The sequence below is a fragment of the Varanus komodoensis genome, unplaced genomic scaffold, assembly GCF_004798865.1.
Source record: "Varanus komodoensis strain SLA01 unplaced genomic scaffold, ASM479886v1 scaffold19, whole genome shotgun sequence".
Lineage (NCBI taxonomy): Eukaryota > Metazoa > Chordata > Lepidosauria > Squamata > Varanidae > Varanus > Varanus komodoensis.
In genome coordinates, this window is record NW_025335550.1 from 18,656,811 (window position 1) to 18,728,899 (window position 72,089).

General features: G+C 42.6%; 1 long non-coding RNA gene across 1 annotated transcript; it reads left to right on the top strand.

The window, feature by feature from the left end:
* Nucleotides 1–26,118: 26,118 nt before the first annotated feature.
* Nucleotides 26,119–48,677, top strand: LOC123022225. Its single transcript, XR_006414498.1, has 3 exons — nt 26,119–26,379; nt 26,475–26,648; nt 48,455–48,677. It is a non-coding gene; the product is annotated as an uncharacterized LOC123022225 (long non-coding RNA).
* Nucleotides 48,678–72,089: the final 23,412 nt, after the last annotated feature.

A 72,089-nucleotide genomic window follows, 5' to 3' on the forward strand; every position in this document is an offset into this window, starting at 1 on the left:
AGGAAGCATTAATTTTTGTCTCAACTATTTTGGGGAAGATGGAAGAAGTTCCTAGTGAGGCCAATGAGTTTTGCAAAATAGTGCTCAGCTTTCTTTGCATTCTTGTGCTGTTGTCCAACTCTAGAGAAGGCATGTGTTGACCAAAGGAGCTCTCAGACTTCTTATCTAGTCTGCACCATCTTCACCTCAGCTCAGTAAGAAATGCCTGTAGCAATCTGTCAAAGTGTGGAGGACAGAGACTGTGTTCCTCTCAATTTGTCTAAGAAAATTGTTGGAAACATTTCTTTGGTAATGGTGCAAGCAAAATCCAGTGGGAAAGGTCTGTCTGTCTGTCTCTTTCCACAAAACAACAAAGGAAGGGGAACCCTACTCCTTTGTTTAAAACTGGTTAGATGCACATTCAAAGCATTTTAAGCACATAGGAATGTTTTTCAGAAAGGACAGCTCGGGAAACCTTGGTTTAACATCAGATGTTACATTCAACCGTCCATCCTTTATCCCTATATAATATATGCTTTGGCAAAATAACATTCACACACATCTTAGGCACACCTTAAAGTGTAATGTATGAAGTAGCTATGACATGCCCTAAAAAGCACTATGCATACACTTTCTCGCTAAATGACAAAACACCCATCAGTAACTGGATGAATGGTATCTACCTTTGGCAAACACCTAAAGGGGATATGTCCTTATTTTACCCATTACAAATCCTTTCTGCCAATAAAGTTTTACTAATTTAAAACTGATGGGACAAGAAGTTGAGCCGGCACTCCTGCTGGGACTGAAATTACTTTTCTAGAAGACTAGCTGTTTCACACGGAATACAGCCTATGGCATTTACTGTACATTCTCAATGGCAGTTATACGTTTGGGAAACCAGCATAATTGCACTATGTGCAAAATCCAAAGCCTGAGTTGTCACAGAGGTGGCCATCTCTTATCTGGATTGTAAGCACTTCAGAGGGCAGACAAAGGATCAGATAAAAGAATGTTCCTCCAACAAAACATGGAAGAGGAAGAGGAGGAAGAGAAGAAAGGGGAGGGTTGGAGGAAGAAATTTTGCAGTTTAAAAATTAAATGTCAAAACTTCAGACATGTTGTGTGAAACTAAGAGGCTTATTACCAGGTGTTTTGTACCTAAGGAAACAAGGTGTTTTCAAATTATAGGCTGGCAATACTTCACGTACTTAAATTATTTATTCTTAGTTACCTTTTGTTGTTGTTGTTGTTGGTAGTTGCGAAGTCATGCCTGACCCATCGCGACCCCATGGGCAACATTCCTCCAGGCCTTCCTGTCCTCCATCATCCCCCGGAGTCCACCTGAGCTCACACCCACTGCTTCAGTGACTCCATTTAGCCACCTCATGCTCTGCTGTCCCCTTCTTCTTTTGCCATCTATTGTTCCCTGCATTAGGCTCTTCTCCAGGGAGTCCTTCCCTCTCATTAGGTGACCAAAGTATTTGAGTTTCATCTTCAGTATCTGGCCTTCTAAAGAGCAGTCAGGGTTGATCTCTAGGACTGACCGGTTTGATCGCCTTGCGGTCCAAGGGACTCACAGGAGTCTCCTCTAGCACCACAATTCAAAGGCCTCAATCCTTTGGCGCTCAGACTTCCTTTCTTTATAAGAAAATATTTCCTGCTAATAAGCCTTCAAAGGCTTTTTCCTGCAGATCCACTTTCCTTTAACTGCACCCAAGCCAGCCTCTCCCCATCAGGAATGGATGCCTTCCCCTCCTTGGTCCCCACCTGCCACATGTGCCTTCTGGGCCGACAGCCACCCTCCCACTCCCGGCACTCTGGATTCCGGCTCTCCTCCAGCAAAGCGCTCAGGCTAGCTGGCCTTCTCTCTTCCCAGCCCTCTCTCTTTCCCCAGCAACCCCCAGCCACTGAGTCTGCCTGCCTCTCTTTCCCAGCTGCCCCAGCGGTCTCTAACAGCTCCTCCCCAACCCTTTTGAAACTGTTGACCAATCACATTCCCTCATGGACCTTCCAGCTGCCAATTACCTTTGCTCACCTACTGGACCAATCAAAACAAAGGCAACTTTTCCCACTGCATTTTAAGCAGCTGGAACCCTCCCTTCACAGGCCATGTTGACTGAGGCCACCACAACAGCCTATGGCTCTATAGGCAACAACGAGTCTAGGCTACTGTCCACTCAGATATATAACAGCTAGGCAGAGGTCACCCAACGTTTGAAAACACTGCATAAATTGTCATATACATGGCATTTCATGCCAGCCGCCTGACACACGAATCTGTTCTTGCTGTTTGTTTGTTTCCAAGAAAATTCAGTCATGCAAACCTCCACATGAGACTAGACCTTATCACCATGAGAGCAAAAGGCTAATTTTGAAAATAATGTTTCCATCAACTGAGGTCTCCTGCCATCAATAAGTTCATCTTGCACTAACATTTCTGGACAACAGCTGTTGCTCCCCTTTCCTACTCTGTCCCTCTAGAGTGGTGTGATGGTTAGAAAGTGTTGAACTGGGGATCTTGGGCAACCTGGGTTCTAGTTCCCAGTCAGCCATGAAGCTGGATTGTTATTGTCATGAAGATAACAAGGTTGTTGTTAGGAAGATAGCAATGGAGTAGAAAAATATGTAATACATGTTGGGTTCCTTGCAAGAGGGAAGAAGGTGGAATATGAATGCGATGATGATGATGATGATGATGATGATGATGATGATGGTGGTGGTGGTGGTGGCGGTGGTGGTGATGGTGATGCATCTGCATGCATACATACACGATCCAAACCCACTCTGGCTGTACAAGTAGCTTACTCCTAGACTAATTGCTGGGACTTGATTCTTGAAGGATCTTCAAGAAGATCCTGATTCTGAAGGATCTTCAGAATCCTTCTGAAGGATCTTGATTCTGAAGGAACTTCTGGTAGTTACACTTCAAGCTTCCATTCTCTACTTTTGTTACTAGAAGGCCAAGATTTACCAGTCCTCCTTTCATAAGCCATTGATACAAAAGACATAAAAGTAGGGGATTCTAAACTTAATAATTCGTTCTAAGGCCCAGGACTGGTTAGAACTCACAATCCTTCCATATAGAAATCCATTCTGGGTTACTTCAATCTACACTCCTTTCAGCAGTATAATTAAGAGCAGGGCAGAATCATTGTGTTGCTGCTACTCTTAAAGCATGAGAGGGCCTGAAATCCTTGATAACTTATAAAAAAGCTCTCTGAGATCTACCAGTAAATCCAGATATTCCTTCCTACCACTCTTCTAGGGCACCCCCTAAGTGTTTTCATGTGTTGAAAACAACAAAAAGGAACTACAACTTATAACTTTCTCACCAGAACATGCTCTTCACCTCCTGTCACAATATTTTGAAATTTCCAGGCTCTAACCATATGGGAGGGGATAGATGGATATGAAATGCTGTCAGGTCAGCACAGAGGTTTGGCCAGATTTTGCAGAAAGGGAAGGCACGAATGGATATTTCTTCTGGAAACAGCCAGGTTTGCTGCACAACCTAGTCTAGCCCAAAAGAAGGAAACCTACAGATCTCATTTCTGGCTGTAGGAGAATATAATCTTCTCTGTTTTTTAAAGTTCTATATATCATCCTAACATGACGATTTGTGATAGGGTACAGTCCCATGGCTCATGTAAAAAATCCTGAACTGAAGGATTGTAACATAATTTACACAAAACTTATCATGCTGAATTAACAATGCAGGAGCTATCACTCTTCTCTGCCCACCCCCAAATTTGGGATCCTGAATTCTCGGTACAGTGCCAACACAAATGAAAATAACCCCCACTTATATATAACCCACAAATAACCCACAAAATTCTCTTGGCCCATGGCTAAGTGGTTTTGAGACTATGTTCTGAATTTTGGGATTCCTCAGTGACAAGATCAGTTGTGAAGACAACCTTCCTTGCAAAGATAGCCTGACAAGCTTGTATTCCTGCATAACAACCTTCTTAAGTAATTGTATACAGCAGCAAGGTTGTGCATAGCATGTAATTGGAAGTAATTGGAATTGAAATGTGGGAAACCATGATTATGTGCAACTTTATTCAGCAAGCACAGCACTTTAAAAAAAAGATGTAATGACACCATGTTTTCCATCCATCTCCTTGTGTGGAAGCTCATCAAACTGCTTATCACAAACCATTCACAGTTGGACAGTATTATTTGTCTGCGGAACATACGTATTGCAACTCAATAGTTAATGAGTAGGGGAGGGCTAGGAGGGGGCATGTGGCCTCCTCAACAATCCTGGAGAATTAGATAAAAACGCAAGGCCTGATGTGTTGCATCTCTATCATAAAACAATATTAAATCAATCCAGGATTTATGTGCCACTACTGTTGTTATTTGCCATCGGGTCGTCTTCGACCAATGGCAACCCTATGAATGAAAGCCTTCCAAAATGTCCTGTCCATGACAGCTCCATTCAGCTCTTCCAAGGTCCAGACTGTCCCTTCCTTTATGGATTGATCTGATCAAGGAATTACTTGTTTGTCTTTCTGTTGGTCCAGGGTATTCCTGAAGCTCTCCTCCAGCACCATGTTTCAAACACATCAGTTTTCTTCCCAACAGCTTTCTTCATCATCCAGCCTTCACAACCTTTCACTCCCAAATATTTTACTCCCAAACATTGGGAATGCAATGCCTGGATGATCTTGAACTTGGTCTCCAATGAAACATCTTACACCTGATGATCTCTCCTAGTTCCTTCATAGCTGCCCTTTCACATGTCCTTCTTCAGATTTCTTGGCTGCAGTATCCCTTTGACTGAGCTATGTGAAATCCTTCACAATTTTGATTTCTAACAGTTCTGTTCTGTAACTCTTCTGTGGACATGGTGTTTGCTTTTTTAATATTCAACTGTAGTCCTGTTTCTCCACATTCTTCTTTCACTTTCATTAGGAGTCATTTCAATTCTATGGGTTTCTGCCAGTAGTATGATACCTTTACATATCTTAAATTTATAATGTTCCTTCCCCTACTTTTCAGTCCTTCCTCTGATTCTCATCCAGCTTTCCTTATGATATGTTCAGCATACAGGATGAACAGACAGGGAGAAAAAAATACATCTTTGTCTGATAACTTTGCTTATAGGAAACCATTCTGTTTCTCCACATTCTGTCCAAACTGTAAGCTTCTTGTTGGTGATACAGGTCATGCTGCAGAACCATCAAATGCTGACATGCCCCCATTTCTTTCAGGACCATCCATAGTTTCTCATACTCCACACAGTCAGAGGCTTTGCTGTGGTCTACAAAGCATAGGCTGATCTTTTCCTGAAATTCTTTGATGAGCTCCAGTAGTCAATATATATTTGCAATATGATCTGTACTGCCTCTTCCTTTTCAGAATCCAGCTTGGATGGCCAGTGTTTCTTGCTCCATATAGCGTAGTATCTTTGTTACAACCCTTTGAGAATCACTTTATTTGTGCATGAGATTAATGCAGTGGTCCTATGGTTGCTGCACTCTTTTGCATCTTCTTTCTTGTGGACTGGAATATATATTGAATGTTTCCAGTCTGTGGGCTATTGTTTTGTTTTCTGCATTTGCGCAGCTTCACATCAGAAGCAAAAAATATCAATAAGCGTCAGCAATGCAAGACCACCCACATATTGGATGCCACCCAAATTCCTCTGAAAAAGCATTGTCTTTAAGACTGCAAACAGCCGCAAGGAAGGAGGCAGCCAAACCTCCTCCACAAAGGAAGTCCATAGCCTTGGAAACTGAGTATTTAGCAAAACATATCTGATTTGCCTCTCTGCTTCATTTCTTTTTAAGATGCATTTTACAAGAGTCCTGCTTCTTTTGGTATGCCTTGGTGAAAGACCGGTTTCAAGTCACCCTCCTTCCTCCACCTGCCTCCTGCCTTTTGAAGACTAATTATTAGAACTATTTGTCCTCTGATTTCTTTTAACATGTTGATTGTGAGAACAGACTTGTCTATTATTAGTCACTCTTGAATGCTGACAATGTTAATGCTGTCAAGTGTACAGATTTTGAATCATTCATTCCAGAAAGTTTGCAAAAGAATTCAAAATTAATAATAATAAAAAGATGAGGAAGGAAAGAACCATTTTACCTTCCCCTAACTAGAAACTACTGTGCCAGAGTGAAATATATTTTTAAGGGAAGCATAGTATGAATATTACATCAAGTTGTCTCTCTGCCTGTTCTCAAAATCATCAAAGAGAATTTGGCTAAAAACTAATGTGGAGACAGAAGGACACGGGCATCCCAGGGGAATGGTGCTCTGCATGCACACCCTTGGAAAAGGAAAAAAGATCTCCTCCAACTGTCAAGAGGTTGACTGCATGACTCACCAGCTAGATTAACTGTCTAGCCCTGTTAGAGAGGTTCTGCAAGTTTCTGGAGGGTTTTCCTGCATCTTCTAAGAGGCCAATGCACTCAATACAAGGATGGAGCTAATAATGATGTTCCTTGACAAGGAGAGGGAGAAATCATGATTGCTGGTTTTATCAGATGGGAAATAATCCTCACAAGGAATTCTCATCAGAAGCTGCTGGCAGAAAATGTGCTGTGTCCATTCCTCACACCTCTTGCTTTTGGCCTGCTAGTTCCATGAAATGCCATCTGATTGAGGCCTGATCCTTGGGGTGCTTGTGAGAAGCCTCTGCTCTTTTACTAGCTCTACACTGGGGCTGGCTAGTTAGCAACCTGGGCTCCTTTCCTACTGGTGACTGTAACTCCTGTAGCCTTTTCTGCTGGGTTTGATGCACACATTGGATGCATCTTGGACTGCAGCACTGAGTGGACATGTTTTGCCACAGTTTTGCCAGCCCATTCACATGGAGGAGGGACTCTTGGACACTCCGTGGGGGTGCAGGTGAAATAACCAGAAAGGTCCAGGCCCTGCTTTTACCTTACTTGAAGCAGCAGAAACAGTTTTCTTCCGTTGGACACCATTTTTTCTGCAAAGATGTAATGTCTGGATGTTGCTACATGATGACACAGCAGCAAGAATTGTGTGTGTGTGTGTGTGTGTGTGTGTGTGTGTGTGTGTGAGAGAGAGAGAGAGAGAGAGAGAGAGAGAGAGAGAGAGAGAGAGAGAGAGAGAGAGAGCGCTGTTAAGGTAAAGGAGAATCCAAAGTTTTAGAGAAAGCTGAAACTCCCTTTTCTTTCCTTGTGTGTCTGTGAGTCTCCATCCCACTTGCAAGGAACATTCAGCTTGCCTCTAAGTCTGCAGTAGCCCCTGGCTGCAGGTCACCGTCTTGTGTGGTTAACATGTGCTCTTGTCGCATAGGCATTTCCCTCTAGTGGTGCTACCGCTACTGAATCTTAGCATTCCGGTTATTTTCAGTGTATTCATTGTTTCCTGACTATGTTTTCCCAAAATATCATGGCAGCAAAAGATGCATGACTCATCTGTAAGTAAAGATGGTGGCTGAGCAGTATTTCTAAATTACAGGCATTTATAATGTCAGATATTAGTCCAGCCAAGCCACTCATCCTGCCAACCCCTCAGGGACTGCTTGCAAAGTACGTAGAAGAAAAGAGAGTATTCAGAATATCCAGAACGCTATAAAAAGTGGGTAATAAAATGCAAACCTAAAACATCACCCTCATCACAGTGCAAGCAAGCAAATACCAAGGTTGGTGAAAGAGAACATAATCTTTGCCTCTTTATAGCATATCCATGTCTACGGAATTAAGTCAGGCTTACTTTCTGGTCCAGGGGTGTCCGTAGGGATGCTCTTTACTGGACAGCTTCCAAATCTTATGGGGGGCAGTTGGAAGGTGCTCTGGGAGTTTCAAAGGGTCAAAAGGGTGAGGGAATCCCACTCTGCCAGTGGTATCCATTCTGCAAGTAGAAAAACTAAACTGGAACCATCCCAGAACCCACATTTCATGGAACACCATGCTCTTCCATTCATGCAAGGTCAATCCAAATAAATTTCCAGTTTCCTATGCTAGATTTTCTGCTATGGCCACAACCCTTGCTATTGATCTACACTGGCCTCAGATGAACATGCAGTAGGAAGGAATGTCAGAGGTATATAAAATTATGCTTGCCATGGACAAAAGTAGATAAAGCATTTTCCCTGCACTTCCCCTTTCAAAAATAGGACCTGGGTCATCCCATCACCAAAAAAAGCGCTTCTTAGAAACATAGAAACAGAGTGGGTCAGAAGGGGTCTCCCGGGCCATCTAGTCTGACCCCCGGCTCCAGCCAGCTCCACTCACGACATGCCCACCATGTGCACGTCCAGCCTATCCTTGAACACCCTCACTAATGGGGCCTCAACGACCTCTCATGGAAGCTCATTCCACACCCTCGGGGTCCTGACTGTCAGGAAATGCTTCCTGGCATCTAAACAGAACCTTGGCTCCCTGAGCTTTGCTCCATTGGAGCGCTTCCTGCCTTCCTCTGCAGGGGAGAACAGGTCTCTACCCATCTCTGCGTGACATCCCCTCACATACCTGTTTGTCGCCAACAGATCTCCTCTGAGTCTCCTCTTCTCCAGGCTGAAGAGACCCAGTTCCCTCAGTCTCTCCTCATACGGCATCCCCCGCAAACCAGCCACCAACCTTGTGGCCCTATGCTGCACTGACTCTAACCTGGCCATATCCTCAGGGACCCAAAACTGAGCACAACACTCCACAATACTTCTTCACACAGGGAATAGTTAAACTCTGCTATTTGCTACCAAGAATGTCGTGACAGCTACCAACTTGGACAGCTTTAAAATGGAGTTACACCAGTTACACCTGGAGCATAAAGCTCTGCATGATGAAGATGCATTAGCACCGGTACTGGACACAATATGCCAGAGGGTACACAAATGTTCACCCCACTCCTCACAGGCATCAGATTAGCCACAGGTCACTGGCCAGGATAAAGCTTTGGTCTGACCTTTCTGTGTCCTTATGATCTGTGTACGTGGATGATAGTTTAGTATTGCTGTGGTTGCTGTCCCACCATACCCTGAATATCCTTGCTTAAGGTCTTTTAGAAAAGCCCCGTATCCTTAAATAGGAACAGATGTGCCAGGTGGAAAGGTGGCAAATTTCCAGAAATACTGACTTCTGTTTTTAGATGTTGGATTTATTAGGGAGGGGGGACCCACCACATTCCATCTTTCATTCCTTAACTTTGATTTGCCATATTTCATTCTCTTGTGAGAGCGCCTGAATGTACTTCTCAGCGGAATCTGCTTAATGTTTTATTACGTACATGAACTACAACAAATTAAACCTTGATATGCTATTGGCTCAGGAAGTGCATATTAAATATTTATCTCTGCTTTATTTTTACATATAAAATGCAATCTATTTTAAGAGCAACAGACCACTGATTACTTCTAGGGAACCTCCACCAATATCCAAAGAAATACACCAGGGACGTGCTCAGCCCATGATGTTTATATCCCACTTCCCACTATTTCTGAACACATGAAACTAAAACCTGCTGGACAATTCAACTGCAATACCTGAAGTCTTCTTTCTGATCCTGTCAGGCTTCCAGTATGGCAAGGATTCCTATATATATCCTGAAATGTTTCCTATTATAGCTGGTGTTTAGGATATTTAAACAAAAGCGGGTCTGTTGAAAATAAAAGGACAACCTCACCTCCTAGCATGCTTGACTGACAATACAATTAGCACTCTTATTATTGTTTCACTGTTGCTCCTGGATCACTGCTTCTTTCTAGATTAAAAATAAAAAAGACAAGAGCTTTTAATGACCTTCAATCCAAGGGCTTGCACATTTGTTTGTCTCTCTGGGCATACATACTTCAGCTGTGACCTAATCAAATAAATGTTTGATTGAGATTCACATCAGTTTTTGCTAAGAAATCTATTGCTTAGATGTGCTTAAGGGTGAAGCCAACTCTACTAAAGCAAATGCGTACATTCCTTGTTTACGGATGATGTGTGGATGTCATAGAAGAGGCATCATCTTAAAAGAAGTGTTCCTCCTGTGCATAAGAGAAGAGAGATGCTTCTTTTATAAGACCACGCTTGCCATTGGCAGTTTTTATTAAGAATATTAATACAGAAGAAAGCAAAACTGACATCCCTAATCATGAGCTACTAAGTAAGGTCTTGCCCTTAATTAGTGTCTAAGCATGCTTTGTTCTTCAGCTGGGTTTTTATCAGCAGCTGCAGGGCCTTAACCCAAACAACCTTTGTGGTTCTCTCTATAGCTTTGCAGAAAGCAAGAACACAATAAGACTCGGAGAGCTTTTCCAATATAGATTGTTATTTGGTTTTCTTAGCCATGGGTGCAGAGATGTTATTCAGTGATGAAGAATTCTGCTGCTTAGGAAAGAAGGACGGACGGACGGAAGGACGGAGCTTTCTTATTTTGGCTCAAAGTCCAAAAGCCAGGAAATAGGAAACTAAGGCTGATGCCTAACAATCAGTGACGACATTGTGCAATTACAGAAATTATGCTATAAAAACTCACTGAAAGTGCTGTTTAAACCCAGAAGTGAAATTGGGGCGAGGGTCAGGATGTCATCCTTTCCTGGCATCACTGCTTATTTGCAACGGTGAATGCAGTCCAAAAATAAAGTGACAAATTTCACCAGGTTGTATGGCATGAATCGAATGTGGAAAAACACGAACATCAGCTTAGCAACCCAGTGCAGTCTGGTCCGAGTGATCATTTTTCCTATTGCAACCTATGGTTGTGAAAGTTGGACAATTAGGAAGTTAGACAAGAGGGAAACCAACCCATTCAGTGGTGTTGGCGGAAGATCCTGTGCATTCCACGCTCAGCTGGAGTCACGAACAGGCAGGGGCTGGAGGATATTAAACCAGACACGTCCCTCGTCGGCAAGATAACAAAGCTGAGACTCGTGTATTTTGGCAACGTTGAGTGATCAAGCTCATTAGAAAAAGATATAATGCTTGGAATGCTTGGTGGCGAGAGAAACCAGGTTGCCAAAGAGTGAGGTGGTTGGACTCCCTGAAAGAGGAAGTGGGCCAGATCATAGTTCAACTGGAACAGGTGGCGCAGGATTGGAAACTGTGCGAGATCTGGCCCACAGGATCACTCATCGTCAGACACGACTGAACAGCTAAACAACAACAGCATGATGTCATCTAAAAAACCATGAAAACTTTGAGTAGGGAACGGCAAGTCACAACCAGAGAGCCAGTGTGGTGTAGTGGTTAAGAGCATGGGACTGGGACTCAGAGGATCCGGGTTCTAGTCCCCGCTCAGCCATGGAGCCAACTGGGTGGCTTTGGGCCAGTCACAGACTCTCAGCCCAACCTCCCTCACAGGGTTGCTGTTGTGGGGATAAGACGGAGGAGGAGAATGATGTAAGCTGCCTTGAGCCCTTTGTAGGAAAAAGGCGGGATAGAAATCAAAATATAAATAAATAAATAAATAAATAAATAAATAAATAAATAAATAAATAAACCAGTGTGTAGAAAAGTCCGTAATGCTTCACACAACACAGATTAGCTGCTGCCATCCTGCATCGTCTGGTATTTTTAGATGAAGTGCCTCTGAATGTGGAGGTTCCACTTAGCTATTCTGGCCAGGCCATCTGGCCTGGCACCGGGCATGTGCCTTCCGCCACTTCTCATGCAGAAGGATTGGCTCTTTGGCCCTGCTTTGACCCACTGCCCCTGGTTCCGCGGCTGCACTCTCACATTTGATCCACACAACCATAAAGCAGGTAATGACATCAAAGCACAGCAGTGCTCTGCCGGAAAGCAATCTGGGACATGATTCTTCGGCAAACATGCATAGAGGGTTCCACTGATACTTTGGCTTGAAGAGATACTCACGAGAAAGATGAAGTTGTGAAACTTAGCTTGAAAATGAAACGTCCTGCATGGACAGACACTTTTGCAGAGTCTGGGAAGCAAGTAACATCCCAAAGTCCCCTTATTTCTCTTTCTGAGGAAAGGGGTGATAAGGTTTTGCAAATGTCTTGCAAAATGCAAGTGCCCACACCACAAGGCTGTTGTTCAGGAACAAATGCTTGAATAATTTCAAGTTGTTTTTTTTAAACTCCTTTTTAATTCCATTCACACTGTCCCTCTGCTCTTTCTCCTTTGCAGTCAGAGATACACTGCCTCTGACCATGGAGGTTCTATCTCTTGGAATTTTTCCAGAAATAATCAACTGTTATTCCCCTTCCATATAAAGACCTCTGTCTCACTTTCTGTGTCCTCCTCACCACCCCCCACTTTACTAAAATATGGAGAAGCACTTCATATGCAAACCGCAGAGGAGGCTGGTGACTCCTTTCCCAGTGGGACTCCTAGAGCAGCATTTATTTTGAGGTTTCTGTGAGTTATCCATGGGGGTGAGCCTATTTAAGGGACAGCGCTCAGCACTGTGGAGAGCCCTTAATTAAAGCTGCACTAGATGAGGAGCTGTACAGACGTGGGCGGCGAGAGCCTCTCCTGCCAATCCAACCACCCTGAAGGGAAATATTTCTGTCTTCTCTCCAACCCCTGATTAAGAAAGAATTTTCGCATTAAATGCCCCACTCTCACAATAACTTGACCTAGCATGTAATGGCCCAGTGTTTCTCACATTTTTTAGATGGAGGAGTAATGAAAGAAAAAGACCTTTCTGACACCCTACAGTGTATTATTTAATCACCCTCACTGCTTTTAAACCAGTACATGTCTTGGCTAGGAATTAAACAGTGCAACCTAAGGATGTCTGTCTGAAAGTCCTGTTGTTTTAAACAAATTATATACCAGGTAAGAGTGTATATATTCATTATACTTGAAACAATGGCTCCACCTTTCTTCCTTCCCCACCCCACAAAGAAAGGAAAGAAAGGCCTTCAAAACCTTTGTTGCTGTTTGTAAACAGCCCACCTTTAGATCTTTGGGAGTTTTCCAAACTAAAATATTTTTATATTTTCCAAAATAAAATATTTTATTTCTCTTAATTCTGTATGCACATATTCAAGGGAACCAAGGTTCCATTTAGATGCCAGGAAGCACTTCCTGACAATTAGGACCCCGAGGGTGTGGAATGGGCTTCCATGGGAGGTCGTTGAGGCCCCATCAGTGAGAGTGTTCAAGGATAGGCTGGACATGCACATGGTGGGCATGTCATGAGCGGAGCTGACTGGAGCCGGGGGTCAGACTAGATGGCCCGGGAGACCACTTCTGACTCGCTCTGTTTCTATATTTCTATGTTTCTATATTCTTTTCTCCCCTTCCTCAGTCTTGCAGTCAGAAATATACAGGTTCTGAACACAGAGAGGCTTTGAACCTTTCCAAGAGAAAAATTAATGTTGTTGCCCCCCTCCCCTTGTACTTCTTCCTCCAAACCAACATACTTTTGACTGAGGATTTAGGCTTCAGTCCCATACAAACTCAACTGGGAGTGAAAAAGACATTTGGAAAGACATGCAGAGGAATAATCTGTTAATCTGTGATTCCTCTTCCCAAAATTATAGCATAAGAGTTTTAAACCTCCATGGATGATATTGAGTATCACATCTTTGCAATGCTAAAATATAATTCATTTAAGTATAGGGGAAAGAAGAGAGGTAAATTCAACTTGAATCATATGTAAAAAAATGCAGCTATACAGCATGCAGAAGCAAACCCAATAAATATCACAGCAGCATTTCTTCAAGCATTCCACATGCAGGCCTATGAGTTATCCCCTCAGTGCTGATAAGCTTCTGAGCTTGGAGGCTTGCAAGCCTCGTCTGCAGAAGGGGCACGAGCAGTTTCCACCTCCCCACTCCTCCTGCTCTGTGGCCAGCAAGATGCCCAGTTTTGGCCATCTAGCTGAGATGGTTTGGATGGCGGAGGGCAAGGAAGATGGAGATCCAGTAGGAGAGCAGCTTGCATCCTGGGGGTGGGGGGGGGCAGGCTCCTCCTTTCTTGTCCCCTGGAATTAATGATGAGATGATGCTCAACATCATCATCACCTGATATATTAATATCATTATTAATCATAATTTGATTTATAAAATCACAGCCAATGGTCCCAAATGAGACCCTCAGCCAGCCTAGCTGGTTCGGACATGCAAGGAACTGTAGGTCTGTTTGAATCTGCATAGGGTTGTTCCTTTGGTGTATTAAAAATATTGCAGTCTGCTTTTCTGTCCTTTGCTTGCTCGGTACATATCTCCTAAGCCCTACAGCAGGCAATTTTCCCAGAGGAGATCCCTGGCAAACCTTTTATGTCGCTCCCATCACCGTTTAACATGGTGGGATCCCTTTTTCCCCTGCCCTAATGGCCCTTAACAAAAGGACATACTATTCTGTATCCATTAGAAAGGCCAAAAACATCAAGTAATATGGCACTTGGTTCAGGGGACTTCTTGCATATAAACCTGAAGCTTTCCCAAGTATGAGTCTTGGTCTCCTTTCAGGTTTCTTTAATAAAGCCACTTAGGTTTTCTGACTGTTTCAACACCCGAATGACTAGTTTGTGCTGGTTCAGGTCCAGCCTAACTACTATCATTTAATCCCTTTGCTGATGCATGAATGCTGCTTGCACACAATTCCCTTCCGCTCAGCACTCAATGATGCTCGCTTTAAAAAAATCAGCATGCAGTGACATTCCACTCAATGTTTTCCATCCCTGCTTCAGTTCATTGGTAGTCATTTGCAGCAATTGATTGACAAATGCTAAATGCAATGGTGCCATGTCACTTGTTTCTCTTCAAAAACACATTCTTTTTGTTTTAATTGATGTGTTACTGCGAAAACATTATGCCACAGTAGGAAACAACATTTCTGGATTAAATTCAAGGGAAAAATATGATAAGGAAATTTTAAGAAGTAGTTTGTAAATGTAAGAAGAAAATAAGATAGGAAAACAGATGATTATGAAGTACTGAAACAATTGTGTTTATCTCCAGATTAGATGGCTGGTTTCCAAAAAAAAGAATGATGAACAATGGTTTGTGCTTTTCTTCTGCTTTCCATGCACTGAATAATTTCAGTGAGTTTCAAACTACCCAGGTTTCCTGCCTTCTGAAATGCAGGTGGGCATCAGAACAAAGCTCATAGCCAGGCACCAGGGAAAGTCCAAACCGAGGCCCTGGTGTTCATCCATTTCAACAAAGCAAGTCTACTGGGTTTCATCCATGTGGGGAGCCGGACTTTGCAAACCTGGTGAGCCCCGAGTGCCAATTCAACACCCATCTTGGCATACTTTGCATCATGACAGTAATAGCTGATTACTGTAGTAATAGTAATACCATTTCCGGGATAATTCCTTTCCCCACAGCTGTCATGCTTATTGTGGCTAAGTGCAGATGGAACAAGGAATTCTGAGGGGATGTGAGCTGATCCCCGTCTCCCTGTTGATTATAAAACAGTGAGTGGAATTGTGCCGTATCTCAGAGTCCTGGCTTCACGACACCACTGGCTTTCTCTTGCAATGTGTTCATATTTGGAATGACTGCGACTTTGAGTCAAAGTATCTGCAGATTTCCAAATCAAATCAAGATGGCCCTATTATAGGGTTTTCCAACTGACCCAGCAAAATATTTAGTAGGTAGGAAGAAATGTCATAATCCACCAATTACTTAGCTATATAAACAAGATCCACTATATATGCAAAACGTCTGCTCCTCATTTACAAAACACCAAACTGTTGGCATTATTAGATAAGCAATTGAATTAAATTAAAAATAATATGCAAGGCTTTTCTGACCCATTTATTTAGCAAAAAAGCTCTCTGTACAGATAAATCTTATATGGGTAAGATCCCAGAAATACATAATGATATAATTACTTTCTTTGAGGGTAATGCCAAGAAAAAACTGCTACCTGTTTAGTAAAGATCTTATGGTAGATTTCTTCAGACATGATAGTACAAGACATTTTTCTTCACTTTTGCCTATTATATGAATTTTTGTGCACATTTCCCCCTAATAACATTTTTGTACCCATTTTTATCAGAGACTGCTTTAAAAACATGGGTCAAGTATGTACATTCTTTGTCTTCAAGAAACATCCACCATTTGGGTGGTGTTCCCTTCTTTTCTTCTTTGGTTATTGATATTCCTAAGACATCAGTGTTTGCTTTGTATACCTTTAAGAAATATCATGCATGGGGATGCAATTGGAAACTAGTATGGGATCAATACTGAACCCGCTTAGTTGTGGTAGGTACCAGTTCACGGACTTTATTACATCTTCCCAACACAGACCTTCCCAGGAAGTTTGGGATTTTTTACCCACTGGCTGAAAGGAGGTGGTTGAACTCTCAGCCATTCACTGTGATCTATTTATTTGACCTTTTGAGGATAAAATCACTTGCATCCATTGGAACCTTGACTGCCTCGTTTCAGTAGATTAATCTCATGAGGTACCCAGAGTGTTGTCTGGTCTAGTAGTATTGGATGAGTTTTAATCAGTACAGCTTTTGGGCACAGACAAGGTACTTGGAGGGATATAGTCAATCACTTGAATGCTGGATTCTTGCCTTTCGGGGCTGGTGAAATCTAACAGAGAAGGGACAGCTGACTGAGACAGGGAGGTGATAAGTGCCTCCTTAGGAGAGGAGTGCTCTCCTGAAAGAAGCAATGGCAAAACCACTGCCTAGGAAGCTCATCCTAGATCCAGGAGATCTGAGCAATGCTAAGTCAGGAGTGCAGATTGCTTTCATGGCCATTGTCTTTGGTATTTGGGCACTGATCAGACCCAAGCACTCTTGGATGAGTCCAGTTTTCTGGATGCATTTCAACCCAGTTTTGTACTGAGACATGCTTGGTTGCCTGGTATGATGACAGTAGAGAGGAGGCCAAGACCTTCTCAGTCAGTCTTCCCAGTCAGCTGGTCCAGATTTGGAGTGAGGGAGGTGAGCAGGAAATAGCAGAGGCCTCTGGGCTGCTGAGGTCACCATGCAAGATTGCTTAGAGAACCAAACTGTCCTGGAGCAGGACAGGGATGCTGTAGAACAGAGAGGGGTAGAGATCAAGGGGCGGGGGGGAATTTAGAGGTCTCAGGCCAAGACAGTGGGCCAATTAAGTATTGACCACCATCCTGCCATCTAGTTCTCAAGCAGCTTGAGCCACCTTGAGGATGGAGTCTAGTCTTTTCTGAAAAGGAGGGAAGAAAGGGAAGGTTCTAGTTTAGGGGCAGATGCTGTTCCTACACAGAATATCAAAGAGATCATTACTAAGTCTGCTGGAGTGCAAAGGTGGGGGAGATTTGCTCTTGACAGTGACCTGTGTCAGGAGAGAGATGGGGGAGTCTTTCCATCTTGCTACTTTTGGCAGTGCCAAGAACATCAATCACATTATCCTTCTGGAGAAGCTGCCTGAGCTGAGAGCTGAGAGGCTCAACTTTATACCGTTCCTGCTCCTACCTGAATGATTGTTTCCAGAAGGCAGATATTCCACAGCTCAGTGGTGTTCACAGTGAGGGTATCAACAGAAGTCCACTGTACATGAAACTGGTGCATGTTCAGGTGCACTGTCATCAGCGTGCTGGTGAGACACAACACTTCTTTTCATCTCAGGTAGGTATGGCAGTGGATGCGCTGTACGAGTGCTTAGCCTTGGCGATGGCTCACATGAGACCAATAAGCAAAGGCTCAGTCTATACTAGATCGAGACTGTTCCTCTGTCCGGATGAGAGAAATGCAACTTGCTCTGGATGCCATCACATTTCTCCCTGAAGGAGAGGAACTCATCCTAGCAGTATGGCTGGATACATCATTGGAAAATCAGGTGGCCACCATTATGCAGAGTGCTTTTTACCAGTTTAAGAGTGTACGCATGTGTGTTGGACCCCAGTACTTCCAGGGCTGCCTTTCCCCAAAGAAGTCTACTGTGTTCCCGAAATCCACTTCAGAGGCCCTTCTCTGGGTGGTCCTCTAAGACAAGGTCATGGGGGAAGACTGAACGGGAAGAGAGCTTTTCTGTGATACTGCCTTATGTAAGGAAGCTTGCGTAAGGAAGCTCCTCAAGGAACCTTGTGCGGCCCTGTCCTCTTATTAGCACCAGCCAGTTATCTCATGAATTTGTTATAGCCCATTTGCTTTTGTCGTGTACATTCTATGCTGTGGGCAGGGGGAAATATTCTGTATTTTCACACTGCATTGTTTTAGATTAATTTTCTGTAGTATTTATTTTTGTTTTATTATAGTTTATAATAAAATAAACTATATAGTTTATATTAAGTATATATAGTTAATATATAGTTTATATTAAGTTTTTGATGCCACTTTCTTCTTCCCTTTTAAGTAAAAAACAGAATAGTAAGTTATAATGTTGGCAATATTTAACTTGCCTTTTTAATATGGCTTCATTAACCACACTATTGTCAACCTTATTAAAGGATGACTGGATGGATAAATGGATGGATAGATAAGACAGATTTCGGTCAGGTTATGAGCATTGCCAATCTTGAGTAAACATCCATTTTGGCTGTCAGTCTTTCTTTTCCAAGATATTTTTATATCTGGCCATTTTTTCTGAATCTAAAGATAGCTTGTTTACCAGTAATAAAAGGTTAGCTAAAAATAACTTTTTCATGTTTGATAAGAAATTAATACCTAAGTATTTAACAAGTTTAAACTCACAGTATTTCACAGTGTCATTTAAAACAACTTAATTAGGTTAAGTCCCAGCATTTCACTATTTATTCAGCCAGTTTTATATGTTGAGACATTGTTATATTGTTTAATATACTTTATGGGGCATGCAGGAAGTTAAAGGATTTTTTTTCTCTCCAAACATGCATCGGACTGAGCCTTAGGTCAATGAAAACATCAATGGTTCAATAAAATTGATTGCATCAATACAGACATGATTTCTTTGACCTATTGTTACTGCAAAAATATAGGATGAATGGGGACATGGAAATCTCCCAACTATTATAATGCGTAATTCAGGACCTACATTGTTAGTGAAACACAACTAATTCAAACCCTATTGATTGAAATGGGTCTGCTCTAAATATGAATAAATTGGGATGCAATTCCACATTTAGGAATCATTTATTCTTTTGATTATTGTGATTTGATTGGCCTATCCCAGAATGAAGCCATCCTGATGTGTTGTATTACAATTCCCATCATTCCAAACTAGCATCTGCAAGACTCCAAGTTAGTGAAGGCAAGACTAGTATGATTTAATATCTTATTTATTTTATATCCCACTTTCAGCCAAAATTGTGCTTGGGGATAATCTCCAAATCCCTACACTTCTGCACAGAAAGTATTTAGAACCTTGCATCTCAAAAGATTAGACCTTTGGGCTGAATCGGCAAAATGGTCCAGATGTTATTTGTAAAATTAGTGCTTAAATTAAAATCTAGACACACTTTGGAGTTTTGGCTCTGACAAACTTTTTAAATTTCTGACTGGTACGCTTTCTCGGGCTCTGGAACTAGGGCAAACCCTTGAACTTGCTCAAACCGGAGGTGTTCCAACTATAAAGGACTCATAATAAACATTGTTTCAGATTTGTGTGTACTATGGCACTCTTGCATCCAAGATCAGTCAGCCTAACAGGTTTATTTCCAACAGAGTTTTCATAGTGAATGTTAATAAAGGCATTAAGTGCAAGGTTATTAACCAGTACCATGTAGGTTTGTTTTTATAGCCAGCAACACCTGTTTCTTCCAACTGCGGAAACTCTGGCAAATTTCCATGAATTGATATGAAAGAACTTTAAAACATACAGACTTTAACTTCAAAAGCATACTATGCACAGTCTGGATTACTCTGCCTCAGAAAGCCCCTTGTAGATCTAAAACTAACAGTATGACACAAATATCAAGGGAATGATCTAGGGCTAAATCAAAATTTTTCAGAAGGCAATTCTTCCTCTTCCTCTTAGAAAAAAACACCTACTGGGAAGAAGTCCTTGTGTTTTTGTCCTCCTTCCTTGCCATTTCTCAGAGTGATGCTGGCCTCACCTTTATGGATGATACAAATGGTGCACAGGTATCCAGTAGCAGCAAAACAGCAACAACGACAACGCTGCTTAGGAAAAATATTTCTAGCATTCACTTGCTAATAGTGAACCCCCAGATGACGGTCTAATAGTGAGCCCCACCACTGAGAAACTGTTAGAGGAAGTTGCTGATGTCGTTCCCCCTGTTTTTCTGTCCTTAGTGGGGTTTTTAATGTGCGAATTATGGCTTGCCTTAGAGATGTCTTCCAGCTTTACCTGCACCACAGTGAACTTGCTGCAGTACAAACCTGGTGAACCACAACCTGGGGGCTGAATGGTGAAAATCCATTGGATCCATTTTCACAGCTAGCAGATTCTTCACACATGTCTACTCGGGAATACCCAATGAAATTGATTGTCAGTAGCTTCAGGAATGTAGACTGAATTAGTTCTTTACATAATAACTTCCCATGTTTAGAGCTGAATCAGGGCCACTGAGTATTTCTGACACATGATAATGTGGGACCAAGATTTTAATGCACATCTATGGGAAGTCCATATTCTCTGGTACTCATATGCCCTGCTATTCCTTTTCCGCTGCAGCTGTTGTAAGATTATTTGGGATTTTTCTTGAATGGCCTTTATGAAGTATGTTAAAGAGGCTTGTTTCAACAAAGGTGTGACCCAACCAATTAACAACCCTAAGGGGAATGTTAATTAAATGCTTGGCAAAAGAAGGAGTCTGCAGCTGAACTAATGGTTAGATGTTTGTGCAAATAAAAAGCTAGTAATGGAGAGAAAAATAGTAATTTAGATGCGAGCATCCTAGAATGACACTTAAGGGAATGAGGATACCTTGTGAAGTTTGTAAGCATCTTCATCACCACAATGATAAAAACCCCATGCCTAAGCATGAGGTTTACACTTCTGAGTAAACATGCATAGAATTGTCATCATCATCATCATCATCATCATCTACATTTCTATACTGCCCATTGGGCTCTCTAGGCAGTGAACAAATTCAATTACAAAATACACAATAAAAACAATACACTAAAAAATAAATAGTTCAGCAATATAAAATAACAACAGGCCCACAATAACCCCAGTAGAAAACCAGTACCCAAACCAACATTGAATGCTGTTGATCAGACAGCACTAGAAATGTGCTGACCTTCTGAGCAAGGTTCAAAATTAAGTCCATGGGCTTTTACAACTGATATCAAAGGAGAAATGAGCTTCATGAACCCTGTCCTCTTCCCACTCTGAGTGAAAAATTGCCAGCTTCCAGAGCTTCTTAGCTTCTCCCTAATGAATGTAATGGAGACAAACTGGCAGAAGGTACAGTGTCTTCCAGTTATTTTGAACAGAGGCAGGTAAAAAGACATTGCAGGGCAAAATACAAGGTTTGGAGCAGATCTACAATCCCTGCAGGTCCTCTACAGCATGTGGCCTTCCCCACATAGCCTTGGAATTTAGCACTGCAGCCTGTTCTTACCCTCTCTTCTTAAATTAATAGGGGAGCTCCCAGTAGGCCTTCCAAGGGCAAATGGATTTCTCTTCTACCTTGGCCTCCACCACATCTTACCTGCCCCCAGGCAAGCTGTTGAAACATGCCTGTTGTTCTGCAGATTATGTGGAGTGGGTCAAAAACAAGCAAGGAAGGAAGGAAGGAAGGGCCCTACTTCTGAAACCCAACATTGCCTTGGAAAAATTCCCTGAGTTCTTGATGATTTCCCAAGTTAAACTGATGGGCTCATCCATATCGCATAGAAGAGATATGCAATCCTGAGCATGAACATCATGAGGGAAAGTCTTCCATTGAGTGAGCAAGATTTGCAAGTATTCTGTCCAAATCCTTGGCATGTCCTGGGCGATGGCCTACCCTTCAGCTCCTTGCAGGAGAGTGGCAGGAATTAAAATAAATGCATGAACTGGAATACTTGGGTCTGTTCCCCGGATCAGAGCTAGCCATAGGTTTCAGTCACCCTCCTTCCCTGGGCAAACACACCTCTGCACCAGTATCTTCACTACCTGTTTGCTCATCTCCTCCCCACATCTGTACACAGAGAAAACAAGCTATTTGGGTATTGCTGCTCTGAAAGTTTGGTCTTTTCACTGCAAATTCACTCAGTAGGGGCAAATATAGAGCGGAAAATAGCAGAGAGGAGGAAACTCTGGGGACCAGCGGTGCTGTTCCCCACAAAATCGTGTCTTTTGGCAGGGACACTATGATGCCCATCCCTAAGTCTGCCCCCAGAGAGGACCACAGCCAAGGGTAACATGTGGTGAAATCTCAGAAGCCAGAAAGGTGACCCTTTACAAAGGAAAGATCACAGGTGAAGACTAGCAAGTTCCTCACCTGGGCGGAGTGAATTATCCCAAATAGGAAAGAGCACGTGAGCATGAGAGAAGAAATTTGCTTAATTTGCATAATTCATACAGGCAGAAAGATTCAACTTTGCTCAGTGAAGAATTTGATTTTTGTGTTACTGTTTATTTTAGTTTTACAAGCCTGTAGATAGATCATAAAAAGACAATCAAGAGAGACCATCTGGCACAAAGAGAAGGGGAAACAGAGAAAAGAGGAGGGGGGAAAGGGCAATTCAAAAACATATTTTCAGTTAGCTGCACCATTAAACTGAAAGCACACTGTAGTGATTACAAAGGTCTGAGAAAAAGATTTTTAAGCATCTCAATAAATGCAGGAAAGTAGGGTGGACCTCCCCTTCATGATGAGTACAGTCTAAGCGTCATCTGTCTAAACAGTGTATCCATTAAAAAAATACCCTTCTTTGCTTTATGTTTCTGCAAATTGGAAACCCAATTGATATGATGTCTCCTTTGCCTTAAACCTATGCCTATCTGTGCATGTTCACTTCCTTTTTTTAAGAGCCATACCTTGATCACCCACAGATGCTCTTTTGGGGTTTGGTTTCAGCGGCAGTGGCTTGCAAGTAGAGTTTTGGTCCCTGAAACAGGATGCCAGAAACCAACAAGGTTTTCTGCAATCAGGGGAATTGTAGAATAATTCTTTAGAACTCCTGTTCCTTATCACAGTGCAACACAGGCAGGAAATAGGACTGATGAGTGGCTTTGTTCTGCCTTCAACAGCAATCTGCTAGGCAAAATTAAGCTGATGGAGCACACCTCTTGCAAATCTCTCCAGCTCAGCTTTACTCCTGAGGAGGGCCTCATCTCTCAATACGCTTTACTGAAAGTCCATCCAGCTACCGCTCCAGGGCATGACACATGTTCAAGGGCACGACCTTAAATGCCACTGAAACTGTTTTCTACCAAAATAGGAGGAAAGTTGCATATGCAAACTATGAAGCACATACTTTACATGGGGTCTTTTCATATGGAGGGCTCCTAGTCCTCATCGGAGGGAAGGCATTGTGCATCTGTTCCCTGTTTTCTTTCCCAGACTCCACATCCCAACCCTGTAACACAATTTCTGCAGTCAGAAAATTCCTTTATCATTTGTAGGATCCAACAGGTGGAAGAAGTGATGTTGCAAGACTTGCTTTTGGCCATGATTCTAATATTATATTGGGCCTGTACAGTTTGAGTTGCTAAATTCTTCCTCATAATAAACTGCAAAGCATATTTTAATGACATTTCTACTCTGGAGTTTCCTTCCATGTATTTAAGCAAATGAACTCTGCAGGGAATAAAATTATTGTTGAACTCTGCAGCGAAGAGCCTCTGTAATGATAATTAAAATAATAACATTTCTCATCCCCCTTGCCTTCTTGTTCAGGAAAGAAAATTAACACAAAATAGAAAAAGTAATATAAAGGTTAGAAAAAACTATTTTCAGCTCCAGAATTTCATATTAAATTAATGAATTGGCCAACATTGGGCCTATGGAAAATTAAGATGGGGTTAATACTATTTGTGTATGTTTGTGACTTTCAGTTGTTTTCCCCAACGTGTTGCCCTTCAGATGTGTTGGACTATAGTTCCTGTGCTAATGGGAGTTGTAGTCCTATAGATCTGGAAGGCACTAGGTTGAGGAAAGAATTATAATTCCACCATGAAATATATTCTTGATTGATGCTAGCCAGCCGTGCCATAGAGAGCTTTGGCTGCAGAGAAATGAAATAAATAAACAAACAAATAATAAAAACAATAAGCTAGCCACATTCTCCCATCCCACTGTTTGCACATCTGCAAAACTAACTTCAGATAGAAAACCCTTTTATGGATAGAGAATACCGGGTTAACCTATCTTTTCCTTTTCTTTTCAAACCTGTGCTTCTCCAACTGATAAGAATTGTTCCTTTGGGGCACTTGCTTTTGTGAAGGACAGTCAAAGTTACTGAAAGAACAGAAAAGTAGTTGGAAGGCTGTCAAAACTGTCCTTTTAGGTACGGATGGTTCAAGTATTAATAGGTTTCTATGTTATTCCTTGGAATAGTGACCCTTGGAGATCAAGCAACTGCAACTGGAAATGGGAGTACTGCCTGGATTCCAGCAACTGCCTGGAAATGGGAGCAATTCCAGCAACTGCCTGGAAATGGGAGCACATCCAAAAAACAAAAACAAGCCAGTGGTTTCTATATGTTCAAGGAACTCCCTAAGTATGAAAAACTTACAGAGATTGTGCAATTAAAAGAAAGGCATTTTTGAAAAGCACCCCAAATAGCACCAGAGGTTCTAGAGTTGCACTCTCGCACGCACAAAAGTTACAAGGCAAAGGACACACAAAGCCCATTTCCGGCTGGGCAAGCTCCAGATGATGTAGCCTATGATTCCCATCATCCTTAGTCAGCATAGCCAACGTTGCAGGATGATAGAACTTGTAGCCTGATAGCATCCAGAGTGCCACACATTGTAAACCCCCATGCAAAGGCCTCGCTTTCTACATACAGTTTACCAAGCCCTCTGACAGAGCTTTTCTTGTGTCGTTAGGCCATCTACTTCCCACAGTTGATGAGGATGCAATGCCTTGTACTGGGCCACAGCCTTGGGAACAAGCCCCACTAAACTATGGAGAAGAGCTAAATAACCTTGGCCCAGAAAGGAAAATATTGTGGGACCTCTTCCAGAGAGAGAGAACGAGAGAGAGCAAGCAAGAGAGCCAGAGAGAGCATCCCTTTATGGTCACCTGAGTAATGAATAACCATTGGTACCCTCTCTGGGGACCAAAACTGTCCTTCCTCACCCTCTTCTGCTGCTGCCCTGTGCTGATAGGATCCTGTGAACTTCCTGATTGACCACATATAGGGAGCAGTCAAGACAAGCTGAGATGAGGAGGAGGGGAGAGAGGGGTCAAGACAAGCTGAGATGAGGAGGAGGGGAGAGAGGGGTGGGCAGTTTAAAGCAGGGCTCAAAAATATGGACTCCTTCACTCTGTGATTTGCTTATGCACTGGGTGTTAAAGCTGCCCTCCTGTCTCAGATTGCCAGAGGCCTTTGGTTGTTGCTGCTTCCATCAAGTCATCTCTGACTTATGGCAGCTCTAGGAATGAAAGCCCTCTAAAATATCCTACATCTCTGCTTAGCTATTCTAAATCCACAGTCAAAAAAGGAGGAGGAGAAGGAGAAGGAGAATGTGGTGGAAGGAGGGATTTCTGTAAAGTTCCACCTTATACTGTGAGGTGCTGTTTCAAGTGAGACGAAAGGGGAAGGCCAATTTTCCCTTTTCCTACTTCCCAGGACTCTCTCCTGGCACTATTTTCACAATAGCACTGCAAAAGGCTTGCAAACCAGAGCCAGGCCTAGAAGCCACTTAAGCCACCCGGAGTTGTTCTGGGAGGTAAGTCATACTGGCAGGAAGTACCAGATCTGCAGGCCTCTAATTCAGCCCTTTGCCATTTCTAGACACTGTTAGGAAAATGGTGAACTAACAAGAGCTAGTGCAGGTGCTCGGTGACCTAACAGGCCAAAGACTGAGTGGCATAAAGGAACTTTGCAACACCGTGCATTGGTTCCTTGCCTACTCTCTACTGACAGCGTGTCTCACCTTCCTTTAAGCTTACCAGAAGAGTTCTAACTTTAAAACAGCAAAAGAACAAAACCGTGTAAAGAATGAAGCCCGTGTGAGCATATTCTAGCTTCTAATGGCCACACTGGCCCACGCTTGTTTGCTAAACAGCGTGTTTATGGAGTGTAATAAAAGACACTGCTGCAAGCTTTTTATAGCTGTTGTTAAGGAACGTACCGAGCTGCTTTGGAAACAATTATAAATGACAAAAGTATTGTCCTGGCTATTCTATGAATAGAACTGTCATCTCTCTGTGGAATATAGGGTGAGGGCAGACGTCAAACAGAAGAGCACTCACAGCAGGTTCTCCTGGCCTCGCAATGGGAGAGACAGGCCAAGCACACCCACAAGCTGAATATTGGTTCAGACCATCAAGGCCTCTTCCTCCACTTCCTTGCATCTGCTCCCTCACTGGAGACCAGACAATCTGTCCCACAAGAAGAGCAGCTGGATCAGCTGAAGCTTGCCCAGCCCAGCATTCTGATGCTGCAGCGGTCAATGAGACATCCAGGTGGAGCCAAGAAACAGGACACGAGAGCTGCTGTTGGGGATCAGCATCAAAGGTAAGCACGGGTGGGCATTTGTCAAGGGAGGATGCTGCAGCAGGGACCCTCTGGCAGGGGCTTGCTGAAATTGCTCCTCGTCTTCACCATTGCAGCCACTTGCTCATGGGCTTCCCACTTGGCCAGAACAATGGAGGTGGTGAATGGGGATACAGGAGATGCCCCCAGCTGCTTGATTCCTGGCTCTCTACCTGCCAAGCAAGCGAGAGGGAACACTTACGAGAACAAGGATGAGGAGCAGTTGTAGCTACAGGCCATGGGGTGAGAAGGTAAGAGGCCTCCAGGGATATCTTGCTAAAGGCACTCAAAGACCAGCCAGCGATGTCTCTGAACCGGGTCCCTACCTGGAAGAAAGCTGTGCTGCTTTTGTCTCAGGAACTTGCATGCAAGGCACCAAGTCCATTATCCATTGTAGGAGAAGGAGGAATTCACCAGGGCACTCACTCCCATGGCGCTATGGGGAAGGGCTGTTGGTTAGCGGTACTGAACATGCCTCAAATGCAGAAGACTCCAGGGTGAATCCATGGCCTCTTCAGACAGTGGTAGGAAAGGTGCTTGCCTGGAACTCTGGAGATGCTGCTAATCAGACAGTACTGAGCTAACAGGCAATACAGAGCTCAAAGGACCAATGATCTGTATATAACTCCTTCTGATGCCCCCCAAAAGCAAAATTAATTAGACAAAATCATTAAAATGTATAATTATACATAATAAGACAAGTAATGTGCCTTGCATAACTTACACTGATTTTAGGGTTTTCCTTATCATGAAGTGTGGTTTTGCTTGGCACCAAATTTGAGTTTTAGAAAGGCACACAGAACAAAAGCCATCCCCTGGTCATTGATCTGGCTCATTACTGCTGTGTATTTATTTTGATTTACCACAATCACAAAGCCTGCTGATGTACTTGGGCTACAAGTACTTACCTGAGATGAAGTTCTATTGAACCCAATGAAATGTTCTACTCATTGCAATGTAATTATATATATTTACATATATACTGTATATATGGGAGTGGGGAGAGAGAGAGAGAGAGAGTTGTTGTTCAGTCTCAAAGTTGTGTCCGACTTTTCATGACCCCATGGACAACTTTCCTCCAGGTATATATAAAAATCTTGCCCAGCATCCTACTCCACCCCATGAGTTGAATCTATGAAGGGTCTTTCTTGAGAAGAAAGGCACCTCTTGAGGTCCTCCCACCAGACTTCTGCAGTTTCCCACACTATCACTCACCCCATTTAGCAAGATATTATGCCCTCTGCTTTATTGTCAAGGGGCTGGGAGGGCTGCTGTGGGGGTGGGGGGAGGAGGAAGCCCATTTCCACATGCTCAGTTGCTCTTGCTTAACTCTGGATCTATGGATGTACGAACCAGTGAAATGCCAGCTCATCCATCCCCTACTTCAGTTCTACCTCAAGTCCCATCATTTTATTTATTTATTTTTTTATTTCAAGCTTTTATACACTGACGAAATAGTCACGTGTCTCTCTGGACAGTTTACAGCAATTAAAAGACAATAAAACAAAACATAAAAATCCATAAGCCTCATCAACAAATTCAATAAATAAAGCCATCCGATTGCAAACCCCTTTTTCACATGAAAATCTGTGCATGTTTCCCCAGTGCATGCACTGGTGGTGTTTACTTCTGAAGCCTACAGTTTCTTCTCCTGCCTTTGTGCACACATTTATGTGCATTTTTCAAATGGACACAGGTTGTTGCTTATATTTTCGAGTCCACAAATGCCATCGTAAGCTGAGAAATGTAGAGACTTTGGCCACGGATTGTGTTTGTGTCTGTCTTCAATCTGGAAGTTATCAACCAGGTAAAACCTGATCAAAAATGAAGAGAAGCAAACGTCTCATAAAGCTCTATCTGGATCTATTTGGATAGACATCCTTACCTTCCTATAGGGACTGTCTCGCACGCAGCCTGATGGCATCCATGCTATTCTTTTTTCCCACCGCCTTTTCTTCCTCTTGCAAGGATCTTAAGGCAGCTTCACGGTTCTCCACTTTGATCCTCCCAACAGAACCCAGTGAGGATGAGCTTTAGGTTGCGAGCCCGTGACCGGCCTGAAGTCCCCCAAGGCTAAGTGGGGCTAGAACCCAATCTCCCTTGTCACTGGTCCAACACTCTAACCACTGCCCCGCCGTGGCTTTAGATAAGGCCTCCTGTTTCATCGGACCTAAGAGCTGCTACCTCTTCCTTAATTCAAAGACCACCTTCTTATTTATGATCTTTCTCCGTATGTATTTTTGCCATCACTGCAAAAAGCAGCTTAATTTCAGGTTTTGCAAGGACAATGTATCCTAATAAAGCACTGTTAATGTTCTGACACACACACTGTGTCACTTTTAACAAATGTTCTCACAACATGGACCTTATTTTGGAGTGTGTGAACTGAGAACCCTGATGAGGGTAAGTCAAAAGCAGGCGCTCATAGAGCGGGGCAGCAAACTTCCAAATTAAGGCACTCTCTTTTCTACATCAGTCCATATTTCAAGTGGGTCTCCCCCACCCCCTTTGCTCAATTCACTGCCATTTTTTAAAGTGTGGCACTTGATTTGCATAGTAATTACAACATTTAACAAATAGCTTTAATGTGTATAAGGAATGTATACTCCATTTAAATTACTGTCAGCATTTTCATTACACATTTTTGAAATGCAACTGGGGGGAGAGAAAAAAATCTATTCCACCCTAATGTACGATACGTATTCTTGAAGCTTAGCAACCTTGGTGTTTCTGGAAAGTAGGAAACACTTTTCTAACTTCATTGTAAAAATGCTGCTCTTTGGGGACATCCAAAACCCTGTTCATAAATACTGATTAGCCACTATTTAACCACAGGGCTCAATACAACAAGCACAGTTCCCAAACTGGGGCCAAATTGGAAATGTTAGTGTCTTAAATCAGACCAAATAATTCTATACATGAAAGATCATCCTGAATAAATGGATGCTAACTAGGGATTCAGCTGCCATTATGTTTTTTTTTTTTTAACTTTTTTCATTTATAAATGTTGGAAGAAAAGACATTTACAAAAGCAAAACAAAAACGGGATGGAAATCTCATCATAGCAAATTTTAAAAAAGGATGAAACTTCTGACAAACAACTAGATTGCCTGGAGATAAGCAAAGTAATCGGTAGGAAATGGAGTTCCATCTTTCATTTTCTTCCTTATTTAAAGCAGCAATACACAGGTTGGATTTTAGGTTATCTGAATCAGCAGAATGCTATAAAATGCATAATTCACAGCCCAGTCATTTTAAAATTACCTATGTTCAGGGAATCCACTTCACATCATGTGGTCTGTGGAACCCCGGCAGGTCTAGAAGAGAATTTCTGCATACTCCTGGGAATTCTGGGATGTATTCTAAGATGCACACTCAGTTCAAATGCCCATTGGTCAAGGCATATTAAGAACACATCTTAAATTATACCCAAGCTTCTCCCTGCAACCTCCACACATTTGACAACATATGATGAGGTTTCTCATTGTTAGTTGTTTTACTGGATCCTGATATTTTGTTGTTAATTGTTTTAAATAACTCCAAATAGTTTCAGATGTTTGCATCTTTTGATGTTTAACCCTGCTGTATTTTAAGGCTTTGGCTTTGACTATTGGCCAGCATAGAAGAGCAATGAATGAATTATTAAATGGCCGTGCATTGCTGGGAGGAGCTAGGATGAAGCATGGTTTCCTGTGGAGTACGGCTGCCATTGCTAATTTTCTTCCTGAGGAAGCCCCCAAGGATCCTCAGGGTTCCTAGGAGCACAGGGGCTGGGTCTGCATGACAAGCTTAGATGTGGTGCAGCTATGATGACTTATCATGTTGCTGTACCTCAGTGTGCTTCCAGGTGGTTTGAAGCTACCCCAAGAAGCCATAGCTTGTTTTAGGGTTTCCATAAACCTCCATGGCTTAGCATGATGTCCGTGATGCAACGGGCCATAGGCAAGCCAGAAACCTAGAGAGCCGCTTAGTGAGAGGGCCAGGAAGCTTGTTGATGCAGCCACATGGCTAGCAGATGACTGTCACTACCACCAAAGTACCTGAGCATCACTTGGGGGACAGCAGACAAAGACAGCGCTCCCTCTGTGCAGCCAGGACAAACCATTTCTGCCTTGCCATTTGATTTCTAGAGCATTTTTGGAGCTTTACTTGGTATATATAAAATGTGACTACCTCCATATGCACAGGGATTTCCCCTCAATGTTGCCGCCACCCCCCCCCCCATATTCCGCTCCAGGCATCCTGCTTGGAAGGAAGGAATTGAGAGTGTAGCCCCCAAAACATCTATTTTCTCTGGATCTTTGCTTTTTTAGAGGATGGGGGCTTGTGCCTCTGAATTATCCACAATTAAATGAGCAAGGGCAACCCAGGCCCGCATGTTCACACAAAGCAAAATGCAGCTCCACGTGGAAAAGTGGTAGAATCACCTTTAAAAACAAACAAACAAGGTGATCTTGGCAGGGTAAGACTGACAGATCCATCAATCCGTATGTGGGATCTCAAGCCTACAACTCATTTGGTCTCATTTTAAGACCAGAACCTTTTCTTTGTTCTCACAATGTGCAGTGTGCATTGTGTCTGCCCACTATTTTTGCACCAAAGCAACTCTACTCTCTTGAAATAGATATTTATATCACCTCTCCCAAACCTCTTGTTTGTTTGTTTGTTTAGTCGCACAATCATGCCCGACCCATGACGACCCCATGGACAACATTCCTCCAGGCTCTCCTGTCCTCCACCATCCCTCGGAGTCCACCCAAGCTCACATCCACTGCCCCAGTGACTCCAAGCTCCCTCCACATCCAAGCTCACATCCACTGCCCCAGTGACTCCAAAGAACAACCTGCTAGCCCCATCTTGGACCTGTCTGCATTGAGCCGCAGTAGGCCTTCCTTCAATTCATGGGAGCTGCACCTGCAGACAGATCTGTTTCTCCCTGATCTTTTGACATTGAAGGCTACTTACTGCTACCATTTTAGCCTTAAGCTCATCACACACACCATTCCTGGAAACAGAAAGTACATGTGGGAAAACATTAGGATCCTTTCATTGAAACAGTTCGGCAGCTGACCAGCAGAACCAGTCACAGTCCAAGGAGACAGTCAGAAACATTTGCTTTAGAAATCCAAGTGTGGTCTCTGAAAACAGATATCGCATGCACTATGGCGTAATTTGAGTACAGTGTAGGATCCCTCTCATATCACTTTCCCCTTCTAGTATTTACTTCTCATAGTGCTTTGTGAGACAGTAAGGCTTGCAGAAGGAGAATATGTTAAAATGTCATCCCTTCTCAGACTCGATCAAAAAGGAAATAAGTTTTTGCATTGTGTTCAATTCTCTTTCAAACTTCAAAGAATGTGAAGCAATCGCCATTGAGTGGCTATTGCCAAGGACTGCAGAAAGGGGTTGTTTAATGAGTCCTTGGTTTTCCCAACCCAAACTTTCCTGGACAGGTTCATTTACAATGCTCAAACAGAATGACCTTCCGATCTCGCTTAATGGCCCCTGAATTGTTGCAAATATGACCTGACATTTCCTTATGGATGAGTTATTGAATTATACCTGGGAATACAATAACATAATTTTGTTTCAGAGGCTAAGTGAAAGTGATAGTCCAGCAGATTAAGATGTAAAATTCCCATGGAAAATTAAGTTATTTATAATCTGATGCATATATCCTTGTTTTATCTGCCATATAATACAATTATTTTGTATAGTACAGTAGTTGAATTCATGGAGGATGCTGACACAACAGAAGTGGTGTCAGGAGGGAGTCAAGAACTTCAGAGGGCAGTTGGCATAATTTCTAAAGCTGCATTTCCACAGCAGAGCAGAGCAGAGCAGTGCAAAGCGCACACCCATACACATACACTGAGCTTGTTCCACTTCCCATGTTGCTAGTTGCGAAGTCATGTCCAACCCTTTGTGACCCCAAGGACAACACTCCTCCAGGCCTTCCAGTCCTCCACCAGCCCCTGGAGTCCACCCAAGCTCACACCAACTGCTTCAGTGACCCCATCCAGCCACCTCATCCTCTGCCATCCCCTTTTTCATTTGCCGTCAATTGTTCCCAGCATTAGACTCGCCTCCAGGGAGTCCTTCCCTCTCATTAGGTGACCAAAGTATTTGAGTTTCATCTTCAGTATCTGGCCTTCTAAAGAGCAATCAGAGTTGATCTCCTCTAGGACTGACTGGTTTGATCGCCTTGCAGTCCAAGGGACACGCAGGAGTCTCCTCCAGCACCACAATTCAAGGCCTCAATTCTTGGGCGCTCGGCCTTCCTTATGCTCCAACTTTCACAGCCATACATTGTAATCCACTTCCCATGCAGCAGCCTTTTTCTGGCTTTTCTCAGGCTGCATCCCTGAGGGAAGCAACTCTGCCAGGAGAGACATTGAGCCTTAGCAAGTGAGCCAGTTTAAATGTTCCAACAATGCATGGATCAGCCTAGCACTGTTGATCAAGATATCCTGTATTCCTGGTGGTAAGAGCAGTCAGACAATAGATTCAAGTGTCTAGAGAGTAGGTGGGCTCTCCGTTGCAAGAGGTCTTCTAGCAGAAACAGGGCAGCTGTCTGTCGGGGATGCCTGACACTGGATTCACCAGGGGGAGTTTGACGCCATGGCCTAAATGGCCCCTTGCAAGTCTGTGAGTCAGTTTCGCACTCAGTTGTTAAAAGACACTTGGAATTAATGACAAATAAAAATAGAGGCTGTCTTTAAAAGAAACCACTTTCAGGGTGGCGTACAAGATAAAAAGAATGCATAATATGATCAAAACAAATAAAGATGCAGACCCATTGAATAAAACTGAGAGCCAGTGTGCTGTAAGAGTGTGGGAATGGGATGCTGGAGATCTGGGTTCAAGTTCCCACACAGTCATGGAGCTCACTGGGCGACTTTGGGCCAGTCACAGACAATCAACCTAACCTACCTCATGGAGTTGTTGTGAGGATAAGATGGACAGGTGGAGGAGAATTATGTAAGCCTTGAGTTCCTTGAAAGGAAAAAGGTGGGATGTGTGTGTGTGTGTGTAATAAATATTAAAAGTTTCTAAAATATTTTTAAGTACTGGTATGTTAATACTAGTAACATGCCTAATTCCTTTACTAAAAGATGACAAAAACAAAGTAATTTTGGGACTTATTTCACAAAATAACTTCAGATTTCCTCTCTTCCAGTAAGTTAATGCCAGTAAGAGCCACAAATTGGGAAAGAGCCAAAAGAGAATAGTTGGCTCTTCAGAGCTTTCCTGAAGTCATGCAAAAAGGGGGCCCAATTCCAGAAATGTGGGGTCGCTGCTGAAAAAGCCCCCCCCCTTGTACTCAGCAGCCTAATCACCCTTACTGGTGGGCACAAGGGAAGGGTCCCTCTGACAACCTCAGAGGGAAGGCAAGCCAGTACAGCAGAAGACCGTCCTTCAAGAAAGTTCAATGATCTTATTTGAAGAAAGCGTTTGTCTGTGCTGCAAGCGGAGTGTGTGTGTTTTCTTCCACCACACAAACTGCAGAGCCTGGTACTGGATGCAGGGGACATTCAAGACAAAACTTCAGGCAGCTGCATGTTCAAACCAGACTGCAGAGGCTGGATAACTTTAGGGCCCTTCCACTGAGGCATCCCAAGGTCAGTTTATTGAGCAACAATCTAGCTCACATTTGAGCTTTTGTACACAAATGCTGGTGAAGGCTGCCTTTGGGATGGATGAGATGGAAGAGAGGAAATCTGAAGTTATTTTGTGAAATAAGCCCCAAAATGACTTTGTGCTTGTCACCTTTTAGCAAAGGAATTAGGCACATGTATAATACGATGTTGTTTTCCTCCCCTGGATCTCTCTCAATTTTCCCCAGCCTCCTTTGCATTGCAGTCCCTTTTTGGGAGGGGGGGGGGAGAAAAAGCACCTTTACACTCCATTTTTGCATTTTGCAAAAGAAAAAAAAAAGGTGTCTCAGTCACATGGAACACATCTTAATTGCTTCATTATATTTTTATAGAGCACCTGAATTAGTTGGAAGCAACTTAATTAAAACAGTGCATGTTTTATAGTTAACAGAAATGCAAAAAGAAAAGAAAAAGAAAAAGAAGGCACATCTTTAGCACATCTATCACACATCTTCTCTCCCCTGTGTGCATTTAAAGATAGCATAAAGCCAGCAGATTAATAAGGCACTAAAATGTTGGAGCAATGCTGTTAGAATTTAGAATGGCTGCGGATTAGGGTTCAGTGTTTTTCTCCCTGCTTCCTCTTGCTTCTTCCTACAATGAACTTCTAAAACACTCTCCTGCTGTGGCCATCACCCTTTTAATGAAGACCTGTGCTCAATTTCTTCTGTGCACTGGGTGGCCTGCTTAGGTAATAAACTTGTGTGCATAAATTAGAACACTAAAAACAAGGAGCAGCCATCCCCTGCTTTACAAGAAAATTGATTCTAACCTCATCTTGTTCTTATTGCTTTCCATATAGACTTCATAGCAAACAAGAGAGTCTATTCCATTTCCCCCCACTGTTTATTTTTATAGCTTATTTTTTATATATATAGTCATACTATCAGTAAAATAATATCATTTTTAAAGACAGAGAAATGTCCACAATGCAGTATTAGATAAGTAACAAGTTCTTCTGCAAGTCTATCTATTCATATCCTCTACTATTTTTCCAACACAATCTGAAGTCACAATAGGGAAATCAGTGAGATCCAAGCTTGGTGTGATCCTCCAATTTCCACCTCGATGCTCAATTCACGTTGCTTCCAAGTTTTGTTTGCTGTTGATGTTTGAATGGGGAAAGTGCTTCTTTGGTTGTGCATTTTGAAAAGGCTCTTTTAGAAAAAGCAAACATGTAAATGCAGTCTTTCCCTCCATGGACTGGAGTGTAAAAATGGGCATGCTCCTTTGATGCACCGGAATTCAGGGGGAAGAGTAGCAGATGTGATCTTTACCTCCCATATCTTGTGGGTCAACTGGCTTGTGGAAGCAAATTGTGCCTAGCTCATCCATCAATCTTTGAGTCCTAGGAAAAGACAAGAGGAAGATCAGATAAAAGGGTAGGTTTAGAATGCAGAGGAGGGGGACTTACACTTTGCTGGCCATGAAATGATAAACCTTGGTAATCTGTATAATAGTGGGTGCCAACATCTGAGTAGTACACAAACCTTCATCCTGACCAGTGGCAGCTCTGGAATTTGTGAGAAGCAGAGGGATGACCAGGGCTCCTTCTTGGAGTTTGAGCCTCCACACCACCGCCTGGCAATGCCAAGCCCTGATACCAACCCTCTCCCTAACCAAAGACTTTTGTGCTTTCTGCACAGCTCAGGACATGGCCAAACAACAGAGAAACATTTTCCGTGTATTTATAATTGGCACCCCCTTTTTTTTTTTTTTTTTTTTTTTTTGCTTTTTGGTACTGTCCATGGGGTAAAATAGTGACAGATTTTATTTTCCTGGGCTCCAAGATCACCGCAGATGGGGACTGCAGCCAAGAAATTAAAAGATGCTTGCTCCTGGGGAGGAAAGCTATGGCAAATCTAGACAGCATACTAAAAAGCAGAGACATCACCCTGCCAACAAAAGTGCATATAGTCAAGGCTATGGTTTTCCCAGTAGCAATGTATAGCTGTGAAAGCTGGACCATAAGGAAGGCTGAGTGCCGAAGGATTGAGGCCTTTGAATTGTGGTGCTGGAGGAGACTCCTGCGAGTCCCTTGGACCGCAAGGCGATCAAACCGGTCAGTCCTAGAGGAGATCAACCCTGACTGCTCTTTAGGAGGTCAGATCCTGAAGATGAAACTTTGGCCACCTAATGAGAGGGAAGGACTCCCTGGAGAAGAGCCTAATGCTGGGGACAATAGATGGCAAAAGAAGAAGGGGACGGCAGAGGATGAGGTGGCTGGATGGAGTCACTGAAGCAGTTGGCGTGAGCTTGGGTGGACTCCGGGGGATGGTGGAGGACAGGAAGGCCTGGAGGAGTATTGTCCATGGGGTTGCAGTGGGTCGGACACGACTTTGCGACTAACAACAACAACAACACATTTTAAAAAAAATAGAATCAGATACCTCCCCCACAAGTTGACATACTGAATGTGGGGATTTCAAGATAAAAAGTTAAACTTGAAAAAATTGTCTTGTTCCATCTTGTACATTTGGATGGGTTTCTGGCAATGATTTTGAAAGAAGTGATGGGTTCCTTTAAGGTACACCTTATTTCTAAGATCAAATGCTTAAAAGTGTCCTTTGTGACCATCCATCTAAAATAATAACATACTTTTGTTATTTTAGACGGATGCATACTGTTGTTGTTGCATACTGTTTTTCCTCCTGATTGAAATTCCTGAAGGGAAGGGAAAAGTGGCCATGCATTTATTTATTTTTCTTAAAAAAAAAAAAAAAACCCTTTAGTCTCAGACCTTGTAATGCAAAGCTTAAAAATCCACTTTCAAGTGACAGTCATCATTAATGAAATCAACATATTACTGTCTTGCCAAAATAAAAAAGAGCTTATGTTCTGCCATGCTTCCCCCTTCCCAAGTAATAACAGCAGCTATTTTAAACTCCTTTTCTGTTGAGATGAGGTCATCAGACTTGCAGTTATAAAGTAATGGCAAATAATGGTGTGACACCATTTAAAGTTCCTGAAAAGTTGCTGATGACCTACCAAGAAGGAAGGAAGGAAGAACGAACGAACGAACGAATGAACGAACCCATGGAGGAATAAGGAAACACACACTGAGCAGCCGGCAGAATTCCAAATGGTTTAGGCCTCTTTGGGGGATGAGGCTGACAGTTAGCAAATGGGCAGCCCCGTTGACAAATGTAAAGCATTACCCATCGGTCTCAACTGCCAGACAAGCGTAATGGTAAGCACAACGCATTTAAAATAAAAATGAATAGGGCTGCAACACAGGAAAACTCCATGGAGGAGGAGGAGGAGGAGGAGGAGAGAGAGTCAGACCCAGAGACATGCTTAAACTGCACACAGCAATGCAAAGAAAGCAGTTTGCTTGCACAGGGTAATCAAGTGGCCTAAATGGAAAAGGAGAACATCACGGGAGGGAGGGAGGAAGGGAGGGAGAGAGAGATCAGGTCTGTAACAGAGAGGATGGAAAGCCTCCCTCTGCTCCATTAATCCGTCCTCCTTCCCACATCAAATTGTCACGCACACAGCAATGCACCCTCCAGCTTTGTTCCTCTCTGCTGCCTTTGAAAGTCACCGTCCCCAGGAAGCCTCCTGCACCAGAACCAGCATAGCCCCTGCTTGCTGTGGCCATTTCCCACCAGCTTCTCGGCAGCTTCTCCCTACCTCGTCCCCAGCACGTCCAACAACAATGGAGGCACGTTAGTCATTTTTCAAGCTGCCCTGGTAACATAGATCATTAATACAAGTCTCCCTGTGGAGACACCATTTTCAACAAGTGCTTCAAAAAGAGACACTAAACACTTTTATTTCATTCAACATTTCACCCATAGTGTGGGAGCTTTTGAGAGAAATACAAAATTTGTTCATTTTTCCTTTTTCTCTCTTTCTAACCATACATACAGTTCAGAGTTTATTGTCTGGATGCAGTTCAATATAGACGTGGAAAGCAAAGTTGTTCAGTTCACCTTTTCATGTGACCATACCTAAATACTCCCTTTTGAACTAATACATCAAACAAACCTCAGTTATTGTTCAAAGTTTGCACTTCTCTAAATTTGGCAATGGTATTTTTCCATACTAATAAAAATGTACAAATATGAGAGAAAACTATGGGGAAATGCACTGCATTAGAAAAATTGCATGAAATAATGTGTACATTGGGCAAAATGCATATATTAGGAGAAATGTCCACCAATTTATGACTTTTCATGCAAATTTTAAAAATTAAATTCTAGAGGTTTAAGGATGAATCAAATTTAAGAATGGAAAAATAAGGAACCAAGAGAAGCAGAAACTGACAGCTCCATGCTTCCCTTTTCAGTTAAATTAGTTGAAGTTAATTCAACTGATGTGTTTTCACAATAGTCCTTTGCTGAAGATGTATTCTTTCATAAACATGATCTACTGGAATGATTTTTACAAAGCCCCATTCAAACAAATGGCAGGTGCAAGGATAAGCAGTCATTTCAATGGAGTGCATGCAGAAGAACTTTCCAGATGATGTTGAGTTTTACTGTTGGGCCAATTGACAATGCAAAATCGAGTTAATGAACTGTGGGTATGATCCATTTAAAGTTAAGCACTTTTTAACTCCAATGGATTTGGAGAGCAGAGTTTTGAGCATATGTCTAACTCTCCTAAGCAGGGAAAATGGGACTTAAAAGTGATTAGTTCCAGGTGAATCATACTGACATATATTTTCTCATGATATCAAAGATATTAATTGCAGTTACTCCCCACCTCAAGCAAACAGGAACCAGCCGTTCCAGACTGTGATTTTGTGTGGGAATGCTATCAGAGATGACATCTTATTGTTGTGACAAAGCAAGACAAATTAAAAATTAAAAAAATCAAGTGACACTAATATGTGATAGGACCATTTCCTTTGTGCGATTTCTCAGCTAAAGTCTTCCAGAGAAAATGTGACTAAGCAAGACATAAATGATTCTATAAATGTCTCTCCTAAACAGCCCTAGCACAAAAAAGCACCAATCCAGAACCAAATTAGACATAACGTGGGAGATCTGTGAATAGTAGCAATGGCTGTGATGTTCTCCTGAGGCAAGTTTGAGAAGAACTTCAGAGGTTTCTCCCACCTGCTTCAAAACAAGAGGTGAGCATCACAGACTTCCAAATTTATCCGTTTTGAATCAAAATATGAGTCAGAGAATACTTCCTGCTTTCCCTCTGTAGAAGCAATCCTAGCAAGGAAAAGGGGTAGAAGACAACAGAAGAAATCCATGTGGCTTCACAGAAAGCTTAGAGATGATCTGAGAATGAAAAGGGACACATACAGGAAGTGGAAAGAAGGCCAGGCTACAAAGGAAGAATGCAGGCAGGTATCACAGAAGTGTAGAGATGGCATCAGGAAGGCTAAAGCTAGGAATGAACTGAGGCTAGTGAGGGATACTAAAAGTAACAACAACAACTCACCTTCTTCAGATATGTCTGAAGTAAAAGACAGAGGAAAGAAATGTGGGTTCAGCTACTCAATGTGGATGGCAGAATGATATGAGATAACAAAGAAAAGGCAGAAAGGCTCAACCCCTACTTTGGCTCAATTTCTCCCAAAAGAAGATCTATGACCTTCCTGACAAAGGGGAAGTACAAGCTGAAGGAACAGGATGGCAGCTCAAGAGTGATAGGCAAATCGTCAAAGGTCATCTAATTGGGTTGCTGGTGAAAGAACTCCCAGAACCACTGTCTATTATTTTTAAGAAAGCATGGAGGAGAGGGAAAGTGCCAGAGGACTAGAGAAAGGCTACTCTTGTCCCTATCTTCAAGAAAGGAAAAGAAGAAGAACATGGGAAGTCTGACATCAGTCCCTGGGAAAAATCTGGAGCAGACTATACAGCAGTCAGTCTGCAAACACCTCAAAAACAATTACTGATTGTGATCACTGCATGGAGAAGCCAACATGGATTCCTCCAGAACAAATCCTGCCAGACTAATCTGATTTCATTTTTTGACTGGGTAGCCTCCTTGATGGACTGTGGGAATGCTGTGGACATAGTCTATCTTGACTTCAGCAAATTGCCCCATGACTGCTAAAAATGGGCTGGATGGATCAGTGGAATCCACAGCTGATGCAAAATCAGGTTCAAAGAGTGCTCCTCAATGGCACCATCTTGAACTGGGGAGAGGTAACAAGTGGGGTTTCACAGGGTTCTGTCCTGGGCTCAGTGTTCTTCAAAACTTTTATTAATGACTTGGATGAGGAAGTGCAGGGATTGATTATCACATTTGTAGATGTCACAAAACTGGGCAGGACAGCTAATGCCCTGGAAGACAGAAAGAAGATTCAAGGTAATCTTGATAGGTTGGAGGACTGGAATGAAAACAACAGAATGAAATTCAACAGAGATGAATGCCAAGTTCTGCACCTAGGGAAAAGAAACCAAATGCATTGTTACAAGATGGGGCATACCTGACTCTGCAATATTGCAAGTGAGAAAGATCGTGGAATTGTTGTAGATCACAAGCTGAATATGAGTCAACGATGTGACGTGGCTGCAAAAAGGGCAGATGCTATTTTAGGCTGCATTATTAGAAGTATCACTTCCAAATCCCATGAACTACTAGTTCCCCTTTACTCAACACTAATCATCTGGAATGCTGTGTCCAGTTCTGGGCACCACAAATTAAGAAAGATGCAGACAAGCTGGAAAGGGTTCAGAAGAGGGCAACAAGCTACTTTTCTTTATTTCCCTGCTTTTGAAGTGAAGAAATGAGCGTTTCGTGGGATGCAAAATCAAAGACATTTTTCAAATTATTTCCATAGGAATGTGGCACAAAATAATTAGAAATGTGAAGTTCCTTTATAAAAATGTAAAGTGTGGCAATCTTAATGGACATTTCAGTTGGCAAATTATCACACACTCTTTAAAATTAATACAACAACTCCAGTTTTAGTCAAATCTTCTGTCCAGACAAACCTACTAGGTATAAGCCTGATAGAATACAGTGGAACTTACTTCTGAGTAAACATCCCTAGAAACACAGTGTAACAGGGTGGGAGGTGAGGGTGGACTCAAAGAGTAGCTGGTACCCCAAATGGGGTATTTCTCATCTGGGCCCTGATTCACTCCCTCAGCAGATCCTCGAAATGCTGGGGTGAATTGTCACTTAAAGGATTGCAGAGGAGATGGAACAATTAGCCTCAGGAGGTGCAAACTGCAAAATAATTTCAAAGGTCTACTCTTGCATATTTTATATTGTTTATTTGTACTTGCATCTGGGTAATTTTATCTCATTTTTACATAAAAATTCAATCTCATTTTTATCTGTTCTAATTTTTCTGCTGAAACGGACCACCCAGGATTACTCACGGCAAATTAATTAGGGTGCATTTGTGCGTCTGTGTGTTTTGCATCCCCCGCAAATGACTTTGCCGGTGATGTATTTGGCCTCTTCTGCAATGAATTTCCCCATATATCCTCTTCCTGCAGTATCTGCAAATGCAGGCACCGTAACAGGGGAATTTTAAAAGGTCTTTGCTGTACTCTGCACTTTTCTGGGTACAGCTTGTAAACCATGCTAATTTATAAATTAAGGTCTACTTATTCTAAAGCGCTAAGTAAGGGGACTCGATTGGCAATCGGGGAAGGATTGGATTTTGAGTTGTACTCCTGGGAAGTTTGCAGGAAATTATTTCTCCACAACCTCATGCACTAGTAGGCATGGGAAGCTATGTCTAGATGGAACAACAGGCTCATCTGGTTAAATATGAATCACATGTACTTTGGAATCCATCAGCCCAGTGCAGTAGAGCAATGGAAAACACCACCCTTTGAGAGGGACGAACTACTGAGCAAGGAAGGCCATATCTAGATGAGGGCTTGGGCTGCCTGCATTCAGGCCTTGGGGCTGCCTCAAGAACAGAAGGGGAGAAGAAGACCAACACTGGCCTCTGAAGTCAAGCCCCCAGATTTGTCTGTGGCTACCTGAGGCTTGCAGGGGAAGTGGAGTCATATCAAGACACATACATTCAAGTCACAGCAGGGCCAGTCAAAACCAGAGCCTTGCTATGCAGAAAGCAGATTAAAACAGGACCTTGGATAGTTCCCACTGGACCCTGCTGCTTCAAGCTCTCACCTGCTAGGACAACTATAGGAGGATGCTGTCTCAGCGAGGAAATAAAGCCGCTTGAAGCCTTATGTAGGTTGACAAGATCTGTAGTGTGCTGACTGGGCTGTTCAATGGCTCTTAACTGTGAGGCTGTGGAGTTGGAGGCTCTGCAATGCAGTCATCCACTGCGCTGCAGGATTCAGGCTGTGTACTCTAGGAGAGTCCCAAATAAGACCTGGCTGTTCTTCCCTGAGCTCCTTCCCATCAGAGCCCTCTGCTTCCTGCAAGGCTTGAGGGGATGGGGTCTTGACAGCCTTGAGGGCCTCTTCCATCCTTGCAAACACTTTGAAAGTTATTTTAGACAGAAAGGCAGGCTGAAATGGATGTTGAGCAGAACCTCTGTGTCGCCACACACATTCAAGAACAGCAGCATTTTACAGAGCTAGTGACTCAGTTCAGGAAACACTGCCACCTATGGGTTGGATAGTGACATGACAGCCAAAGCTCCTCATTACCCTTGAAGTCTTCCAGCCTCCCTCCTCAAGCTTCCCCAGGCCACCCGTGCTCTCTGCGTATTTCGAGGACTGCTAATGCACTAAATCATGTGGCCACACCCTGAGATGGCCAGGATGAAGGAACAGGAGCCATTCTTTTCATACCTGTTTATCAAGCCTTAATTCAATTTGCCTTTGTATGGTCTGAGCATGTGTGTAAATCATCTTAATTAATTTATGGAATGTGTTTAATGCATCCAGTTCATTTAATTTCTCATTTTGAAGATGAAGGGAAAACTGAAACAAAGTGAATTGGCAGCTCTCAGGACTTGTAAATGCATCACTGATCCAATCAAGCAACATGCCCTGCAGCATGTTAGACATCATCAAGCAATCCAAAGTTCTGAATTGTGCAGCACCTCCTAAGCACGACAAATTTATTGTGACGTCTTTGTTTCTGATATCTTGATTAGATTCCTAAAATAATCTAAATCAATTTCCAAGGTTGCCACCCCTGCCTCTGCTCCCCCCCCCCCATTGCCACCAACACATATTTCAGTCGCTGTAAAAGAATTGCCTGCTTACCTAGGAATACCAGACTTCAATACCCTCTTCTGTGCCCAACATTATTTATATTCAGCGTAAAGAAAATATAACTGGAAGTGACACATTTGGAAAATATTAAGGTAGGAAATAGCATACTGTCTGCGTCCAACTAGCCAATTTTTTTTCTCTGACTTGAACATCCTTCTTTCAAGACTCAGGAAGCTGGTTCATAAGAGCTTCCTTCTCATGCGGATGGACCATGACCTGACCTTGACATCCACACATTAAGCCGAAGGTTGGCAAGATAGGTTCTCCGTCTGCAGAGATGGTGTGGCTTCACTTTTGCTGATGTGTGCAGAGGGGTCTCCTCTGAACTATGTAACTTCTGGAGGCCTAAGGGGCATTTTTATCCACAGGGCACCACGCTACCAAAAGGGCATCTCCCCCTCCACAGTCAACATCACTAGTTAGGCTTTAGTTTCCAAGCTAAATTTAACCACTTTGGCAAACCACGGTGACCATGGAATGTCAAAAGGGCCAAATTTAGCTTGGCAACTAAGTTACATCTAGGTTTGTGGGCACCCCAGAGTGGCTACAGATGCTTCCCCCCATCTCGTGTAAATAATTCAGGAGGTGCTTCATGCTCTAGGATAATGACATAGACCAAAAGCACACTGTAAGGACATGAAATAAAAATGACGCTGGGCATCCAGTAAAGGATAGTTTGGTCCAATTTGTTTGATAAAAACTTTGAAAAAATTCACACATGTTTAATCGACTGGAAGGACAGAACTTTAGATTTGGGGAGAGACCAAAAGTGAACATGGGTGTAATCAGTACTGACCCATTTGCCCATCCACCCAGGACACTTTCAATGCTTAATTCTTAAAATGTTGGGTTTGCCCTTCTTCCCAGGCATCTAATCCCATTCTTGACTGGCCTTCATCTAATTTCTGGGTGTGATCAAATGGACAACTGGGGTAGAATAGAATGAAACCATCTCCAAAAGTTTCATCTCCAAAAGTAGTACCAAAAATGAGTGTGCCGTTTGTCCAATTGATTCCTATAAACTTTTCTTCCTTTTACTATTCATCTTCTGTGTCTGAATATTTTTCCATTCAAGAAAAAACAATCTGATAAAATGCAAGTGCTACCAAAGCAAGGGAACTGAGGCGGAAGAAGGAAATCCTGCTGGTAGATTATACACAATGCAATACAATTAGGTTTGGTTTCTTTCTAGTTTAATTTCGTTTTTCCCCTTAGGAAAGATCCATTCATCATATTAATGTAGTTGTAATACAGTACAGTAAATATTTTCCAAAAGGGGGAAAAGCTTAACAACTCAAGGACATACAATCAGAAATCTCTTTCCAACCAGCTCCCTTAAAAACCACTTTGTTTCAATTGCATTAAAACTATTTAAGGGGAAAATGAGAGTTTTGATAATACTCTTGGTTGCATTTCTTTACCTCAGTGAATTGGTATTTTTGCTGGTCACCAGGAACTTATTATAATGTAGTCATAAGAACTGAAATTGCAAAGCATTTATGCACACACCTTTGTCCTTTAGCATTTGCAAATGCACTGCAAGAGCCACAAGCATGCCAGTTCCCAGCCATCAATTTTCTTGAAAAGTCACGTTGGAATGGCCATTTGGCAACCGAAAGGTGGCAGAGGGATATAATGCTGAACATGTATAGAATTCACAGTGTAATATTGAGCTTGACTCATTCCTACCAGAGTTTCATGCAGAGGGCCCCCTGTGTTAAGAATAAACCTTCTTGCCCAGACTCTTTCCTTCACCTTTGGTACATGGAGACTCAGTATTCTGGACAAGCTAAGACAGGAAACAGGATGACTGTGGGTGCCTTCGATCTGAATTCCAAGCATTTACTCCTAGATTGAGTGGAGAAGGAGGATACCTGAGGTGTGGACATCCCTTCCTTTTGATGGCCTGGCCAAGTTCCCTTGTGTGGGTTAATGATGTGAGGAGTGGGGTGTCCTCTTACACCCTATGGCATTTCTCTTTCCTTCCTCCCTTCTTCCAAATGAAGACATACATTCCTAAGAACTGAATTTGACGACTTCTGAAATATACATGTGTATGGTAGAATTTCAATGACTTAAGACAGAGGTGCAGAAACACTTTCAGCCCACGGGCCAAATCCATGTTTGGAGGAGCTCTCTGAGTCTGCATGCTAATAGTACCCATATCAAGGCCAAATTAGGGAAACTGCTGAAATAATGAAGCATTTTTAAGCTTCAAACTTTTACTGCCCATAATTGAACTATTTCATTATTTGGGGATGGGAGAGAAGAGCTGTGAAAAAGCAGGGAAATCACCAAATGATCAGTGGTTGGAGTAAATTGTATGGGCCAAGAGAAGAGGATGTGGCCTTCTGGGAATCCTTGGAAGGCTAGGCTAGTATTCCTAGAGGTCCAGATTTGACCCCTGTGCCTGAAGTTCTCCATTTCTAGCCTAAGGAGAAATAGTCTTCTTGATGTATGATCCATGTCCATTGTTTCTGTAAGGTTCTTCATTTGGAGAATTTATAAACACAGAACTTTTCAGGGATTTATAGCTGAACTCTGGTGTTTATTCAGGGCTTGTTTAGTGCCAGGACTTGATGGGGAGGTGGACTAGATGGCACTGGAGGGACTGAATCTGAATCCAGAGAAAATGCCTCCAATCCTATGATGTGTGTGTGTGTGCATGCGCACCTGAGTCTGTGTATGTATGTGGGGGGGAGACAACAAGTCATTCCTTTCCTCCTGTGTCTTTCATTCCTTTTTCGCTGTATCTAATAAGAAATATGTTACTCCCACCCCCATCCCCATTAAATAATTATTACTTCTCGACCTCATATGGCAAATGACTAGGGTAGAACACTCCTTTCATTCATGCATTAAGAATGTTCAATGACAATACATTAACTAGTGATAGCATATAACCATATCACACCAGCGCTTTGCCATCTGCACAGACTTCCAGCCTGTTTCAGGGTGCAAATCCAAGTGCTATTATTAACCTTTATGGCAAATGACTAGTGTAGAACACTCCTCCCGTTCATGCATTAAGAATGTTCAATGACAATACATTGACTAGTGATAGCATATAACCATGTCACACCAGCGCTTTGCCATCTGCACAGACTTCCAGCCTGTTTCAGGGTGCAAATCCAAGTGCTATTATTAACCTTTAAAGGGCTGGACCACCCTGCTGCAAGAGAAAAGTCTGAGTGCTGCCTAGGTCCATGAGTTCCACCTCCGAGAATGTGGTTTAAAGGATTTGCAGCAGATGTGCTGTGGGGCTGAAGGATGCCAAAAGATGAGAGTATTTCTAGACTGCCTTTGGTCTATAAGCAGTTGCTGATCAAAGCAAGGAGGCCAGATGGTGATTATAATTATAATAATTACATTGCATTTAGATACTGCCTTTCTTCCTCTTGGTTACAGAGGCAGCAGGATGACCCAACGTAGGGTCATGCTACAACAGGTACATGGTGGACAGCTTGGAATTGCTCCCATTCCACAAAGCGGATGCACAGCATGCCTTGATTTGATCTGAATCACCCAGACCTGAGCCCAGAGATAGTCTAACTTAGTTGCCGCTTCTATCAGTTCAGTCCTCCACTGTAGGTTGTCCACCATTAAGAACTGCACTTTGCCTAGTTCGGGCTGAAATAATAAGTCCTGATCCAGGAAGTACAGAAATCGGGGGAGTTCTGCACTGGAGCCAGGTCAGGACCCTGGACAGTTCTGAAGGCACGAGCCTGGAGAGTCTTGCCTTGCATTCAGGACCAAGGCTAGTAGCAACACCTTGCAGCTAAGATTGAACATGCACGTGCTAATTCCTCAGCAGCTAGGAGGGAACTGCTGAGTTTTACCGTCCTTCTGGGAGCCCTGCTATCTCAAAAGGTGCAAAAAGCTGAGGGGCCCTGCAATATTATATTGTCCTTAGCTGGGGGAGAGGGAGTAAGAGTCCCATTCAGACATTTTCTATGCATTTATGAGGCTGGCTATTGAGATAAATCTCATTGGAGAAATCCCTGATGCTGGGAACAATTGACAGCAAAAGGAGAAGGGGATGGCAGAGGATGAGGTGGCTGGATGGAGTCTCTGGGACAGTGCGTGTGAGCTTGGGTGGACTCCGAGGGATGGTGGAGGACAGGAGAGCCTGGAGGAATGTTGTCCATGGGGACCTGATGGGTCTGACACAACTTTGTGACTAAACAAACTGAGATAAATCAGTCTGACTAAAGGAAGGTAGATGGCCAGTGTGCTAAGGCTACTATGCAGTATACTAACTCTCCTCTCCTGTGGCCAGTCAAACTTCCTGTCTTATAACAATAGCAATGTTCAAGATGAACACTGTATGAGGAGGTATTCTTGAGCAGTATTCATGTTTTGCATGATATTTCAGTCCTTCTCCTGATCACGTGAGATGCTGGATGCTAACTCCCAATTATAGGAAGTATTTGTACAGGCTTCCTGTATTCTTTTCATTTACGATGCTGGTGTTGGTTTATACAGTCTATTTTGGCATGAATTTCAACTTCTTCTTTGGGGATTTTATAACTCCTGAGATTTCCCACACCTTGATCATCTTTGAGATTATCACTTTGTAAGAAGTGTGTGCTTACATGTGCAAGCTTTGGTGCATTGTCTTCCCAAAATTCCATGGATTCCAATGGGATTCCCAGGAAATTGAATACTGGAACCAGTCTATCAGAGTAACTGCAACTTGTGCCTTTTCAGGGACATGCATACAATTGATTCAATGGTAAGTCAGTCTAGGATTGCTAAAGAAAGGTGATTGTGTCAATTTATTGCTTTAACATTGGAATTGTCTTACTTTTGGCTCCTACAATTCATCTTCCTTGAAGTGGGTACATTTTAAATAGAACAACATTAAAACAGTTCAGAGAATTGCTTTCTTAATTCACAGCGTCTTATTACCATTTTCTTGCATTTATCTGTAACAGGGGATGAATTTAGCCCTGGCTATTATTAGCTGGCTGTTCTGGGTACCAGCAGCTCCAGACTTCATAACTCGTAAACCTGGCTTGGAGAGAACACAAGTTTGTCTCACTTGTGATGTCTGGATGCATAAGTCTAATTAGGCCTGGAAGGTTCCAGGGCTTGATCAGAAAAGTCAAAAATGGCTCAATTCCCTTTTTCCAGAACTCCAGAGCTTCCCAGAAATTGCCCACCATACCTTGAAGTCTCAAAAATCTTTGTGGGAATTGTCTTTTTCTGGTTTGTGTTATTTTTGCAAATGATCACCCATAATGAATCTGTTTCTTTCCATTTCCACTTTAGGCTGCCTTAAAAACAATTCAGCAAGAAAAATATATTTAAATACACATTTCAAACATACATTCGCTCAAGAATCAAGATGTATCTCCTCTCAAAATATACATTAGAAAAAATCCCCTCAACAAACACATTTCAAGTATTCCCCTCCCCCTGCCATCTTCTTCAAATCTGAAATGGACATTTGAGAAATGTAAAAGCTGCTGGATAACTAAATTCCATACATCTTGATGCAAGCTGACATGATCCACCTCTGATCCTTCTGGGTGGACCTCTGAGCAGATCAGGTCAGTTGGTTTCAGCATTTCTAAAGGTCAGAGTCCTCCAGTATCCCGATATCTGAGCAGTGGCTGTCCCAGGCATCATCAAAAAGCAGACAGATGTTAAAGGCAGCACTATGCAGTGCATTGAAAAGTATGACTCAACTGACAGCGACTTTTCTCAAGTGTTCTGCTAATCCTGCTGACTCAGTTCCAAATAGAGCGGAGGAGAATCCACCCATCACTAGTTCAGATGCCCTTTGTTGGGAGGAAAGAGATTGTAACCGGCCAAAGAACCCTCTCACCCTTGTACTTTTCTCTGACTGTGGAATTAGCTCTTTTCTAATACATATTTCATGCTAACTTGGAAAGCATTAATTTCGCAGCATGCACTAGCTGCTCAGTGTTGTTATTATTGCTTGCCAAGTGCCTCACAGAAGCATGTACACTCATTACTGCTTGGTATCTGTTTTCCCAGAGAGTTTATTGGAGGCTTCAATATACACTAACTAGAGGCCAATCTACTCTTATTTGCTTCCAAAAATTGCTGGATGTCTTGACAGGCACATTAATGCTAGCATTAGAACTCCTTATTCAAGCTTGGTTTGCTGTAAAAAAATCCTGATGGGGGTCTGTTGAATTGTTCTAGCTTCTCAAATATAAAAATAAAAAATGGTATCACAACAAAACACGCTGGCAATAAATGCCTGATGTTCGTGAAGCATAACTTTCATAATTGCTTAGCAACCAGTGACTGGTACTGTATATTGGAGATGGAGAACGTAAAGGGCAAAGGAATGAATCAAAGTATTTCTAGAGAATTTACTGGACCTTGGAAAGGGAGTTCTGAATTTAAGCTTAAATTCCTCCTCAAAGCCTTTAAATTCCAATGGCTATTTCCCAACTTCTAATTCATTTCAACTCTGCTCAGCAAATGTCTTGTTGAGCCAGAAAAAGAGCTCTGCAGTAGAAGATAGCTGGGCTAACACCTTCTTAAGAAAGTCCACCTCTGAGAATACTGATCCCCATGGCTACTGAGTACATGAAGCATTATTCAAGAAGGCCTAGCCCCCGGCTAGTCTGGCCAAGCAATTTGCTAAATAAAGTGGGCATAGACCTGAATTTGTTGTGTGCAGGTTTATGAATGTTGGTGGCCATTCTTGTTCTGTGGATTTGTCCCATTAAGGCTGTGATATATATCAGCCTTTCCCAACTTAGGTCTCCACTTCCTAGCATTTCTGACCATTGGCCATGCTGCATGGGCTGATAGGATCTGAGGTGCAAAACATCTGGAGTTGTAAACCTTGCTGAACTCAGTGAAATTCAGACCTGGATGGAATTGCACTGATAGGAGCATATTTATGTAATTGTTTTTGTTTTATTTCCTCCCAGAAGCCCAAGGTGGCATACATGGGCCTTCTTTTCTCTTCATTTTACAACAACAACAAATCTCTGAGTTAGGTTCAGCTGAGAATCAGTGACTGGTCCAAAGCCACCAGTGAGTTTTATGGCCAAGCGGGGACTAGAACCTGGTCCACACAGGCCCAGTTCTGTACACTAACCACTGCACTACAGTGTCACTCATTACAGCAGGTAGTTGAGGATGATGTTTATGTCTGTGGGAAGCAGAGGAATGCCAGCTTTCACTCTGGGTATTTTTGGCATCAGCCCTAGAGTGGACACAAAATTTCATCAGGAAACCCATCACATTTATTATTTTGAACATTGATTATCAGTGTATTCTCTTGAAAGTTCTTTCAAATGTATCAAATCCCTGAGAGGAACACATGCAAAAGGAGGAAAACCCCACAATCTCCAGCATGCCAAAAAGTTAGCTTGAAAAATAGGATGGATTCAATTCTGATTTTAAGTCCTAGCCATGAAGGCAGACTAAGAATAACTCCTTAGTTAGGAGAACATAAACACTGAAAATGTCATTTCCATATAGAGATACTAAACATTTCATTGGAATTATCTCTGTTGTTTTCTTTAAACACAGACTGTACTATTTTGGTAAATGGTGGGAGCAGCTGTTTCCATCCCACTTAGTTATTGTATTTGAAATAATCCTCAGCAAATTGCTTCAAGTGGGCTTGAAATTTCCAGCTGAAAGTGCATCCATCATTAATTCACACAGTATTGCTGTACTGCTTGAAAGTAATGAGCTGCCCTATGTGTGCAGGAAAATGTCTCTTTTATAAATTCAGCTAGGCCTTGGCACAGAAACGCCTTAACCCCTTTTCTCAATTTTCTCATTTCTGTGTCACACAAAACCTTGCATCCTGCATTTAGGACACCAGCTGTCCTTTTGTCACCTGGTCTGTGTTCTGTCCCATGGCAAAAATAGCCACTGTCCCGATTCAACTCCCAATTGATCAAATTTGTGGCGACCCATCCGATGTGAATCAAGGTGCAGCCCAAGCTTCGGGGGTCAAGAAAGGCCCCTTTGGGATTTTGTGTGCAAGGGTTGTGAGGGCTGCTGTCTTACTCTGAGTTCACACCCCTCTGTGTTGGAGGATTTCTTTTTGGCTTTTCATAATAACAAATTCAATTTGGCCTTTGTTAGCAAGGCTTTGGCAAACAAATAACCCTATATCATTAGCAAAAAGCTTTGGAGGAACAATGCAGGGCATGAAGCATAAGAATCAAGTGGAACAGATGTACCACAATTATTTTATTTTATTTTTTTATTAGATTTATATCCCACTTTGTCCAATGAACTCAAATTTAGAATACGGATTTGCATTATTTACAAATTTGCATTATGTGCAAATTTAGAATATGAATTTGCAACCTACACCATGAGTTGAAACATGATCCCATTTTTGTGCAGTCCACTTATGCTTTAATTCCCGTTGTACACTGATTAATGCAAAACTTGCAAGAAGAGCAATCTCTTCTTAAGCATTCAGGTGCAACTACGTGCTCTTGCTTAATCATAGAATCATGGAATAGTAGAGCTGAAAGACTATCGGGTCCAACTCCTGCTGGAGCAAGGCACAGATTTACACCTTCCCACTCAGATGCCTGTCCCGTTTCTTTTGAAATGTTTCTTGTGTGGGAGAGACCACAACCTCTCTGGTTTCACTTTCATATTGCTCTGACCATTAGGTTAAATCCATTGGAAATTATTTGGCTGGGCCAAAATCTACCTAATCTGGCTCTTTGTGTTTCTTTGGCAAGAAGTCCATCTTCAGGCAGCTGGTGAAAAACCATTCAGCAGTCCCATTGTGTACATTATATAACTTTGGCCCATCTCTGGTTTAGACATACCTACAGTTCCACGTGGGTAACCTTTCTGTGACGTATTCTGTACAGCCAAGGCTTGCATTTCAACCACAGTTGCTGGGTGGATCACAGTTGTCTTCGCACCCTCTTGATTAGCCATGCTTTTGCAGTTGTGCCATTCAGATATATTTCCCCTCCCTGCGACCCCCGTGGAGTACATCATGCAAAAGCTGTTCCCCTTTGTTCAAAGGGCATCACAGGCAAATTCATTCAGAGAAGGCTGTACCCATTTATATATTACTTGACCATGCAAAAATGTGGCAGTGGCTAAACATTTTACAGAGGGTTTTGCTAAAAGAAGAGAATGAATTAGAAACATTAATAAAACTTAAACAGTTTAATTAGCCATTTGATCCATTGGGGTTAAATTCATCTCTCCCTCCCCAAACTCAAGTAATTAGGTTTTGTTCAGAGAAATGGTGTATGAAGTAATTAAGTTGAATTTGTGGACTGTTGCATTACAAAAGTGAGATTGTTGTTGTTGTTTTAAGAACTCCATTACACATATATGAAGGCAATTACATCTACTTCATTGTGTTCCGATGAGAAAAACGAGCAATACATGTCCAACTTCTGTTCGAGATGTGTTTTCTGAACTCTCACATTCGTAGAAAAACTGGAAAGCTGTGATACCATTTGCTTGCAATCCTTCCATGTCAGAAGGCACCTGGTGCTATGATCCTCTTTCATTTCAGCATAGCTAAATAAAGGTTTGTACTAACATTTTAGCCCTATTCAGGCTTGTGCCTGTTATTATGTAGGGCTAAATCATCTACAGATATGATTTAGCATGAAAGGTTAAATGTAAAGCCCACACCTTTCAGGCCAACATCTGGTTTCTGTGTAGACTTTTGTCATTGAGTGTGAAGGGTCTGTAGGTGCATTCGGCCAAATACACAAACAGACTGTGTTCATAATCACAGGGAATCTGTAAATACCTCCAGTGCATATTAATGCCTCTTCAGTACTATGTGTCAACATGTGGGGATGGGACTTACACACGTGCCAACTCCCCTGTAATCAGGTTAGTCCTACAACCAAACCAGTGCTTACCTGCACTGGGTTCTTCTCCACTGAGAAACCCTTAAAGAGGTGCTGCTGAATGTGAGAACCGACTACATTAGAAAGCGCATTCTTGGAAATCTAGGAACAAATGAATGAATGAATCAGTCATTTCCAGAACTTGTAACTTCCACGTTTGTTCATCCATTGGTCTGCCCCATCAAGTTTCTGCATCAATAACATTTTTAGCATCTGCATTTACATATGCATTTAAGTAGCATTTTAGATACACTTGCCTTGAAGGAAGCCCCATTAAACCCAAGCAACAAACTGGCATTGCAGCCTGAATCATTGCTCGTTCTCCTCTGAAGCTGCTGATTTTTTTCAACGTTTCTGAATGAGAGAATAATGGGTTAGAGACAGGTGGCTTACTTGACCGCTCTTCCAAACTTCTGACATATTATACAGGATCTTTTGACCTTGGTAGTGGATGTGGATGAAATGCTGCTGTTTTTCAGGAACGGCACCTATGTCTACGGTTGCACTCTTTCACCGCCAGGGGATATAGGAGCTGCCCCCTCTTGTGGGAAGGATCACTTCCCAGTGATGGAGAAAATGCTTTGAAGGGGAGGGCCCCACTATCTCTGTCACTAACACTGTCTAAAAACCCAAATATGACCATGCACTTTTGCTTGCATAAGAAGCTGACAGTACTTTCAGCCCGCACTTTTGCTGGATTCCAGAGTGTTGCAGCAGCTGAAAGAAGCAGAAGAGGCCTTGATGGTACCTCATTACTTGGCTGCAGTAAATATGATGGAGACACTTGTGGCACCCCAAAGACGAAGGCTATATTATGGTATTAGTGCTTCTAAACTGAGTCAACTTCTAGTCTGCAGAAGCTTATGTCACAACGCATTTGTTAGATTTCATGGCTCCACACAAGACTTCTTGCTGCTTTGGCTGAGATTAGTATTTCCAAACATTCTACCCTGAAGACCTCTCTGTATCAGCTGGTCTGTTTCCATCACAGAACCCCCTGGCACATTTAGTAGCAGCGATCAGGGTGGAGGAGTGGGGGAGGGGGGGAGCGGGCACACTCATTTAACACCAGCCTGTTCCACTTCACTCCCTGAATGGATGGAGACTGCCATCCCCTGGAGTGTAACCCCACACTGTCCTGTGACCTGCTGGGCATTGCAAAAGAACTTGCTCTTTGCCTTGCTCAAAGAAAAGTAGGAGATTTTCTACCATCGTGGATCCACTCACCAAAACCCTGGTAAGCCTCAGGGAAACCCCTTGGGATGCAGCTTGAAAGCCCCTGGATCACTTCATTATCCGGGCAAATGCTGGTCCATTTTTCAGCCTAAGCAGAAAGAAGGGTAATGAAGGCTGATTAAGAGGGGTTTTTCCCCCTCAGAGAGGGGGAGACAAATCATATGCAGTCAAAGCCCAGGCTGTGTGTTGTTGATATTTGTACCAGGAGGTTAATTAGCATGAGCAGAAGGATCAGCAGCAATGTACAGTTAGTCATATTGTAGTGTCTGCTCCCAGCAGTGTAGCAAAGAGGAAAACAAGTTAAAAATAGGGGGATTTCCCCCCTCCTTCCTCTCTCTTTTGCAGGGGAAAAAAACCATTTAACAAAACAAACATAAAGTAATTGGATTCCTTTTTTGTTGTTGTTTGCTTTCTGTGTCCCCTCTCCAGCTAAGTGTTTGATTTAGTTGCTTGCTTTGCTCTCTGCAAGTTCTGTATGTGCTGAGTAATAATAGAGGTAGTTGTGCGACTTTTCTTTTTCTTTTTCTTTTTCCTCTCCAGCATTTCCAAAAAGCAAATTGCCAGTTACTTTAGTGCAAATGAATGCCGCGTGCATCATAGGGTGACTCTGGCAGAATTTGATAAAACAGATCAAGGGCCCAAATTATTCAGTGGGGTTCCTCTGATTCTTTTGAGCACCAGCCTTTCAAATCACAGATGCCTCTTGGTCTCCTGCTGCTTTTGGTGCCTTGCTCGTTTCCTCTCAGCTACGTCTGGTCTGCCAACTAATGTCTTTCGAGTTCTTTGAGAGAAGCAGTCTGAGTAGTGATGGTAGAATGACTTTATCCTGCCCTGGAAAGGCCCGAGTGTGCACATTCACAGTCCCAGCAAGATCACTTCTCCAACCCGGCAGGGTTGATAGCCTGAGGCAAGAGGAGGCTCACTGCCCCGGAGAGTCGTAGAGCTGGGATGTGGACAGCCAAGGATGGAGGTCAACGGATGGCTGGCAGAACTGGGAGCCATCTAGTTTGGATCTGAACAGAGCCAGTGCCAAAGGCGGGAATGGCTGGGCACTTGGCAAGTTCCCCCAGTGGAAGTCTCCTGGACTTGCTTCTCCTCTTCACCACCGCCCCCTGCTTCTTCACCTGCCTCTCAGACGACGGAGGTGCTGAGAAGGGGATGCTCCTGGCTCTCTGCACATCAAGCAATGAAGTGACAGTGATGATGAAGGGTAGCTGGTGACCAAGGTAGCGAGAAGGTAGACCTGCTAAAGTGGCACGTGTGAAGGAGTGAAGTCTTCTCATCAGTGGGTCCCTCTGCCCAGAGAGGTGTGCCTGATTCTGCATCCCCAACTGTGCATTCCCCAAATCTCCGGGGCTTTTCCACTGACTATCTTTATGTTATTATGTATTTTGTGGCATTTCCATATGAAACTGGAGAATCTGGCAGCTAGTAGTTTGCCTGAAGAGAAAGCTAATGGAGTGTCCACTGCTGCCTTCAGCACCACTACAAACGATGGCCAGTGAGTGGTGTTGCCACTAATAGAGAATGTTATGTGACATTCTCTAATAACCTGAAACTTCTGGCATCTTATACCATGCCCGGCAAAACCATGATCGTTGCTAAACAGGTGCCCCTCTAGCTGCAGTAGTGTGCTAATTGCCAGATCTATTAACGGGCACCAACACATGACTAACTCATATAGGTTTGACACCAGTGCTAGTCCTATTCACTGAAATGAGTAAGACTTAAGTTAGTCAGGACTCATTCGTTTCAAAGGCTCTGCTCTAAGTAGGATTAACACTGAATTGAATCCATAAAGCCCAGCAAGATCTGATCATGTTTGCTATTCCTAAAGAAGATGCCTGGGTTGCTCTTCAGATAAAAACCCCTCAGAGAGGCTAACACCATTTTAAAACAACCATAAGGATAAGTTTATAAGAGCAGTGTGAAACAGGCAGTCATGCTGGGGTAAGTCAAATGCAGAAGAAGAGGAGGAAGTCCAAATACAAGGTGGATCACTTCTATAAAGGAAGCCACAGGCTTCTGCCTGCCAAAGCTGGGCAGGGCTGTCAAGGGCAAGACATTCTGGAGTGCATTTATTCATAGGGTTGCCATGAGCTGGAGATGACTTGATAGCATATAACAGTGAAAATATAAAAAACAATTTAACACCCCCCCCCAAAAAAAAACAACCCACCACTGTAGCAGCACAGGTTAAAGCAAAGAGGCAGATTAAGTCTATTTTTTAAAAAAAATACATCCTAAACATTATAGACAAGCTCACAGATTATTTTGTTGTGGTTATGCAAACTGGTCATTTTAGCAGGGAAAAATAACCTTCTCCCTTGATAGGCAATGATTGGGAACACTTGTTCGGAAACAAAGTGCCATGTTTAATGGCACCTTGTGACCTGGGCATGCAAGTGGGGCAGCATTTCCAGCATTTCCAGCATTTCCTCTAAAATCCTGACAGTTCTGCTCTGATCGGGTGAGTGAAATGCTTGCTGGTGAACATTCTGCTGGTGCAGAGGCATCCACAGGGCTGGGACAATTAGCACATTTTGAACTTTTTGCATTTCTCCAAGTTCTGTTTTGAAACTCGTTCAGACTCATTCCCATTTCTGATGGTGACCTTCTCTCTCTGCCCTGTTTGAACAGGAAAAGCATACATTGGCGTGTGCACTGTTTTAAGCGTGCATCCAAATCCATACCTCCCTACATTGACTAAAGCATGAGAATGCCTATTGTAAAGGTGTGCGATGGAATACACTAAGTTCGAAGTTAGACAACTAAAGGGCAATGTGCAGAACCCCTGATGGGTTGTGGTACATGAGAGTTGGAGCATGATCATTCTGGTTGGTCACAGGATGTGGAAGCCTGGATTGGGCTCCTTCATGCCTTGTATGCACATGTGTACAAATGTGTGCAAATCCATGTGTGCTTAAAAAACCAGTTTCATAAAGCAATGGTGGATCTCCATAGAAAATGTGAAAAGGACTAGAGAATTCTCTGAAATGCCACTGGCTCTACACACAGAATTCTGCATTGCACTCGTTTCCGATCTGTTGATGGAGAATAACTCCATGGCCATATATTCAACAGAGAATGGATGGTTTTACACTTTATGTGGAAATGCCAGAGCAGGGAGGGTGAGTCCTCCTTTGTCTTTATAGACATTCAGCTTAATGTGCAAAGAGCCTTGTCCCACATTTCCACATTGGAGGAAATGCGCAAGAAGCTGCACCCACACATCTTCCATCTCCACTTTCTGTGTACATTACCCCAGAAATGGAAGCAGGGAGTAATTCACCTGTGCGTCTTGTGTCACTGCTTTCACTCGGTTGCAAAGCTGCTCAAATTCACATTAAAATCCTCATGTTACCCACAGGCTATGTATAGATGACATCCGAAACAGGATTGTTAATTTATAGATCACTTCTTGTCACAACCGTCTCTCTTCCACAACAAATCAGCCCTCTTTCCTCTCTACAGTTCCTTCAAAGAGGGGTGTAAACAGTACCCTATCTTCTTTTGCAAACTCTGTCACAGGGTATTTACCACTGTATTATGATGTACCGCATTATCATAAATAACATAAACCAAATTATATTTGTCAATGGAAGGAACAAAATTCATGTGGTGATACATTACCCCTGATACTTTTTATTGTCTTTGTTTTATTGCCAGCTAATTGGTAAAAACTCAGTAATTCACAGTAGATTCTCTCCAATCATTAAAATGCAGTGCTGCGTCTCTAGTAGAAGCACCAAATTTTCTCTTCTGCTACCGTGATTTACAACAGCCAGAATTTGTAATAGTATTGTCTAACTATGAATATGCAATTACTACTTCTTCATTGTTTGCTGATTGAAAAAACCTCCTCCCCCTCCCCACTCTGTTTCCTCTGATGCACCTTATGGCACTTATAAGCATTACTCTTGATACGTAAAGAGAGGAACGAAGTACAACTTGTTGTCTGGAATGCACCGGCAGATAATGAAGATAAGAAACCAGCGGTGGTGACTGTAGCAGAGATACAACGCTCACCATTCAACTTCTAGAGGTTAATTGGGGAACAACTCATCCCATATGATTTCTACAGCCGTAAGAATATTCTCAAGGAAAACGATGAGGGTACTGCTTACCTTACACCAAACTTGCCACATGTGTTTTCTGGAGAAGATAAACAAGGGTAGATAGTCCAGCACTAATCCTCCCCTTCTGAATCCTTTGCTCTGTGACACAGCACCACCACATGGTAAATTTCCACGCCCTCACTCTGGCTCATTCATACAGGGCCATCATTAGTACATAGAAGAGTCCCAGGTTCAGCCCCTGCCATATATTGTGATGATTGCAGGGAGTTGATGAAAGACTGGAGCCTAAACCACTTGCTCTGTTCCACATCTACACCTCTTTTGAACAGACAAAGCACTGTGCAAACATGAGCTGCCTCTTTTTTTCCTGAGGTCACAAAATACAATGGGTGTACGTACGATGGGGATGCATGTGCAAATATTTCCTCGCAGCCAGTGTTCTCACATGGCCACACCGAGGGCAGCATGGAAATGGGAAGAGCATCTTCCTCCATAGCCTGCTGGTGCATCCCATGACCACAGCCACTGCTTCATCTCTTCCCCTTAAGTTAGCAGCTGGTGGGGTGAGGAGAGATGGGAGCCCTCCGAGATCAGGGTTGGCCAGAGGCTGCCAATAGCTGACCCCTACCTTACTCTGAAGAGAATGGAGGATCTTCTGATTGAACTGGGCTTCTTTTATATATTAGGGACATATAAAGCTGCTTATACCAAGTCAGGCCCTTGGTCCATGTGTTGTGGACACTGACAGACAGGGACCCTCAATAAGTTCCAACTGAATCCTTTCCCAGCCCTACCTGGGGAAGCTGGAGATGAACTTGGACCTCCTGTATGTAAGGGATGTGCCCTTCCACTGAGCTGTGGGCCTTCCCCATTGGAGTTCTCCCGGACTTTATTTCCACTCCATATGGCTTGCTTTGTTTGGATTGAGGATCAAGGAAAGGAAAGGAAAGGAATCAAAAAACGAAACAAAACAAAAATATTCTACTGCTAAGAATCATTAGCCTTTCCTCTGTTACTGGGCAGGAATAAAATAAGGAACACAATATATGGTTGAGAGTACAAAAGAAATTTCTTTAGTCTGTTCTGGTTTAATGCAAGAACATCCCCGCAGTAAACAAATCACAAACGTTAGGGAATACGGTAGGTTTTGACTGTGAAGAATGGGCTGGGTTGTACATCCTTTTTTGAGAGAATTTATAATAGGATGCCATTATTGAATATCTTATATTTAGAAACTATTAGGGGAAATCTAGGGAATGCATTGCCATTTGGGGAAGAAGAGAAGAGCTGGTTATCTGTTTTCATTTATTAACTAATGTGCAGAGAAGGAGAAGATGCAAAAACAAGTTCTCTTCACTTCAAAGGATTTTCAAATGATCTAGCCAAGCTGATATCATCCTAATTGGCTTATACTGTGGGGATCAATTAAAATATAATCACTGATAAATTGCTGCAGGGAAATTGGAGGGCTGGGCATGTGTAGCCTCAATCCACAGCATGTGCTCTCCCACCCTGCACAAGTACAACCCCACCCCCTGGAAATTTTCTGGTTTACTCAGAGGAAATTGTGTACATGTTGAATTTAGTGATTATTTAAAGTTATTCTGAACACATACTTTATCACAGCATTTTCATTTGCTTGGGAGGAGCATCGGCATGAATCTGACACTGCCAATGTGCCTCAGCACTTCTCTTCAATCCAATAGTTTTCAAAAACAGCCTGCATCCAGGCAGCAGTTTTGAAGACATACCGGTGCTGGTCTCACTTCACTGACTAAGAACGTGATATTTTCATGTTTTGAGAAGGGGTGGGGGAAGTTGTAGGACTTTTTTTTTTACTGTCCAAACATGCATGGGTTTGTGGCTTACTTTCCCTTGAAATGGAAACAGTGAGACTTAAGTGAGCATCTTTTCTCCATTCTATTGCTTTACTTATCACTAATTTTAGCTGGCTTGTTGCCAGTGCACATCTGTCCCCGAGAAGCAGATGAATCAGCCTCGCATCCCACACAATGCTCATAACATATAAACACACACAGACACACACACACACACACACAGAGGGAGGGAGGAGAGGGAGAGAATTTGTCACTCTATCCAAATTGTGGGCCAAATGTAGTTGGGTTTTGCAACATGCAGTCTGAAAAAAATCCTTATTTGCCTTATTTTGCATCATGCTGCACTTAAATATATAAATATAAATAGTTTGGTTCTGCTAAAGGCAAGGGTCAGAAACGAAGTAGACACTATGTCTCCTGCTACTCTGTGCAACAACCACACGATTTTTCTCAAACCCTAATTCAACTCAGACTGACTTGAGGCTACCTGAGTCAACTCTGGTACCAAATGCAGGATTTAAAGACTCAAGGCTTTGTGCTTACCACTAACTTTCATGGAAAATTGAAACTGGCTGAAACATTTTTTCTTTTTCTATTATTATTATATTGCATTTGTATAGCACCTCTTACATAGCTACATTTTATCCTCTAAACAGAACTGTGAGGTAGGTTAGGCCACGAGTGAGTCCCCCAGTGAGCTTCATGATGGAGCGGGGACTAGAACCCAGGTCTTTCAGCTCCCCAGTCCTACACAACACACTGGTTCTCTTTGTCAGGCAGAATGGAATCTGCCAAGTTTCAGATGGATAGCTTGAGGCTGAAGGTAGGTTCTACAAGAACAGCCTTTAAATTATGAGGGTATCCCAAAAGAGGATGGTCCATGTGGGTCAAAGGACTTAGGATCCCTGAAAATGAATGTAGGTGTTTGGCAGTGTCCGAGGAACAACAAGCCCCTTCACAATCCCATGCTTGGCCCACCATTCTGTACTGGCCTTTCCTATCTAAGTGTACTACTGCATCTTACTCTATCGCTGGATGGCAAATCCAGTCTTGTCCTTGGAAACCCTTACTATCTGGAGGTTCTGTTCTGGAATTGGATTCAACCCTACCACCAAGCCTGGAAAACAAAAGGTTATTAAACCAGCTGTCCTTAAAACAATACCATGAGGATGTAGCAAATAGCTAGCTTATGTAGTCTGTGGCTATTGGGTAATATAGCAAATATACCACAGTGGTAGAAGTTACAAGTGAAGGACTGAAGAATGACAATATAATGTTAACGTAATAAAGTGTATCTATATTGAGCAGTAATAATACAAAGCTGGTCTGAATGGTATGAGGAACAGCAGAATGTAAACAGAATGGACTGACTATCAAAAATCTATTTTTCTGCATTCTTAAAGGAGAAAAGATTTGTTGGATTTAACTGCTCCCCAACCCCTTGCAACTTGTAGCAAGAACAGAAGTTAGAATTTCAGTGGAAAAGCTAGGCAATCATAATGAATAATAATATAAATTATAAATAATTATGCAAAAGACTAAAACTGAAAATGGATTGGGAATTCCACTCCCCTTCCTGATTCCAAATCCTTAAGTGGAAAGAATTAAAGTGCAGGTATACTGCCTGCCTCACAAGAGGAAACAAAGCAAGTCACAGAGACACAGGAAAATAACACTAGCGTCATGATAATGGAGAAAAACTGCAGGAACTAAATACTGATTCTTGAATTATGATTTAATTCCTTTGACCTAAAGTGAGAAGGGAAGCATGCATACACTCCAAATTCTGCCACGGCGACACGACATTGGCAGACAACACGAAGGGAGGATTCACAAACAATGGCAACCCATCATGGCAATTTGGAGTTGCTTTTTTTTTCATGACTTACCCATGGTGAGCCTGGGAAGTGATCATAGACATCAGTGATAAGTCACTCTCCCTGCTCCTTCTCCCCGGTCCTCCTAATAGTTTCCCAGAGGAAAGTATGGGAAAAAACAGCCCTTTACATCACTCAGCCATGACACCAAGCCCCCTTTGGCTTGCTCTAGCTTCTTCGACACTTTTAAAAGATTCAGAGAACAGGAAAGGAAGCTTCACAACTGGGTTTCCCAACCCCCCATTTGGATACCCACAAGGAGGCACCCTGAAGGGTGTGCCTGTAGCTGGCCATCAGCATCATCCACAAAGGCACCCACAAATGCATTCAAAACCAAAACCTTTTTGCAAATGCACAAATGAGTGGATTCCAAGCCTCACCTGTGAAATCTCCAGGCCATTGCCCACTGCCAGTTACCTGCTCTGCACTTTGCCTAGTAATACTTAAAAACCATCCATTTGGGATTTCTCACAACAGCTTGCAAAAACAAGGAGTCTTTGGCTGAGAAGGGAGTATGGGGAGCGGGGATCTAACCTCTTCTCTGCAAGATTCTCAGCTTTCCCCATTCTTCTCTTTAATTCTCCATGGGGTTCCACTTTTGCACCAACCCCCAGGGGAAGCTGAGTTTGACAGGTGCCTATCAAAACTCGGGTACCCTTTAAAATGGGTACAAGTAGGAATTGAGTGGTTTTGACCTGGGACAGGCCTCTGGATATCTTCTCACGAAATACTGGAGCTTCCCTCAGAATGTACCCCTCCCCCTCTCATAACCAGCATTAGAAAAATGAAAAAAGATGACATTTGAAGAGGAGACAGAAAGCCTGTGTTTCAAAAGCCTGAATGTCGAGCCGAAGTCTCCCTCAGGTCTATTTTCAAATCTCTTCACTTCAAACGGAAGGCTTGCTTCAGCCTGGGAAGCACCAGAAATGGTCCAACATGGATTGATTTGGCCTGAACGTTAGCCAAATCTGGTGCACATCCTGATGCCAGCTAGAAATCTTAGAAATCTTACTCCACATGACTTCTGAACTGTCAGCAAGTATTGCCCAATCCTGCAAGCCATAAGGACTAGAAATATAAAGAAAGATTCCTCTAGGCATGAGGACAGCTCTAAGGGCCCAGTGCAGTTTCCCTCCTACCCGCCAACTCCTTACCATGTATAAAGCTTGTTTTGTTTCCTAAAATAGCTGGCCCATGTTCTTTTTCTTCTGCTTCTCCACTGTCCCCCTCTCTTCAACATACAGATTTTCCAAGAATTTGCTTTTAATTGGAGTAAATACCCAAAGGACACCTGGAGTGTTGGAATAGGAAACATGGTTGCTACTCATTTGAGGCAATGGGTTTTAGATGTTATTGTTTTATTTTATTAGTTATGTTGTTGTCTCTGTTTTTGTGAGCAGCCCAGAGAGACCCTGGGCTATGGAGTGGCATACAAATAATACAAATACAAGTACATAATACAAAAAATGTTGCAGTAAACAAAGAAGAGGAAGGGGAGGAGGGAGAAGTGCTTTGTTTGCCCCGTAACAATTGCTGCAGATTTGTGTTCCGTTAAACATTGTGGTACCCATGCTTTTAAAAACTTGAGGTTCTCCGGAAATTGAATTCTGCCTGAAGTTGTGGGCAGCATCCACTGCTGCCAACATCCTACTGGGCCTGCCTCCACTTCCACTCTGCAGGTAGTCAGTCCTGCTGATCGTGCAATGGAGATTTATTGCTTCCAGCAGCAATCAATGAGCAGAAACACGTGGCAGCAGAGCTCCTTATGCCCGTTCCACTGACCTGGTCTGATCCTGGAACTAGCACTTCTCTCCATTTTGGGTTGGCCCCAAAAACACAAAGTCTCCCTGAAAGTTCTGATTTTGAGCATGCCGAAAGTTAAACCCTCATGGGCCTCTATTAAAATTATCATTAAGCACATCCATTGCATCATCAAATCAAGCAACCAAAGAAATGGGGGCAAGTAGCACATTTTCAAGGTGTGGAAACAATGTCTTTAATGTCCATCTTTTATTATCTGTCATTTAATACATACAACCCTTCATGACTAGGACCTTGCTCTATCTGCACTTTGAGAAGCACTTTGCTTGTTTCACCCATAATGTCTTTCCTTGGCACCTGAAACTTTGTCGAACTGTGAATCCTCAGCCATGGAAGGCAGACCTTCAGTTTATGTTTGCCATAGATTGCATGCCTTCATCCTCAATAGCCCAGAGGGCCTGCTGGCTTAGATTACTACTGGATTTTTGTTCCCTTCATCCATGTAGCGCAGAGATACCAAAACAGAAGCTATGGTCATCAACATCCCTGTATGCATGGTTTTACTTTGGGTTTACTCTTGAACTTGTTTTTATTCTTGGATTTGATAGGCCATGACCCATGTAGAGTATAAGTACCAACAAGGATTTCACAGTTGGACTTATGTCTTTCAGTGCCTGGAATGCTTCATTCTAGCCCCTTACCCTGTATTCTGAACCACAGAGATCGCAAAGGGGAAACTAAGCTGCATTGGTCACTGCACAGTTGTAGTTATCAGTTTTTGACTGCTCTTTGAAGTAATGAGTCTATATGACTCCTGGAAAGTTGCAACCATTAAGCTTTTGCTGTGAAGCTCATCTATGAAAAATCATTTTGTTCCTAATAGCTGCCCTCACAGTTGCTGGTGGTTTGTCAGCTTGCCAGAACATGTTGGTGACAAAGGATAGGTACAGGACAACAGCATAGAAGATGCATGCTGGAAACAAGTGCACACAAAATCAGGAAATGCATGCTTGGAAAAGAAAGCATTGAAAGGTGTGCATTGGGGAAACTGTATACGTAAATGCACATTCCATATATACTGGCATATAAGAAAACCCTTGAAACTTGAAATAGCAAGGCAAAAAACAGAGGTAGTCTTATACACCAGGGAAAAACTTTCATAATATATTCATCATGCTAAAAAAGGGGGATAGATCATAAAGACAATTATATTTACAAGCTCATTTTTATTAATCATCTTTTTAAAAATGTATTACTGGTACTTAAGGGGAGCTTGCCCTGCATTATGCCATGTCATAAGTCCTGCACATGGACATAGTCCTCGTCCCAAGTCTGGTGCCACCTTACCCTTGTTGATTTTTGGTCGGTTGTGGCAGCAGCAGCTGGGAAGCAGTGTTCCCCCACAGCTGTCTGTGCAGAGACCCAGCACAGTCTGTGCAGGTCTCATTCCTTTCACTTGCTCCCCACTCCAACCCCCCCCCCCACCCCGAGCCTTCCCCCCACACCCAGGCCAGCTGCAGTGCTGGTCCAGCCATCTTCCCCCTACCTGACCAACCCCAGCCAGCCAGCCTCTTTGCAGGCCACCGTTGACCTCCAACTTAGCCAAACCTTCTTAAGTGAAATTGGAGAGGGAACAGGACTATTAGCTAGAATACAGTAACATAACGTCACCAGAGTCTAGAAGCTTCCAGCTGACAAATACCCATACCTTGCAACTGAAAATAGTGAAGCAAAAATTGGGGGTTGTCTTGTACACCTGGCATATGACAAACACCAGAAAAGCAGTCCAAAATATCAACCTTGTCTTATATATGAGTCACCTTATATGCCGGTATATACAATATTTCCATGAGAATGTCTTTCTTAACAGTTTGCAAATTGATGTGAAAATGGAACAAAAAAGAGCTTAGCTGTGCACAGCTAACAAAATGACTGAAAACTTACTTGACATATTCACATATCCATACTCCACAGGCCTTGGAGCATAAACACCAGTTAGGCATAACCTGGGGACTTGTTAGTCTTGATCATATCTACTGTTTCCAATTTTCAGAAACAGGAATTCAAACCTAGAAATCATAATTTATCATGTTGCTCTTATGTGCCGTCAAGTTGTCTCTGATTTATAGTGACCCTATGAATGAACGCCCTCCCAGAATGTTCTATCCAAGTCTTCCCTGCTTCCTGTTCTAAATTCAAGGCTGTGGCTTCCTTTACAGAGTCAGTCCATCTCGTGTTTCTTCTTAGGCCTTTGACTTTCCCTAGCGTGATTGTCTTCTCCAGTGAGTCTTCCCTTTTCATAATGAGTCCAAAGTATGACAGCCTCAGTTTCTTTGTGTCTGTTTCTTGGGAAAGTTCTGGTTTGATTTGCTCTAGGATCTCTTGTTTGGGATGTTTCAAATGCATCAATTTTCTTCCTGTCAGCTTTCTTCACCGCCATACATGGTGATCAAGAATACAGTAGTGTGATTGATCTTGGCCTTGGTCTCCAGTGAAACGTCCTTGCACTTGATTATCTTTTCTAGTTCCTTCATTGCTTCCTTTCCAAGTCTCAGTGCTCTTCAAATTTCTTGGCTGCAGTCTACCTTTGAAGCAGGTACATAAATCAATATGCCTTTACCAGAATCTATTGAAGGCAGAATAGGATGACATTTCTAGTGTCCATAAAAGCTCTCCCAGCTGCATGGGGGCCTCTTTGCAGTGAACAGATCTCATAACACTGTGGATTGAGTCGAAATCACAAGACCTTGTAGAACCTTCTTGTAGCATAGACATCCCTTCCCCTGGAAAAGAACTGTATCTTCAAAGGACTTCATCTTCAAAGGTTCAAAGGACATATAAGGACCACCTCTACTTATATTTCCAACTACCGTGCCATGAACTTCCAACAAACAAGAGATACCACCACTGAGTTGTGCTTGTTCGCTTCCTTGAGGTATCTAGATAGTTATTGGTTAGTTACTTCTGAAGCAGCAGAAGTATTGTTTCCATGTTGAGAATGAGTACAACTCCAGAGAATAATTTCACTATGCAGTGATACAAATCTTAATTACTAATCCATGGGAGAGTGAGATCTTACCCACCTCAGAGCTCCACACATTGATCAGTTCTTTTGAACAGAGCCAATCCATATATAAAAATGTGGATGGAACCTACATGCATAAAATACAAATGTGTATAGGCTCTACTCAATCAATACAATGCTCCATTGCTCTTCTCCACTTTTCCCCCTAATCACATGATTTCAGCAGTACACAGAACAACCTTCACAAGAATTCACCCTCTTGGTACCCCAACAGCAACAGCAGGGATAATATAATTGGGATGATATATTGGAATAATGTGTTACTTACCACTCTTATTCCTTTCTGAAATGCCAAGGCTAATTAGGGATCTGGTCCAAAGGGTTGCCTATTTAAACCATGGCACATGGTGGTGGCGTATGCCAGGTACCATTTGCCTAATTATCCACCTGGGCAACTCTTATCTTCTCATCCAAAAACCCAGGTGTCATGGCTTGTTTGGGGGGAAATAACCTTCAAATAGTCCATTCACAGCCAATGGATTCTTTCAGAGTCCTTCCCCTCTCCCCACACCACAACAAACCGTGCTACCCAGGTCTAAACGGCAAATGGCACCTGGCACACATCATGGTCCAGACATGCCACTATGACTTTTTTAGCCCATGGTGACTGAGCAAACCATTAACAATTCAGATTCTAAAACTGGATTTCCACAACAAAATGAAAGAAGAGAACACGGAGTCATACTCAGAGAGAACAAAGGGGATTAGATACAGCCACTTATTATGTCAGTTTTGTACCTGATCAATCAGAAGTCAGTTATGACTTGTTTCTACATCAGTCTGAAAGTTTGTTTAAACACACAAATCATCATTAATTTTCATACACAATTCCTCTTAAACTACACATTGTTACATGCAATATCGACTGAATATATGCATTTTGTCTGCAGTTTTCCTCAATAAAGGTGTGTCGGTGAACCACTTTCTGAACTAAGAATTCCAATACAAAAATTGGAAAATTTACAGTCCAAAGAGTAATTGCATATTATTTCAGAAAAGTTGAAATATTAATTAATCTATTTATTTTAAAGTGCCCAAACCACCCATTATCCACAAAGCTACACAACAGTTTTAAAAATGCAATGTTAAACTGCACAATTAGAAATTTTAAAAAAGCAATAACAACTCTTCTAGCAGCAAGCCAAACAAAAATAGAATATCAAACACTCCTAAACATTAAATTACATTATTATTGTTACCATTTTAGTGCATTTTTGGTGCTGAAAAAAAAACATAGTCAGCACCAATTGTATTTTATCTGGGAGGGTATTCCAGTATTGGGTGCTACCACAGAAAATGCTTCCTTCTTTGAGAATGCAGAATGTACTCCTCCCACTGATGTTACTTGAAGCAGGAGCAATGCTGCAATGCATGGGCAAGATCGTATGGGAGGAAGCGATCTTTCAGGTATCTGAACCATTTAGAGGTGATACCTGGCACCTGAACTGGGGCTCAATACTGAAGGAGGCATAGGAATGCAATTTTTAGTGTTATCTGAAGAAATGCCTCATTACATATGCACCTAGCTGGACCTTGAGGTCATCTTGGGGGGTTCTCTCCAGGAGACCCCTCCAAGGGAAATGAGGCAGGTGGCAACTAGAAGAAGGACCTTTTCAGTCGTGGCACCCCAGCGATGGAATGAGCTCCCCAAAGAGGTGCACCTAGCATCTACTCTGTATTGTTTTCGGAACCAAGTGAAAACTTTTAATTTTCCCCATAGTTTAACAATTTACTTTTTAACTCATTCATTCATTCATCAGAATATTTCTAATCCGTCCAATACAAAATGTCTCTGGATGGCTTACAGAGTAATAAATATACAATAAATATACAATAGCAAGATAAAATGCAACTGAGGATAAACAAACACCAAATTAAGATTTTTTTAAACATTAAAATATTGGGTGAATAAAAAGGTTTTTAGCCTGGTGCTGAAAAACACATAATGTCGGCACCAGGTGAACTTCTCTGGGGGTTCTTTAGTTAACTCTAGTTTTAATATTGCATTTAATCTTGCACGGCTGCTATACCTCTGTGCTGATCCAGTTGCAATTACTGTGGTTTTATTGTCTCATGTTAACTGTTTGTTGTTCGTGTGTTTCTAACTTTTGTTAACTACTCAGAGAGTTTCAACTCTCAGTAGCTTCCACATAGCCTGAAGTGCCTGATCCCGCCTACTCTTGGAAGCTAAGCAGAGTTGGGCAGTGTTGAAACCAGGATGGGTGACTAGAGTTCTGCATTAACTGGGCAGTTTGACCTGATGGCCTTCCAACTGTATGATTCCATGACCATTGGGCAATATAAAAATGAAATAAATAAGCTCAGCTGAGATGAACCAGTCAGAATTTGGCTGTCTTTGCACAAGTTAAACCTTCTGAAATATTTTCAAGGCCAGCCCCATGCGGAATGCATTTTGGTAATCCAAACTTGATGTCATTTGCTTAAACATGCAGCACAAACAAATGTCTTTCTCCATTCCTGATTACCAGCACCACATTCTTTCCCCACCTTCACTACCACCATGCCTTTCCCCAAAGGTCTGTTTTCATTACAGGTCTGAGTGTCTTGATCACTGCTGTTTGATGAATCAATGCTCTTGTTAACAAGAGAAGCAGGACTATCATCTAATGAAAACACTCTGTATTTTATGGCTCCCAAGACTGTAGTTCTGCATATTAAAATAGAATTTCAATCTCAGTGTTAGAAATAAAATCAAACTTAGCATCTGTGGTTTGAAGAGAACAGATAAAAACACTGTTCATTTAATGTTAACTATTTCTTTTTCCCTTCTTTTCATTTTGGTATGATATAAGGCATAAAATTGGCAGCCAGGATACATCTGTAACCTAGAAATAAAGGGATAGAAATCAGCCTCGTCTTTCAGCACATGGGTGAGCTGATTACTGTAAAAGGGGGGAAGTTTCAATAATCATGGAGCAAACTACTTTCCAGCCCCTGCAAAACAAATTGACATCATGATCGTGCTCAGAGGTCATTGGGCTGCTTTTATATATTGTGGGCTAGGTTTTGGGTGAAGCCTTTTAATGTCCCAGAATGTCACATCTGATTATGGCAAACGTGTCTCATGCAGGTATACTTAACTTGGGACCAGGATTGCCAGAGTTACTCTGTGAAGGGTTCACTCAATGGCAATCAGGAATGGCAAATGTGTCTTGCTGCTTAGTGGGAGAGACAACCTGACACTGTGTATTTGTTGCTCATTTGTGCTCCTGGAATAGCACTTATCTTAGGCCTTTTCAGTGGTGCCTGCCAGGGTGGCCATGTGTTCTCCTTTAGAGAGGACATTCCTCTGTTTCAAGGTATCCTCTGTTTGAGCGGCTGTCTAGTCCCAGTCCAGCTAAATATATAAATGATCCTAACAGAAGATGGGAAGGTTCCCATCAAGAGGGAGCACCTTGACAGCAGACGGAGCAGGCACAAAAGCCACCTGGTCACAGTCTTCAATTCCCATCACAGTCGTGTGTATTGTATTTCTAATAAAATTATACCTTTTTGTAAAATAGAGACATATATATTAGTATAAGCAAATTGTACACAAATCCATACCCTCCTTGGTCATTTCTGGGGTGATGTGCAAGTTGCCACCCTGGTAACTACGTGCCACGACTTGGGTAGGGTTGGCTAGGGCAGTATCCCAGTTTCAGATATCTGAAAAGAACCACACTCTGCTGGGGGCATAGACACATATTGCACGCCTGTTGGCTGAGGCCTGCAAAAGCCTGAAACTGCTCCCGGTAAGTTTGGCCCCTCTTTAAAGATGGATTTGAAGTAATGCTTGTTTTGGACCCATCTGGCCTGGCAACAGTGGCTGTTCTTCATTCTTGCTGCTGCCGGTCCACTGGGAAAGGACTGGTCCAGTTACGCCGTGGCAGGAGAGAGGAATGAAACAGGAACTGCATGGATAGCGAGATGGACTAGCAGAGAAGAGTGTGGCCCATTGTTAGGCTGACAGGATGTGCTCCTCAGTCCCTTAAGCCCTGGATTTCGTAAGAGTGATAGAGGTGGGAATTGTCCCTCCCTTCAGAAAACCAATGGGATATTGCCCTGACAGTGAGGAGGGTCTGCACTAGGACACAGGAACATACCAGTCTGTGTAAGTTCCCAAAATTGCTCATTTAGGGATGTAGAAATACCATCTATCTCATCATAGAGACAAGGCTGGCTGGTGACCTATGCACTTGCTCATTCTGCTGTCCAGGTACTAAGTGCTGATGGGCAATGTCAAGGTTTATTGCTCTTTGAATTTTCACAGACTCTACAGATGAAGTACCTGTGTGAATACACGGCTAATGAAAACCCCCAATTATCTTGCATGTGCTTTGACAGACTACTGAATCTCTTTCAACCCAAGGGACAAATTCCATTTTAGAGCTGCTGGAGGGGGTTGGGGGAGGTGTGGGGGTTGGAAAGCAAAAGGAGGCAGGAAAAAAAGGCAAAATGGACAGGGTCAAAAACTTCAGCATATTGTAGCTTAACACTCTGGCTTCCATTAAGTCTTAGGTGATGCTTTTCGGCCTTTTAGAATTGGGAAAATGGATCAAAAACTGGGAAACAGTCCAAGAATCTGTGATCTGGAGAACAGGTGGAGCCATCCAGAGAATCAAGGAGAACCAATTTGGGACCTGCATAGGTTAGATTTGGCCTGTTGGCCTGAGGACAAATTCTTGGGCCTTTAATTTATTTGATCTAAAATACTGACATGGTGAGTGAATAAGCTGAGCTAACTCAGGTATCTATTTCTATAGGTGTTTTAAGGGATGTTTCTATCCCCATGCATGCTACCAGCGTGAATGCCATTCAAGTTCAGGAAGCAAATGAGTTGTGAACACAAGACCTATGCAAGCATTCAGACTGTTCATGGGGGAGTTAAAACTGGGGTAGGGAGTAAAGGAGATGCAGGCCTCACTCTCAGGGTCCCTGCACATTCCACTACTCTAATGGACTAATGGACTTTAGCTGACTTGAATGCACACTGAAGGGACAGGGACACCCCATCCAGCAGAAGGTGCCTGCAAGCCTTCTTACAATTGGGCTGTCTCCACAAAGACTTCTCTTCTAAAGACCCTCAAATACTTATGGTTGTATCTTTAGAAGAAACTCCCAGCATTCATCACACTGGCATTTTGTATGACCACATGCCCCCTCCTTTTAAGGC